Source organism: Paramormyrops kingsleyae, chromosome 19 (assembly GCF_048594095.1).
Source record: "Paramormyrops kingsleyae isolate MSU_618 chromosome 19, PKINGS_0.4, whole genome shotgun sequence".
In the NCBI taxonomy this organism is placed as follows: Eukaryota; Metazoa; Chordata; class Actinopteri; order Osteoglossiformes; family Mormyridae; genus Paramormyrops; species Paramormyrops kingsleyae.
In genome coordinates, this window is record NC_132815.1 from 89,356 (window position 1) to 161,444 (window position 72,089).

The 72,089-nt window shown below is 41.8% G+C and overlaps 4 protein-coding genes across 5 annotated transcripts in view; 2 read left to right on the top strand and 2 right to left on the bottom strand.

Moving 5' to 3' along the window:
* Positions 1–33,634: 33,634 nt before the first annotated feature.
* LOC111844444 (transmembrane emp24 domain-containing protein 10-like) lies at positions 33,635–39,264 on the bottom strand. The gene is made up of 5 exons (XM_023812927.2): positions 39,031–39,264; positions 36,006–36,126; positions 35,774–35,847; positions 34,757–34,883; positions 33,635–34,309 (listed from the first exon to the last, which is right to left on the bottom strand). Exons 1-5 carry the CDS (start codon positions 39,205–39,207, stop codon positions 34,188–34,190), a joined length of 621 nt encoding a protein of 206 aa, XP_023668695.1. The 5' UTR covers positions 39,208–39,264; the 3' UTR covers positions 33,635–34,187.
* Positions 39,265–45,009: 5,745 nt separating this feature from the next.
* Positions 45,010–48,085, bottom strand: LOC111844443 (protein c-Fos-like). The gene is made up of 4 exons (XM_023812926.2): positions 47,784–48,085; positions 46,667–46,897; positions 46,283–46,390; positions 45,010–46,140 (listed from the first exon to the last, which is right to left on the bottom strand). Exons 1-4 carry the CDS (start codon positions 47,913–47,915, stop codon positions 45,502–45,504), a joined length of 1,110 nt encoding a protein of 369 aa, XP_023668694.2. The 5' UTR covers positions 47,916–48,085; the 3' UTR covers positions 45,010–45,501.
* A 2,310-nt stretch (positions 48,086–50,395) lies between these two features.
* On the top strand, positions 50,396–53,755 carry LOC111844398 (protein c-Fos-like). The gene is made up of 4 exons (XM_023812851.2): positions 50,396–50,832; positions 51,664–51,870; positions 52,207–52,311; positions 52,416–53,755. The coding sequence occupies exons 1-4, from the start codon at positions 50,689–50,691 to the stop codon at positions 53,076–53,078; spliced, it is 1,119 nt and encodes a 372-aa protein (XP_023668619.2). The 5' UTR covers positions 50,396–50,688; the 3' UTR covers positions 53,079–53,755.
* Positions 53,756–70,040: 16,285 nt separating this feature from the next.
* Positions 70,041–72,089, top strand: part of LOC111844475 (jun dimerization protein 2-like) — a 7,818-nt gene continuing 5,769 nt past the window's right edge. The window contains exon 1 of one of the 2 annotated variants that reach the window (XM_023812982.2): positions 70,041–70,241. The gene's annotated coding sequence lies outside the window, so the exon portion shown is untranslated. Of the gene's footprint in view, positions 70,242–71,287; positions 71,934–72,089 lie in introns of those variants that run through there. The other variant, XM_072702829.1, reaches the window with a different exon arrangement.

Consider the following 72,089-nt stretch of genomic DNA (forward strand, 5'->3'; position numbering starts at 1 on the left):
CAAAGGCAATGCACGGGCCGGCGCTTGTCACTCTGTTCCCAGGGTCCAGTAATCACGTTCATTGCTTACTTCATGAGTCACCATGGTGTCGCAATGATGTAAAAGTTTTTAGAGAATTAGGTTAAAGTTTGTTTTGGTTCCAATATACATTATGGTTAAATAGGTTTACATGATTTAATAAATGTTAAAGGCTTTGGTCCAAAAGTGTTAGGCCTGTTTTAAAGGTTAAGTTTAGGCATATATCCTGATTGGATAGGTTTAGAAAGAGACAAAGGTTAAGGCTAATTTAGTTAACTGTAATATTATGGTTAGGGTTATGGTTAGGGGAAAACGAAAGTCTGCAGGTAGGGGTTTGGATCAGGGTTAGGGAAAGGACTTGGGGGCTGGAATTGGATTTAGGGTTTTGGTTTGTGGGCAGGTTGTAGGGTTATTGGGGTCAGGAGTTGGGACTGGGGTAGGGGGCAGTGATTTAGGATTAGGGACTGGAGGTGGGTAGGGGGTTAAGTTAAGGTTAAGGCTGTGGTGTGGGTAAAGGGTTAAGTTTGCGGTTAGGGCTGTGGTTAAGGTTACGGCTATGGTATGGGTCAGGGGTTAAGTTTGCGGTTAGGACTTAGATTTATGGTTATGGCTGTGGTATGGGTTAGGACTTAGAGTTAAGGTTACGGCTGTGGTACTGGTCAGCGGTTAAGTTATGGGTTACGACTTAGATTTATGGTTAGGGCTGTGGTTATGGTTACGGCTATGGTATAGGTAAGTGGTTACGGCTATGGTTATGGTTACGGTTAGGGTTATGGGTTAGGTTTTTGAATGTGGTTAGGGAAAGGGATTTAGGATTAGGGAAGGGGACTTAGGGTTATGGTTATGGCAGGGGTAGTGGTTTATGGTTAGGGAATAACCACAGAAGGCACTGGCCTACTACATGCCATCTAGTGCCCACCCCTTTGCTTCCCAAACCTTGGCATCGCTGCTAAACATACATGGCTATGATTATGCCCACTGGGCCTTAAATAATCCATAATTTTTATCCCTTTTTCTACGGTTGTGACATGCGTCTCCAGGACTTTACAGGTAAGTATATAGGACATTAATAAGTTAGATAATGCCAACTAGGCCTTCAAATCCGCACTAAGGCTTAGTATGTCCACTGGACTTTGAAAAATAATTATTAAGAGCCATCTCTCCAGTATTTCATTTGAAAATGCCTGACTAGGCCTTCAATGTCCCCACTATGGTTTATATAGATCGCGACCCATATCAGGCTTCGACGCGTTTTGGGCTGCCTTGCCCTCATCAGGAAACCGGCGGAAATATCAAGGGGGCGCCCATTTGGCTTTCATCCCCTGCAAAATGCCATACTAGGCCTTGAAATCATAAAATTATAAAGGGGGTGCCGACTAGGCCTCAGCCCCCTACCAAATGCCCACTAGGCCTTAGATATACTGGTGCTTTAATTTCGCCCACTGGGCCTTAGATGTTGCACCAACGGCTCCGGCCGTTCAAATGAGACTCTGTGCTACAGCTCTATATATATAGTGGGGGAAGCCCCGCCCCCTAATTGGCACTGCCGTTTAATACAATTTTTAATAATTTTTACGGGTATAATCCATCGCAGAAAAGTGAATAATAATGGTCTCTGTTCCATCCCTCCACAGATGCTTCCGGATTCCACAGGTAAGTGTCCAGGTAAGTATAATTTATGGTTTTTGTGTGCGCAGCTTAATGATGTTTCCAAGGGGATGGGGGGAGGCGGGCGGGCACCGTATGATGGCATGGTGGCACGGGCAAGATTAGGTTTTTGAATCGGGTTAGGTAAAGGGACTTACGGTTAGGGAAGGGGACTTAAGGTTACGGTTAGGGCAGTGGTTTTACGGTTAGGGAAAGGGTTTGTGGTTAGGGATGGGGCCCCTAGGCTTCCTCCACGGAAGCTAGGTTAAGTTTATGGGTATGGTTGTGGTTTAGGGTTATGGAACTGACCCCGAGAATGCACTGGCCTACAACACGCCATCGGATGCCCACCCCTTTGCTTCCCAACTCCTGTCACCGCTGCTAAAAATTATGTCCACTGGACCTCTGACTAAACATGGCTATGTGCCCTAAAGGCTTTTGAATATGGCCACTGGCCTTTTAGCTAAGTTAGGCTTCTACGCGTTTCGGGCTGCCTTGCCCTCTTCAGGAAACCGGCGAAAAAATTAGAGGATGCCCACTAGGCTTTGTCCATGCGGGAGGAGGCACGGAGAGGCAACTACGCCAACAGGTAAGTATGCTTTCACTGTCTGGTAAGTACAATTCACTTTTTCTAAACATTTTTCCAAGAGGGGACTTCTGCCCGTAGATTCACTATATATTATATACTCCCAGGAGTGGTCACTGACCGTGTCATTGGAACAGGAGTCGTATGCTTCCACTGTCCGGTAAGTACAAGAAACATTTTTCCAAGAGGGGACTTCTGCCCGTAACTATATCTTATATATTATATGCCCAGGAGGGGTCACTGACCGTGTCATCGGAACAGGGGCGTTTACCGTGGCCATGAAGCACAAACCGGCTCTCCCGTGGATCAAGTCCGAGAGGTGTCTGCTATACATCTGCAACAAGCTGGAGCAACTGCTCTTTATATAGTGGGGTAGCTCCGCCCCTTTTGTCAGCTCTGCTGTTTCAACTGCCATTCTTTGGCCTATATCTGTTATACTAATATTTTTTCATTGTTGCAGGATTTTTTAATAAGTTTTTGTTCCTTTTTCCTTTCACAGGTTTTAAAGGAGGATCACAAACAGGTAAGTGTTGTTTGTTTTCAAATTTAACTAATTGTTTTTGATTTTGCAGCTTTATGATGCTTTCAGGGAGATGGGGGCATGGGTGGGCCCCTTGTGACAGCGTGGGTGGCACGGGCTGGTTAGGGTTAGAGGTGAGGTCAGTGGTTTTATGGTTAGGGAAAGGGTTTGGGGTTAGGGATGAGGTTAGGGTTAGGGTTACGGTTAGGGATATAGATGGGGTTAGAAACCCCGGGGCCTGTGACCCCAGCGTCCCAGGGCCACAGGCAATGCACTGGCCAATCCGGGTCCATCCATGGTTCCACCCGCTTACATGCACATCCCCGACTGGGGCTTAAATTAATTTAATATAAGTCTTTTTGTTTTGCAGGGGCGACGGAGCAGAAGATCCAGGAGAGCCGAAGACACCAGGTAAGTGATCCGGAGCAGAAGGAGGAGCGACGACAGACAGGCAAGTACTAATCCCTTTAGAAATCCTCACTGAGGTTTATTAACTAAACATTATATATTCCTCTCCTATACTATAGCTCGAACGTGGCTGACCAGACCTACGCCGGCTGAGGAGGTAAGTATCCTATTTACCTGTCTCAGGTTATGTCCTTACTAAGGTTTTCATGTGCCTCACTAGGCTTGTCGTCCCCACTAGGGTTATAGCGCCGCCCTGTGTCCGGTGCCGGCGCAGCTCCCGGTGTCCCCCGGAGACACATCCCAGTGCCGGTGACCCCCCAAGGTCAATCCACTGCCATCCTGTCCAATTGAGTGACAAATAATAAATATCTCACCAGCACTGTGTCCTGTGACCTTCCTCCACGGAAGCCAGATGGATATTAAGGAGCACAGTGTGGGATTTCCTTATATATAGAGGGGGCGGGGCCAAAGTAAAATAATGTTGGAGACCCGGCTAAATAGCCTTATGGTCCGGAGATTAGGGTTAGGGATCCGGCTAAATAGCCTTAGGAAGAGGGGATTTAGGGTTATGGACCCGGCCACTAGCCATAAGGTCCAAGGGTTAGGGTTAGGGGTTAGGGTTAGGGAACCGAAAGTGGGATAAGAAAAACTTTTGTGTATACTGTGGTGAAGGGCAAAGCAAATTGGCAAGACATCTTGAAAGAAAACATGCAAAGGAAACTGAAGTAGCACAAGCATTATCAAAACCTAAGGGGACAAAGGCACAGCGGATATTATTTGACCACCTACGAAATAAAGGAAATTATCACCACAATATCAAAATTATAAGTAAAGGTAGTGGGGAAATTGTGACTGTGAGGCAGCCAACAAAAAACACTAACTGGCAAGACTACTTGCCATGTCAACATTGCCATTGGTTTTTTAAAAGAAAGAAATTGTGTAAACACAACGTAGTCTGTTTCAAAAATGCTGAAAAGGACAGCAAATCAAGGAAAAGGAAGAGAGTCCAAGCTATAGCATCTCGAAGCATACCAGGTACACCTGCTGTGTCCAAAGGTTGCAAAAACATAATTCTGAACATACATCAAGATGACGTCTCTACTCAGGTGAGGTCAGACCACATCTGTAAATATGGTGAAGTGATGTTTGAGCTCCATGGACAGGACAAATCACAGCACAACTACATCAGTCAGAAAATGCGGGAGTTGGGGAGGTTTATGCTGGCAGTAAAACAGCTTAACCCTGCGGTACAACGTCTAATGGATGTTTGCGTACCAACAAAATTTCAGCTAGCAATATTGGCAGCAAAGAAAGGTTGCTGGGCTGGGACGATCTACCGTAACCCAGCGTGTGCGTACCTCAGAGGCTGAGCCGGACTTTGTGCCGTAACTCAGCTTGTGCGTGCCTCAGAGGCTGGGCCGGACCAGCCGTAACCCAGCTTGTGCGCGCCTCAGAGGCTGAGCCGGTCTTTTACTGTAACCCAGTGTGTGCGCACCTCAGAGGCTGAGCCGGCATACACCGTAACTCAACTTGGGCAGCCGCATCGGGTCTCGGAGAAACGGGGTCGATTCAGAGGCTGCAAGAGAGTGTTAACCCCAGTCTCTGAGGAACATGCAGAGGTTCAGCAAAGTCAGACAGCCAAGAAGTAATCAAAACAAAGGTTATTCACAATTAATATACATTACACCAATTTAACCAAATATAGCGTTGCAATAATTTTAACATGTGGCCACAATTCCTAAACTATATAATCCAATTAAAAGTATATAACAATTCCATATCTCAGCTGAGTGGACACATAGTAACTGCAGAAAATATCTGATTGCAGATGAAGATTCATACAGCACTATGTGGGAGCTCTGATTACAGAGTGACTCCCCGTGCTACTCTGGAGCTCTTCCTTAAGTATTTCAAACCAGGTGACAGGCTGTATCAAAGGTTGTGATTGATTATTTTAGGGCCTGCTCTGATCTTGTGTGTATGTCTTGGAGAACTGTTGATCTTATCAATTCTCAGACCCTCAGCCAATCAAATTGCTTTAGGAGGAATGTGACAACTCCTTTGTTCTACCAGGTGATAAGATCCTCCACTTTGGTGGGTTTAGTCTTACTTTCTATATTTCTCTTATGTGAAAACATGCCGCTTTAAGGTTGAGAGTATTGTGCCCGTCGTACTGTGACTATTCAAACGAGACCAAACATGGGTGTGTGTGTCCCTAATGTATACCTTCTGTGTAAGTGTGAGTTAGTGAATGTAGGATGCATCTGTGTCTTGACGCAGCCAGGCCTTGTCGCTGGAATTTGGCTGCAGGGTTCTGGCCGCCCAGTGGGGGTGAGGTGTCCCTTTTGATGTGGTGATCAGGTGATTTGGGTCCAGTCTTGTCGGAGCCGGTGGACCTTTGCTTCAGGACACTGGGTGGAGCATTACAGGCTTGCCAGAGCTCAGACCGACGGGGCCTGCAAGGCCTCCAGCCTTACACCCTCAAAAAAGTCTGCGAGATTGTGATAGGGGAGAGTCTAATGGATGAAGACCATGAAACCAAAGTTAAGAATTTCATTAGATTGCTTGACTCTGACTGGAACACATTTGTCTCAAAGTGTGCCAGAACTAACCTAGAACAAAACATGTTCTTCCACTGACTGAAGATGTTGTAAAATTGCACAAACACCTCAAAGCTTTGGAAGAGCAGTCAAAAGAACAGCTATCTAAGAGCTCAGATCCTGTGGCATGGAGAAATCTTTCAAGAAAGTGTTCTAGCACAAATAATACTGTTTAATAGGAGACGAGAGGGTGAAGCTGCAAAGTTGTTGGTAGAAACATACCAGAAACGAAATACAGCTCCACTGAATCCTGATGTCTTGCAGAGTTTATCCAAGCTAGAACAAAACCTAAGTTAACTCTTTCATTGTCGCCGCCTAGTGGTTCGGACGCATACGTCCGAATTTTCAATAACAGAAAAAAATGACGTTCAATAAAAGAAACAAATGTATCAAATCAACCAAAAGCGGCTTGTTACACTACAAAAAACCTTTCAGATAATATCTGTAGAAAGTTGCGCAATTTTTGTGCCATGGTTTTTTTGTAACAAGTAAAAATAAAATGACCATGGTAGCCATCTTTAAACGGGTCGAGTGTCAGGAAGTAAAATATAAGTGTTAATAAAATGAAAACTAAGCACTTCAAACTATTTCTTTCACGGCCAATAATTCATAAACCGTCACAGTATTAAGACAAAACACGCATTTTTCCATAAATATGACTGTAATGCTCTGAAATAGCTTGCTCACTCATCGCGGAAAAATGTCAGTCGGCATTCTGTACATTCGTGCAATGTTTATTATCTTCGGAGTTTTAGAAGAAAACCAATGAATAAAATGACAAAGTTACCCTCGTTTGAAAGCTTGATCTCTTATGTACATAAATCAATCACTGTAATCCTTCATTGTCAAGTATTTTTTCAGATATATGCTCTGCTTCCCTGCTAGCACATTATTTTTTACGCACTGAACCTTTGCCCATGGTTATGTTTCACCATAATAAACTTTTTACATGAACATCAAATTACAGTGTCATTTGCTTCATCCAATAGAGGTGTGTCTAAGGTTTGCCTAATGGTATGGGATGTGCTGATTGGGCATTGTTTTTCGCGCTGGGGACATGAATGCGCAACTTATTATCTGCAGGTGCAGTATTTGTGGGAGTGTCTCGAGTACGCATTACGCACGTAGTCTACGTGAGTTTACCCAGTTATTTTCGGACAACAACTTTTTTGACTGAAGAAAAATGGCTCGGATGACTTTCACTGTTGAGAAAGCACAGAAGATGATTTTGAAGAGTGGTTCGGGGGAAGAAAGTGTCGCTTTTATCCATTGATTCGATGGAGGAGGACGCTTTTTTGCGCGGAGAGGATGCAACGCTCGACATAAGTACATTTATTTACAGTTTACATTTTACTCTTTTATTCTATAGATTTTTATAATTCCGTGATTCAGCAAATTACAATTAACATTTGCTTTGGTAACATTGTATTGTGTTACATTGGGAAAAGTTCCGCATTGCCTTTGTCAAGCTTTGAAGTGTTCAAAGTAATGCAGCGCTTTTGGCTTTCACTTGGGCAAAGTTACGCGGGGCTCTGTTTGGGCAAAGTTATGCGGGGCACTTGTCGGCCTTGTTTGAGCAAAGTTATGTACAGTACTTGTCGGCTTTGTTTGGGCAACATTATGTACGGTACTTGTCGGCTTTGTTTGGGCAAAGTTATGCGGGGCACTTGTCGGCTTTGTTTGGGCAAAGTTATGCGGGGCACTTGTCGGGCTTTGTTTGGGCACAGTTATGTGGGGCACTTGTCGGGCTTTGTTTGGGCACAGTTATGCGGGGCACTTGTCGGGCTTCGTTTGGGCACAGTTATGCAGGGTTAGGGTTAGAAACAAAATGTTTCTTATGACCCATAAGTGGTAATGCATATTAGAAAGAAAGACGCTATCCCAAAACACTGCTAGTTACACTGCGGCCATTTTGGATAGGTTTTGGATAGGTTTGGCACAAGTCGTGTGAATAAAATATAGATTTTCCTACAAATGTGTGGTGACTTTGTGTGACAAAATGTTACTTATGACCCATAAGTGGTAATGCATTTAGAAAGAAAGACGCTACCCCAAAAAACACTGCTAGTTACACTGTGGCCAGTTTGGATAGGTTTTGGATAGGTTTTGGATAAGTTTGGCACAAGTCGTGTGAATAAAATATAGATTTTCCTACAAATGTGTGGTGATGATGTGTGACAAATTGTTACTTATGACCTATAAGTGGTAATGCATTTAGAAAGAAAGTTGCTACCCCAAAAAACACTGCTAGTTACACTATTGCCATTTTGGATAAGTTTCAGATTAGTTTAGGTTAGGTTTTGGATAGGAAAAGCTCCCAGTTGCACCATTTGCCCTTTCCTCTGTAAAACCTGTTGGGCTGCATCAAATGATATGAAATTGGGCACACATGTAGAAAACAAGTTTGGGAACCAGATTTTTAAAATTGGACCTATTCCATCATGTAGTTTCTGAAATATTTGCAAAAATCCAAGACACAAAGACAGATTTTGTATTTTTCCAGCTGTTTTTGTTATATTTGCATGTCCATAAATTATACACAGGTTATTCATTTCGTTATTGAACTTCCTACAATCAATTGTAAAGGGGTCAACTTTGATTTTAGGTATCAGGCATGTGTCTGTGACTTTTATATCTGAAGTTATAAGGTAATTATTCCAAAGAGGGAAGAAATGCCCCCCCATGCAAGGGGCCCCTGGTGCACTCCATAGAGTTAACAGTTCACCAGAGTTGAAATAAGAGGAAAGAGGGGCCGCAAAGTATCTGTCTTGCTCACCGACAGAATGTGTTCATCCCTTCACATGCTAATAAAACTCAGATCAAGAATTGGTGCACCAATAACAAACCATTACATGTTTGCCAGAATTGAGGCTGACACGCACATCAGAGGATCAGACTGTCTTAGGAAATTTGCAAATGCCTGTCAAGCAAAATTCCCTGAGCATCTCACATCAACAAAACTACGCAAACAAGTGGCAACTTTGTGCCAGATCATGAACTTAAAAAAAAATTAAATGGACCAGGTAGCAAAATTTCTGGGACATGATATCTGTATCCACAGGGAGTACTATAGACTTTCTGAAAATACACTGCAGCTGGCCAAAATGAGCAAATTGCTATTGGCTATTGAGCAAGGAGCTTCTACTTACAAGGGAAAGTCTCTTGATGAAATAGACTTGAATCTGGATGGTGAGTATAAGGACAATGACAGGTAGTAGATTGTTTAGGGGGAGTGTTTTCAACTACAATCATTGTTTTTTGTCTAAAAAGTGGTCTCTTATGCAATATGTTTCTTTACTGACATACAAACATTTTTTCAAATAGAGATTTTTTTGGAAAAGTGTGTTTGAAAATCTAAAATGTTTTTGTACTGACTCAGTGATGCATAATACATAAAATGAATGTCTATACCAAAATTTGTAGAAAAAATATGGTAGCTCAAGCTTTTGCACAGTACTATAATTAGAGTTTATAACTTGCAAATAAACATCTTCTTAAATTGTAAAATACTACAGCAGTTCAATTATACATATTAACCCTTTCATGTTTTACAGATACAGAGCATCTCTGCTTCAAGGATAGCAGATCTACACAAGAATCTTGGGAATGTAGTGCTGTTGAAGAGAATGGTATGTTTTAGGCATAATCATACATGATGATTTTGCATTGCTCCAAATCTTTTTATGTAAAACAATCAAATGTATGATAACTGAGATTAGTTCAGTTATTGTTTTTTATACTGTCTTCCAATATTTAGACTTCAGTTGTATGGCTAGGCCCAGTGATTCTGTACCTTCAGACAATATAAATGATGCTGATGTTGACAGTGGTATGTTGTGAACTAGTGTAGTGGCATACAGTTTTAGACATCTTATTTAACAGCTTCTTGTAAAATTATTGTACATTTGCAAATGATGAAATGTCTCTTTGTATTCCAGAGTCGCAGGTAGAGTCAAGTATGCCAAAAAAGCGAGGACGATATGACCAAAGAACTTTTCCTGTTCCAGATAATTAGTCAGAGGATGCTATGTTTTAAAATTATTTTGTCTGTTTATTATTCATTACAAGGACCTGGAATAATATCTTATACCCAAGCTCTTTACAATATATACTCACCGTCTACTTTAATAGGAATACCTGTACACCTGTGCTTTTATGCAGCTATACAATTAACCAATCATGTGGTAGCAGCACAGTGCATAAAATCATGCAGATACAGGTCAAGCGCTTCAGTTAATGTTCACATCAAACATCAAATATGGAAAAAAGTGATCTCTATGACTTTAACAGTGGCGTGGTTGTTGGTACCAGATGCACTGGTTTGAGTGTTTCAGAAAATGCTGAACGCCTAGGATTTTCACACACAACAGTCTCTAGAGTTTACACAGAATTGTGTGAAAAACAGAAAACATCCCATGAGCAGAGGGCCTGTAAGCTGAAACACCTTGTTGAGGAGAGATCAGAGGAAAATGATCAGACTGGTCTGAGCTGACAGGAAGTCTATAATAACTAATCATTGTATACAACTGTGATGAGAAGAAAAACATCTTGGTATGCACAGCACATCAAGCCTTGAGATGGATGGGCTACGACAGCAAAAGACCACATTAGGTTCCACTTTGGTCATTCAAGAACAGGTATCTGAGGCATTGGCACAAACTCACTCACACTTGGCAGCTGATGATTATTAAAAAAAAAATTCATCTGGTCTCTTTCCAGTCTTTTGGGTAAGCCTGTGCCCACGAGAGCCCATCCACCTCAAAGTTCAAGGTTTTGCGCTCACCACAGTTGTAAAGAGTGATTTTTTTAAGCTACTCTATCCTTCCTGGTATCTCGTACCAATCTGGCCATTTTCCCCTGATCTCTTTTTGAAAGAAGGTGTTTGCACCCACAGAACTGTCACTTGTTGTTTTTCTTTTTTTCCCCACACAATTCTGTGTAAACTCTACAGACTGATGTGTGTGAAAATCCCAGGACATCAGTGGTTTCTGAAATACTCAAACCAGCCCATCTGGCACCAACAATCATGTCACGGATAAGTAACAGAGATCACAGTTTTTCTTCATTCTGATGTATGATGTGAACATTAGCTGAAGCCCTTCACCTGTATCGGCATGATTCTCTGTTTTGTGCTGTTGCCATATAACTGGATAACTGTAAAAATGATCAGGTGTTACAGGTGTTCCTATTAAAGTGGACGGAGAGTGTATTTGCATATCAATAAATGACTTTCATTTTTAGTGATTCTTATTCAGCAAACTGCTAACCACTAGTTTTTATCTAATTCAATGTTTTATAGATGACACAGAAAAGGACACAGTCTCCCCAGAATCTACCTTTAAAGGTATGTTTAATGCTATGAAATGCTAATGTGCTCTAATGTGCTCTATTTCCCCCAGAAATTACATTTTGCTAAACGACAATTTTGATATTTTGATTTTGGATCCTATATTCCAAAATTTTTGGGTCCAAATTTTCACTATGGATATGCATGTGTATGTGCAGTGTATTCTATGCCTTGGTATAACATTAGCCAGGAGCGACCAGGGAAGGATACAAGTTATAGCTTGTGCATTGATCTTTTTTAAACCATCAAACTCCTTCCTTGACCCATTCTTTGTATGTACTTGAAAGTTTGTGAATCCTTTATATTCTTCTATATTTTGTTATAAATATGACCTAAAACACCATCATATTTTCACAGAAGTCCTAAAAGTAGATAAAATTAAACAAATAAGACTAAAACTTTGCACTTGGTCTTTTATTTATTTATTGAGGATGATCCAATATTGGAATGACCCAATGAATGATCCAATATTACATATCTGTGAGTTGCAAAAGTTTGTGAACCTTTGATTTCAGTATCTGGTGTAACCCCTTTGTGCAACAAGAACCGCAACTAAACGTGTGTGGTAACTGTTGATCAGTCCTTTTCAAATAGCCTTCTGGTTGTCCACGTAATCTTTGACAAACAGTAGATGAGCAGCAGTGTTCTTAACCTGGGTTCCATTGAGACCTCACAGACTATTACATGCCTTGCTCTTGGAGTGATCTTTGTTGGTCTCGACTCCTGGAGAAGGTAACAATGATCTTGAATTTCCTCTGTCTGACTCTGGATTGGTGGAGTCCATACTCTTTAGAGATGGTTTTGTAACCTTTTCCAGCCTGATGAGCATCAACACCACTTTTTTTCTGAGGTCCTCTGAAATTTGTGTTCGACACTTCCACATATATGTGCTTTGATCAGACTTTCATAGATCCTTGTTCTTTAAATAAAACAGGGGCCCACACAACACCTGATTGTCAACCCATTAAATGAAAACACCTGACACTAATTTCACCTTCAAATTGCTACTGCTAATTGATTGCAATTAAGATTGCAACTGCTAATCCTATAGGTTCATACTTTTGCCACCCATGGATATGTAATATTGGATCATTTTCCTTAAAAAATTAAATGACAAAGAATAATATTTTTGTCTCATATGTTTAATTGGGTTGTAGGACTTCTGAAAATCTGATGATGTTTTGGGTCATATTTATTCAGAACTATAGAAAAATTATAAAGGGTACATAAACTTTCAAGCACCATTGTATCTTAACAAATTCCAGGCAGATTTAGTATATCTGGATTGAATTATATTGCCTATATTGCCTATTATATTATATTGCCTATATTGCCTAGGAAGGATTAATGCACTGATCATCAACTGGCGGCCCGCGAGCCGTTCAATCCGGCCCGCGACTGGATTCCAAAATTGTGAGGATCAGAAAGAAAATAATGGTTCACACTATTAAAGCAACTAAAAATAGCAACAACTGAGTCTCTTCTCAGAATAACCACCATTTATGACTATATTTAGGCTACACTCCGAAATGAGGACAGACTCAGACAGACTATGCGGCGTTAAGCATTTATTGGTCCGGCCCCCAAGGAGACTGTCTGGTAAAACTCTGGCCCTCTGACAAATTAGTTGATGACCCCTGGATTAATGTATAATCACTTTAAGCCATGAACAACACATCAGTGATTTGTTGGTGACAATGCCACAGACTCTTGTCTCTATCTCTGTCTCAAACTGTCTTTATCTTAATCTCTATCTTTATTTCTCTCTGTCTATCTCTTGTCACAATCTCATTCTCTCTGTTTTTCTTTTTGTCTCTTTGTCATCCTCATTTAGGATCTCACATGTATTTATCATATCATATGATTATTTATTAAAACAGTGGTATGCATTATGTGTGCACAAACACACACAATGCCTAGTTACAGCGTGCACATACACAGACACACAGTGCCCAGTCACAGTGCACACACATATACTCACAGTGGCCAGTTTCAGCGCACACACATAGAGTGCCCAGTTACAGTGCACACACACACACACACACACATTGCCCTGTTACAGTGCACACACACTCACACACAGTGCCCTGTTACAGCACACACACACACAGTGCCCAGTCACAGTGCACACACATATACTCACAGTGGCCAGTTTCAGCGCACACACATAGAGTGCCCAGTTACAGTGCACACACACACACACACATTGCCCTGTTACAGTGCACACACACTCACACACAGTGCCCTGTTACAGCACACACACACACAGTGCCCAGTGACAGAGCACACACATACACACACATACACAGTGACCAGTTATAGCACACACACACACAGTGCCCAGTGACAGAGCACACACATACACACACATACACAGTGACCAGTTATAGCACACACACACACAGTGCCCAGTGACAGCGCACACACATACACTCACATACACAGTGACCAGTTACAGCACACACACAGTGCCCAGTGACAGCGCACACACATACACACACATACACAGTGTCCAGTTACAGCACACACACACAAAGTGCCCTGTTACAGTGCACGCACACTCACGCACAGTCCCCTGTTACAGCGCGCACACACACAATGCCCCGTTACAGAGCAAACACACACACAGTGTCCTATTACAGCGCACACACACACAGTGCCCTGTTACAGCACGCATAGTGCACTGTTACAGCGAACACACATTTTATGCTGCCATCTGGTGGCCAAAATTCAGTACTACCATTTAGAAACATTAAAATGATCTTTTCTGATAATTGCAATACTTATATTTGGCCAGGAGATGGCAGCAAGAAAATAGAAAAATAATTTCCCCACGCTTATAAGGATAATTTACAGGGTAAATTTATGTGCGTGTGTGTGTCTGTGTATGTTTGTGTTTGTTTTACTACACTTTGGGGACAATTTTATCAAATGTGATCTATGCAAACCCACACACACACAGTGCCCAGTCATAGCGCACACACATACACACAAAGTGCCCAGTTACAGTGCGCACACACACACAATGCTCTATGTGGGCACTGTATGTGTGTGTGTGTGCTGTAACAGGGCACTGTGTCTGTGTATCATTGTATCATGTTCTTCAACACTGATTGATGCATCTTCTGCTTCTTGCTGCTATTATACCCTGAAAAGATCAGCATGCATGATCAAGCAAGCATAATCAGCATTGCTCTGTCATCCCTTGTTCCATGACATGTTCATTCTTCAATCATCTCTTGCGAATTAGGCTAAAATGGCACTAGATGGTCTGCTCTTTAATCACATCAATACATGTCTGTTAAGATTATGCCTCGTTCATTTAAAACCAGTAGGTTAGTCCAGTACTAAGATGCAGGTCCAGTACTAAGATGCAGAAGCTGACCTTTTGTTGCTCTTTCCTTTTGCTCTACTTTTTCTTAAGTTGTTATGTATTATTTTTCTTTCCCTGTTTTTCTCTCTCTATCTGACCCAACCTTTTTTTCTTCTCTCTTTTCTTTCTCTCTTTTTCCCCTCTCTTCTTTCTCTCCCTCCTCTCTTCCTTTCTTTATCTCTCCTATTTCAGTTAACTTTCCCTGTCGGCTCCGGCTTAATAGCGCAATAATCCAAAACGGTGAATAAAGAGTATATCTCAAGTAACAAGAAGAGCTTAATCCTAAGCCCCACTTGGCAAAATAAAAGTGTTGGCACAATATAGCACCCAGACTAACATCCTGCTTGCTAAACTACCGGACACGACAGGGGTAAAAAAAAAATAAAACCAGCAGGTTTTATATTATGAGTGGCTGCAATGCAGTATGTAGGATGCGCCATTCCAAATAAAAAATATTACTCCCTAAACGATCCATTCAGATGCACTGGGAGGCATTCCAGAGAAAAAATATTATTCCCTAATTTAAGGGCAAGGTTACTTCAGGGGGTCTCACAGCTGAACCGTACCATCTAGGGGTCTGAAATTTGGCATGCATTAACTAAATATGTCTCTGAAGAAGTGTGCAAAGTCTCATGGAGGCATGCCTTTCACAACATCTTTGGCGTAATTTTACAGTTATAATTTCAGGAAAATTTACACCTCAGATGAAGCTGAGGGGGTGTCACAGCTGAACCGTACCAGCTAGGCGTCTGAAATTTGGCATGTTAGAACTAGTCACATATGGAAACAAGTGTGCCACAGCTCATGGGTGTACACCTCACAATATATGACTATTTAAAATAGTATAAGTCACCAATGCAAGTCAATGGAGAGCTGTTTAAGTCAGGGGTCTCAAACTCGCGGCCCGTGGGACGATAGTTTGTGGCCCCCGCCTTAATATGAAAGTTTAATGGTAGTGCGGCCCACGAGTTTGATATGTAAAGCACTTTACAGTGTTGTGTGACCTGTAAAGTGTATGACCCGCTCCCTGCCTTCTGGTTGCCTGGCGATTGGAGGGAGCGTTGGCACCAGCTTGTCATCTCCCCCCTGCTCCCCGTTTGTGTCTCAAATTCTACTGTATTTGACTCTCCCTGCCGGCCCCAGAAGGATGGGCTCCCCCTTTGAGTCTGGCCCCTCCCAAGGTTTCTTCCTTCTAGGGAAATTTTCCTTGCCACTGTCGCCTATGGCCTACTCGCTGGGGGCTTTGGGTGGGGATGCTGTAAAGCGCTTTGAGACAATGTAATGTTGTGATAATGCGCTATACAAAAATAAATTTGTTGTTGTTGTGTGCGGAGCTGAACGAACCTACCAATCACGGTGGGGTATATGGCTCTCGGGGGCAGGACATCGGCCGGGCTTGATGCAAGCAGAGAAACATTTCTCAGTGAATGAAAGTTACAGCAGTGTTGCCCAGGAATGTTTTCTTCCGTGTCTGGCTGGCTGCCTCGTTTCTATTGGGCACATTCGTCCCAGCACACTGCGTTCACAACACTTCAAAAAAAGTTTTTTTAAGTTGCTGCCCAGCGGGACATTATACATATATATATATGTATGTAAATGTATATACGTATATATTTATACACACACGTCAATGGCACTTTGAGAGTTAATATGAGGTCTCTCTCTGACAAAATAAATCAAAGTGATGTGTATGCGGCGGGATAAAAGAAAAGTAAGGAACTCAATGCAGCCTAATTTAGTCTGCAGTCACATAGCGACACCTGTTTACAGTGGTGGAATGTAACAAAGTATTTGTACTTCGTTACTGTACTTAAGTACATTTTTACGTATCTGTACTTTACTTAAGTAAAAATAATAATGCATACTTTTTATATTACTCCATTAAATTTTGCGGCAACTATCTGTATTTTCTACTCCACTACATTTCTACAATTTATGTCATTAGTCGTTACATTTTATGAACACAATTTTCTCAAAATCTTGCATGAAAGAATAGTTAGCCTATTGCGTTCTGGCGTTGTTTGCCATTTCCCACCAATCAGGTGGCTTTATTAGCTCCAATGATGGCAGAGCGTGCGTCAATTAGCAGCAGGACCTGGTAGACTGGCTTGATTTCAAGAAGACAAGACCTTCAACATGGACCCAGAGCCAACATCGGCTCTTAACAGATGTGTTGAATAGTTTTGCAAGTACATAAATGATTTAAAGATATATCATGTCCTGATTGGTTTATCTTAATGGTATATTAGTGGGTAACTTCTCATCCACATAAACCTAAGTTAGGGTACACACAGTATTGCAGAGTGCACGCACAAAAAGCACACCAAACTTTCCAATACACATATACTGTATAGTTGCTTGTAATTATTACAAGCAATGACATCGGCATAAGTCAGTATATCTACAGGCGTAAGTCAGTATATCTACTATTCTTTTACAAAATGGCACCCCAGACGTTGAGACAAACCATTGTGTGAGTACATTTACTTAAAAAGAATACTTTAAAGTAAATTTTAAAGTAAGTACTTAGTACTTTCACTTAAGTAAGATTGTTGATGTAGCACTTCTACTTTTACTTGAGTACATATTTTGCAGGATATTTGTACTTTTACTTAAGTACTAAGCTTCAGTACTTTCTCCACCACTGCCTGTTTATCGGCAATAACAGTCCCCGGTAACCCGGACCAATTATAGGGTCGCACAGTAATTTGTGGGTCAATGTTTTTTATTTGCATCACTCTATTTGCATTGCCTCACACAATGAACATTACATATATTTCTATATGATGTAAAAGTAGTCAAAACAAATCACATCAACAACAGCACAGTGTCATTTCCGCTTCTTTTTCCTGTAACAACAGGACGGCGGATAACAGTCCGTGAGCAGTCGCCTTTTTTTGCGCTCGCTATCCCGGTACTTTCTACCATCTACAAATGCCATGGTGTTCATGTCATCATGAAAGACATGAACATCGAGCGTAAAAACAAAGGAGACTGCTACCAGGCTTTTATCCGCTGACCGCTGTGCTGCGGTTACAAGAAAAAGAAATGGAAATGACGTTCTCTATGCGTTGCGACATTCCCCGTACGTCGGCTAAACGCTTGAGTGACACCAAGTGGAATTATATATACAGTAAAACCGGTCTAAGTCGACACTCGCGGGACCAGCTTAAAAGTGACGACTTAGAGAATTGATGAGACACACCTAAGTTGACACTTTGGCGACTTATAAAGTCGACACTTCGGCGACTTATGTCTATCTCGCCATTTTGCCGACTAGTAAATATAACACCATACCTCTACTCATCACGGCCTCGGCATCCTTCCTTGACCAGTCAGTACATGCAGTATGGGTTCCTATAAAGCCATCCAAGTCTTTTACAGACTGCCATGATGTTATTGTCCCCCGGTCTGTCCAATTTCAGCTGAATGTTGAACCCTCAAAACAATCTATTGTGCTCTCTCATGGATTGCTAACGGAAGAACTGACAGGTCTACTGTAATAATACACCGCACTATACACGCGAGACTTAAGCCCAGGGAGCGACTAGTGCGATAGGTGGGGATTCCCCGTTTCTACGTTGCCGTGGTGACAAGCAGGCGGCGTGAAGCAGGCGGCGGGAATGCAGCGATTGGGGTGTCGACTTACAGGTAGGAAAATCCATTCATTTGTGTTCTTCGGGATTTAGGTGACGACTAAGGGAATTTGACAACTTACAAGCGGCGAGTTACACAAGGGATTTTAAAGGAAACATCATTAGGAAAAATCGGGACTTTTGCACATTGACGAGTTACAAGCCGGCGACTTAGACCAGTTTTACTGTATTACACAGCCCCAAACATGTATTTTTCAAAGCCTGCAGTGAAGAGAAAGGTTGGTGATGAGCACAGACAATTTCAGGAAAAGTGGGAAATGCAATATTTCTTTGTTGAGCACAGGGGCACCCTGACGTGTCTTATTTGCACAGAGAAAGTTGTGGTGCACAAGGAATACAATTTGAGATGTCATTATACAACTAGACATGCTCAGGAGTATGCAAAATACCAGGTTGCCAATCTTAAAACATGTCTACTGAGGCAACAAGATTTCTTCAAGAAAGCAACCATTCAAAAGGAGCTAGGGGAGAGAAGGTGGGGAAAGTGGTCCATTTACATGCTGAACAGAGAGATATTACTTGATTAAATAGTATATGTTAATTTGTGACTGTTTAATGATCTTTTTATATATATATATATATATATACACATTGTGTATCTCATGACCTCAGACTGATTCCTTTATTTTCCTCTCTTCTCTTTTGTATTGTGTTGACACTTCATAAATAAAAAGTTGAAAGAAAGCAACCAAAGAGAATAATGCAGCAGTCGAAGCTAGCTACGTGGTTAGTGAGATGATTGCTAAAGCAGGAAAGCCAATAACAGAAGGTGAATTTGTCAAAAAGTGCATATTACAGACTGCAAATATAGTCTGTCCGGAAAAGAAAGGTCAGTTTAGCAATATCAGCCTTTCTGGCAACACCGTGGCAGATTGCATTTCTGACCTGTCAGGTGACATTTATGACCAACTGTGTGAAAAAGCTAAACGTTTCAGTGTATTCTCAGTCGCTCTTGATGAGACCACAGACATCACCGACACTGTCCAGCTCGCAATGTATGTCCGTGTGGAAGTAAAATTGGACATTAGTAGGCCCGGGAGGGGAGGCACATTGGGTCTGTTATGTCTTAGGCCTTAGGCCAGAAGAGATTGTTTTGAATACTGTGTGACCTCGCTTGGTGGTAGCTGCCTGCAGTTGGCTCCGCAGAAGCTCGGACCTTGGAGGGGCAGACAGTGGAGCAAAGGGGGGGAGAAACCACTTGCAGGAAGAGACTCGAAGCCACCCCAACTGGTGCACAAAGAGTTATAGCTTAATAGAATAGTAGTAGTAGTCAAAATATAATATGTTATATGCAATTGATCGCATCATGTTAATCATACTTATGTTAATCATACTAATCATATGTTAACCATGTATTTTCAGTGATTCAGGGACAATATGTCAATGTGTTAATCATTAATCAATGGAACACCCAAACATTAACAGTGATTCAATGTCATATAATTAATATCTATATACATATCTCATGTAGAGTCTAGAAGCCGAGGCTGTCTCCAGTAAGTTGCGTACAATGGATGGACTTTACTTTGCTATCAAGGTGAACCAATGGAGCGGGAGACTTGTGTTTGTTATACGTTTCAGCTTAGTTTGTTGATGTTTCATAACCAATCAGGATTTAGTAGTCCTGGAAGCTATGGTTTATCTACTGGTTGCTTTGTGTGCCAGGGGTGACTTGGTACCAAGTGCCAGAGTGTGATGGGAGCGCTTTGCTGAACTTGCTGGAATAAAAGAGATTTTCTTTACTCACCAAACTAAGAGGTCCAGACTTTTATTCTAAGTGCTTGATTTATAATTTTTCTACCACATCCGTGGTGTTGATGACAATTTTGAAGTGATGGAGGAGTTGCTCACAGTAATTCCAATGCATGGCCAGACCACCGCTCAGGAGATATTTCACCAGCTGTGTGATGCAATTGAGAATGTCGGTTTGCCATGGAAGAGGTTTGTTGGAATAACAACCGATGGAGCGCCATTAATGACAGGGAGTAAAAATGGACTGGTGGCACTTGTTCAAAAAAAAACTGGAAGAGGAGGGTGTGGAGGAGACCATTGCTCTGCACTGCATTATCCATCAGCAGGTCCTTTGCAGCAAATGCCTGAATTTTGACAATGTGATGTCTATCGTTGTGAAATGCATCAACCAAATCAGATCCAGGGGCTTAAAGCACCGAAGGTTCTGTGCTTTTTTAGAGGAAATGGAGTAAGAATATGGGGATGTGCTCTACTTCACCGAGGTACGTTGGCTCAGCAAGGGAAACGTATTGAAGAGATTTTTTTAGTTGAGAGCAGAAGTGAAAGCCTTCATGGAGAAGGATGGAGTGGCTGTTCCTGTGCTAAGTGATCCCAAATGGCACAGGGACTTAGCTTTTCTTGTTGATATCACACATGAGCTTAATGTACTGAACAAGAAGTTACAAGGCCAGGGGCAACTGCCTATGACAATGTGAGAGCATTCTCCACAAAACTTGTGTTATGGAAAGCCCAGCTTTCACAGACAAACCTTTGCCATTTCCCAGCATGCAAGGCACTCGTGGATGCAGGCACACCATTCAGTGGTGAGAAGTATGTTGATGTCATTTTGAAGCTACATGAGGAATTTGATCACAGATTTGCAGACTTCAAGACGCACAGAGCCACATTTCAAATTTTTGTGTACCCCTTCTTTGATGTGCAAGATGCCCCTTCTGTGCTTCAAATGGAGCTCACTGACCTGCAGTGCAACTCTGAACTCAAAGCAAAATTCAGGGAGGTGAGTGGAAAAGCAGAGAAGATTGGGCAATTTTTGAGAGAATTGACCCCTAGCTTTCCCGAATGTTCAAGCGGATCATGTGCCTTTTTGGGAGCACATACTTGTGCGAAAAGCTCTTCTCCACCTTGAACTTCAATAAGTCCAAGCACAGGTCCAGACTTACTGATGATCATCTTCAAGCCATACTGAGGGTCTCAACTGCTTCCTCCCTCAGGCCAAATGTGGCTCGGCTATGCAAGAGTAAGCGCTGCCAGGTCTCTAGCAGCAAGGAGTAGGCAAGAGAAGCCATGTTCAGAAGAACAGTTCATGATCTTCAATGTTCCATTCATGTTCAGAAGAAGGCTAAAGGTTAAAGAAGTGTTAATATAGACATTTAAATCTGAATACAGCAGATATAGAAGAATGAAGAAACCACATATAGTCGCTGACTAGACAAATCTAATTATTATTTTATTTATTTATTACTGATTGATTAATTTGTTTTCTTATTAATTCTTAATTTGTTTATTTTTTATTATTGCTTATTTTGTGTTAAAAAATAAAAATAAAGACATTTGAGAAGATTGGAATTTTTTAACGATGCTTTTCTTGTAGAAAACCTGATGCGGCCCAGCCTCACCCAGACTCACCCAGACTCTACCGCGGCCCCCAGGTAAATTGAGTTTGAGACCCCTGGTTTAAGAGCAGTGCTGAAATTAACCTGAGGGGGCGTCACGGCTGAACCGTATAAGCTAGGAGTCTGAAATTTGGCAAAGCCAGACTAGATGCGTACCTGAATGAGTGTGCCACATTTTATGGCTACAGCCTGCAGTGACCTTTTTAATTTCCCAAGGTCGCCAATGTAAGTGAATGGAATGATACATGTCTTTAATGGTCAGGTTCACCTTAAGGCATAAATCATTTCACTTGCTTGATAGAAAACTCAAATCGTCTAGATAAGAACATGAATGCTCAGGGTGCAGTTTACATTTTAAAACTTATTGTAGTATTAGTTTTGCAGACACATTTAACACACTGACCACAGACTGAAGGACAACATTACAATATAAAACACCACACAAATTTTAAACATCAGTGTTCGGTCGTTAACCCCACCACACACACTGCAACTTTAGAAGGTGTGGCTCTCTTCTGTTGTAAAGGTGCTCTCTACAAAAAAATCACCAAATTAATTTAAGAACTTAAATACTAAGAAGACAGCTTTGCTAAATTTTGAAATTTTAACCAAATCGCTTACATAGACTGTTACAACTCACTTTCCCTTACGTTTTTCTCTTTTCTTTTTCAGCATCTTTAATGCCTCATGTCTTTTTAAAACAACCTTGGGGGAAACACAAAATCTATTAACTCTTTTTCTAAAATCTTTGGGACTAAAAAGCCTTCTGGCAGCCATTGATTTCCTGCCTGCTACTCGATGATGGCGGTTTAATGGGTTGCAATATGCAGTTCCAGTCACTTGGTCTCCTTCGGTTGCGTCTTCTGTTTTTGGGTCCCTGTCTTTGTCCACAGTCCCGTCAGTCTGCGTCGTGTGGTCTCCTTCGGTCGCGTCTTCTGTCTTCACGTACCCTTCTTTGTCCATAGTCCCGTCAGTCTGTGTTGTGTGGTCGACCTTCGGTCAGGTGAGGTCTAATTTTAGTGAAGGCCTCAAACCAGGAGTACTCCCTATTACTGAGGGCAATTTTTGCCTGCCCGAATGACCCGGAAGTCTTGTGGCTGGAGACCTTTGAGAATGGGACAATGTGTTACTCAGCATGGTGGAAAACAGCAGGTGAATGTAGTCAAAACAAACATGACTTCCATGAACATGTTACACAATTTAAAAATTCAATTCCATTCAGTTTCTACTTATATAGCGCCTTTCACAACATTGCTGTCCCAAGGCACTTTACATTGGTATGGCATCCAAAAAATGAGCACAATATCAATGAATCCTTGAGTACTCATGTTGATGACATATTGTTCATCCATCACCTGGCACTGCTGTAACTCAATCATTGTGAGGTTCAGAAGAACACTCACACGGTGCTTGGTGCATACAAATACTTAAGTGGTCAACGCGCCTATGGCCTTGTTCCTAATGGTGATATTAAAGGGGTTTTAATACTTGTTTGGTTTCCAGAAAGTTCATCTGTGAGCAAAATAGAGCAAGATATTTGCAAGACATTCACAATCATCATATTATATTAAATAAACCATTAAGACACCACTGCCCACAAATTAGGGGAGAGCACGAACACAGCCCCCCGCTACCAGAAATTATGCAGCCGAAAATTGCCGCATTTGGGGAATTCGCAGGGGTCACAGGCTGCCCACTTACCAAAACTTTCCGGAATCTGGCCCCACAGCTCTATGATGAGCTCCGCTAGCTGCTCCCGGGTCGGCAGCCACTTCGATTTACGGTCTTTGACATCCTGCCGGTGCCCTACTGTTTTCTTTGACAGGGTGTATGCCTGGCATTTCAAATTCCATTGTAGGCCTTGGATTGCTTTCTGTCAAATTCAAATTCAAATTTTTATTTGTCACATACACAGTCATACACAGTACGATATGCAGTGAAATGCTTAGACGACTGCCCGTGACCTTAAAATAAAAGACTATTAATAGGAAATAAATATGAAAAGAAAATAGAAAGTAAATTTAACTAAGAGAGAATAAAATATCTGTACAATACAAAATATACAATATAAGAAAAATATAAGATAAAGGCGGACAGAGGATGGCCAGTTGTGCATACTGCGAGAACATAATTCTTGCAAGTGGTGACTTGGAATTTGTCAGCCAATGACTTCACCCAGTTGTTAATGTTTGTTGGGTCATTTAGAAATTTGAGATGGGCAGGTGCTGACTGCCGAAGAACCCCACATGAATGCAATAAACCCTTTGACATACATTAATTCTTGCTTGCTGTTTTGGCTCATTTTCTTTGTTGCACCAACCCGATAATGGCTTGCCTCGTAATCAGAGAGGACTTTATCTAGAAGAGAGGAACACAATTAAAATGAGTGCAAGATATCATAATGTAATAATCATTATTATACTAACTTGCAAAGAAGAGCTTGTGAGCTCCTTCACTCTGGCCTGATGACGTGGCCTCCTTCGCCTGCTCACGTTCTTCTAGGCGGGCCTCCAACTCTTCAATGCGCCATTTCATTCTCGCAAGCTTGTTGTCCTGCTCCTTCAAATTATGCCTGTGCTGTTCGACGGCCTTCCTGGTGGTGCCACGCTTTACTAGTTGCACTAGGGTCTTCAGTTCAGGGCCACTGATGTTGTGGTGCACGTTCAGGTGCCTGTCTACCCAGGTCACTGGACTGGAAATCCAGCTCGTCTTGGAGGAGATGAGCAGCTTTCTCTCCTTGTTGCTCTTCACCTGGTGGACATCCCTCAAATGCACTGTCACGTTGACAAAATTGACATAGCAGATTGGGCAGGCCTGCTTTTTTCGGGCCATGATTTTTCAAATCCCTCCAAAAAAACCCCACTGCAATTAGATATATAGATAGACAGATTGACAGATAGATAGATATTTAACTTATATTGAAGGAAATTCAAGTTGCACCAGTAGCAGAAGACAACCATACATGACACACAATTCAATTTATATTTGGTTACGCTTTACATTGACTGCACCCTCATAATGCCTTTATAATGCATTTGTGGAACATTCAGTGTACCTTCATAATGCATTCATAGAATACTTATATGCGGCATGTACATATACCACAACATCCTAACATATCTTAACAGTTTTAATACACATTAATAACAAACATATGACACATTACATCAAGTATATTTGACTGTATTTGATTTTTTCTAAATAATGAAACATTATATTTATATTTCTCAAAATGAATCATTATATCCACACACAGCCATATGCTACATAGTAAACTGAATAACTACCTACCAGAAGTACTGCCAAAACTAGTTCAGTAAAGAACTTTTTTGTTCGGTTCTGTGCTACTCTTTTCAACTTCTGAGACTGCAGTTCTGCACAGTTATGAGCGGCCTGAGAGGAGCAAAACCTTTTATACAGTACAGCCCCACCCACTCTGCTGATTGACACAGACTCACCCCAATGAATGATCTCAATTTATGAGTTATAACTGTTTAAAGACATTAAAAAATTTCTTTTGTGGAGCCTGAACTGAGAGACTTTAGCTGCACAACTTGGGTGTTGCCTCGCAAAGTTGAAACATTGTTGTGAGTGCTGAGCCTGATATATGACGTGACCTGTTGCTAGGCAAACTTACTGTACTAGACAAGGACTCTGCCCTGCCATATGTTACCAGAAACTCAAACTCAAAAGCCCACTGCACCAGTTTCATAAGTGCTGCACTCATGAAACTTGGTAGCCTAATTTATACATGTATCTCGTTTGTGCATGCCAAATTTCAGACCCCTAGCCCGTACAGCTCGGCCGTGATGCCCCCTCATGTTCGTTTCAGCACTACACTTAAACAGCTTCCCATTAACTTGCATTGGCAACTTTAGCAAACTCAAAAGCCCACTTCTATTAAGACAAACTCATAGGTGGTCCTGCAACTGGCCACATCGCCCTGTAGCATAGAATTAAAGAAATATGTTGAATGTCCCCCTGTCACTGTGATGATTTGGGAGTGTGGAAGTAAAATTGGACATTGGTAGGCCCGGGAGGGGAGGCATATTAGTGGGACTGAATCTGTTTAGCCTTGAGCAAAGGAGACTAAGGGGGGATATGATTCAGGTGTATAAGATTCTAACGGGTCTGGATGCTGTTCAACCAATTTACTATTTCAATATTAGTCTAAATAATAGAACTCGTGGCCATAAGTGGAAATTAGCGGGAGAACATTTTAAAACAAATTTGAGGAAGCACTTCTTTACACAGCGTGTAGTTAGAGTATGGAATAGTCTTCCTGCTAGTGAAGTGGAAGCTAAAACTATGGGTTCCTTTAAATCAGAGCTAGATAAGATTTTAACAACTCTGAGCTATTAGTTAAGTTCTCCCCAAACGAGCTTGATGGGCCGAATGGCCTCCTCTCGTTTGTAAATTTCTTATGTTCTTATGTTCTTATATTGGGTCTGTTATGTCTTAGGCCTTAGGCCAGAAGAGATTGTTTTAAATACTGTGTGACCTCGCTTTGTGATAGTGCAGGTGGCTCCGCAGAAGCTCGGACCTTGGAGGGGCAGACAGTGGAGCAAAGGGGGGGAGAAACCACTTGCAGGAAGAGACTCGAAGTCACCCCAACTGGTGCACAAAGAGTTATAGCTTAATAGAATAGTAGTAGTAGTCAAAATATAATATGTTATATGCAATTGATCACATCATGTTAATCATACTTATGTTAATCATACTAATCATATGTTAACCATGTATTTTCAGTGATTCAGGGACAATATGTCAATGTGTTAATCATTAATCAATGGAACACCCAAACATTAACAGTGATTCAATGTCATATAATTAATATCTATATACATATCTCATGTAGAGTCTAGAAGCCGAGGCTGTCTCCAGTAAGTTCCGTACAATGGGTGGATTTTACCTTGCTACCAAAGTGAACCAATGGAGCGGGAGACTTGTGTTTGTTATACGTTTCAGCTTAGTTTGTTGATGTTTCATGACCAATCAGGACTTAGAAGTCCTGGGAGTTATGGTTTATCTACTGGTTGCTCTGTGTGCCGGGTGTGACTTGGTACCAAGTGCCAGAGTGTGATGGGAGCGCTTTGCTGAACTTGCTGGAATAAAAGAGATTTTCTTTACTCACCAAACTAAGAGGTCCAGACTTTTATTCTACGTCCTTGATTTATAATTTTTCTACCACAGGAGGTTATAATTGTACCATTGATATCTTCCTTGCGTGAGCACAGTCTTACACCCAGCCAATATGTGCGCCATTGTTCCTCTTTCTCCACATAACCTGCAGAGGGTCCTCCCTCAGTCCCCACCTGTGCAGGTTTGTTGGTGTTGGGAGGGTGTCATACACTGATCGGAGCGGGAATGAGATACGGAAGGGCTCCAGTTTCCAAAGTTCAGGCCAGGTGATCTTGTGTTTTGGCAAGTCTCACTTCATCCAGGCCCCCTGTGATCCAAGCTCAACGGCTTGAGACATTCTTCCCTCCTCTTCTACCTGTTGAATCTCAGCTTGGACCATGCCTTTCCTCTCTCTTTTGTCTGCCTTCCCTCACTGCTGGAAATGGATTGTTCCAAGTCCCTGGCGCCTGATGCATGGGCTCCCGATGATGTCTTTCAACTTCAGAGTCTTTTCTGCCTGAGCCACCGCTGTGTCTGCTGCCCATTTGCATCTAGATCGTGTTGTGTATAAGGATACAGCAATGGGAAAGAACTTTGCCCCAGCCTATGCCAATATATTCATGGCAGAGTGGGAGGCCTGTGCCCTGTCTCATTGCCACAAATGGCCTTTACACTATTTCCGCTATTTGGATGACATCTGGGGTGTGTGGACCCATTCTTATGATGACTTTAAAGACTTTGTCAATATATTAAATAACCACAACCAATCCATCAAAATAAAGTTTACTACCAGCCTGCAGTCCATTAACTTCCTGGATACCACCACCTATAAAGGCCCAACTTTCACTTTGTCCTGTAAACTGGACATAAAGGTCTTCATTAAGGACATGGATACGCATGTCCTCCTACACAAAAGCAGTTTTCGCCCCAGACCTAGGGGGTATATCAGGTCATTCTTAAGGAGAATCTTTAAAACATATCAGGTTGCCAAACCTCAATCAGATGGACTCAGGATCCCCTTCATCGCTCTATTCTGTCTGGCTTACCCCTCACTCTCACACGTCCACAACCCTGAACGGCTTGAAGTACTTCTTCAATTTGCCGACCGGTAACTTCCTCATCTACTCCAACCACTAAAAAGGCATGGTTGGCCTCAAAACCCTCCCCCTGGCACCAACGAATAAGCTCGCTCTGAAACTTGGAATATAACTGGGGCTCCACTCCTGGTATTTTGTTTTCTAAAACAGAAGACAAGACCGCACCTAACTAATCGTTTAATTTAAATAATTGCAACATGATCCCAGCGGTGCCTCCAATTTTTGTAGCGCCCCCTTCGGCCCTCTATGGGGTCTGCACTGTATTAACTCTAAATGCGGGGGCCCTGGATTCGTTTGTCCTCTACATTTGAGCTGTGCTCCCGTCAAAGCCTTTGCAGAGCTAGCATACCTATACCCAGTTCGGTCTTCTTCCTAGCAATACACAATGACACAGTTAACTTTAAAACATTTGCTACGCAACGCTAATCAACACAAGGCATAATATATTCAAACATATTCAGAATCATCAATATATATACAATAACCCTCAGTCTGTTAGTCCACCAAACACTTAAATATGTAGAAAGTTAAAGTAAAGAATCGTGGCAGGCCTGGTCGATGCTTGCATCCGTAGTGACCACAAATGGACGGCCGCTTCACTCCGAAGAGCAAAAACAAAGAAAATAAGAGAGCCTACCAGTCCACCTCTTTCCAGACATGTTCCGAATCCTGGAGTCAGAAGTTCTTTTGCCCCACGGCCCTTCCCCTCCAGAAGGCGAATCTGTTCTTCCTCTCTGGCCGGGCTATGCCGGCGTTTCTCCCCGCTCCACAGCTCGCGGGTTTCTCACAAAATGGGCAGTCTTGTGTCCTCAGCTCCAGCAGGCCTCTCTCTCTTTTGGCGTGGTGCGCCGGAAATTCTCTCAACTCCACAGCTTGCAGTGAGTCTCTCAAAAGACTGGCAGTCTTGTCGCCTCTAGTTCAGCGAGCTTCTCCCTCTCTCTCGAGCCCCCGCCAGAGTTCCCGCACTCCCCCCTCCCCTTTCCTCGATTGGTGGATATAAAAACAGTACCCAATTAAATCAAAGTAACCTACACCACGCCCTATACACACTCCGCGAAATAAAAGAATCCAACACTGGATTACACATACAGTGGTACCTCAGAACTATAAAATAAATCCGTTCAGAACTACGGACCGAATCCTAAAAAGTTCTGATCGAATTTTCCCCATAAGACATAATGGAAAACCAATTAATTGGTTCCCGGCCCCAAAAAATTACACCAAAATATGTTTTGTTTTTTTACACCAAAATATGTTTTGTTTTAGCATTTAAACACAAAATGAACTGGACAAAACAAGAAAAGCATATACTGTACTAAAGACATCTAAGCACATTTATCAAAACAGTATTTTTTAAAGTAAGAAAATAAATGTATCCAAACAATGTGTAAAGTTAAAAAAAAAACAAAACAATGTGTCATGCCCCGATCGTCCGCTCCTTCCGTGTGCCACGCCCCCTCGTTAACCCAGCTTGGAATCCCAGTGTGATCAGCTGTTTCTGGTTGTTGTCATTAATCCTCTGTATTTAGTCCGCGTTTCAGTTTGTTTCTCCAGTCCAGTCATTGTATTGTCCGTCTGCGTTTTGCCTGCCTTGATACCTTGATGTCTGCGCCTTTGTCTCTGTTCCGTCCCTGCTGGGCAGGACAATATTATTATAATTAAATGTATTAATGGTGTATTATTCATATTAAAATAATTAATAAGAAATCTTTATTTTTAAATGTATTTTATTATATAATAATAATTACTGTTACTGTCTATCATTGTCTAAATGTATTTTTACTGTCTAAATATACACTCACCTAAAGGATTATTAGGAACACCATACTAATACGGTGTTTGACCCCCTTTCGCCTTCAGAACTGCCTTAATTCTACGTGGCATTGATTCAACAAGGTGCTGAAAGCATTCTTTAGAAATGTTGGCCCATATTGATAGGATAGCATCTTACAGTTGATGGAGATTTGTGGGATGCACATCCAGGGCACGAAGCTCACGTTCCACCACATCCCAAAGATGCTCTATTGGGTTGAGATCTGGTGACTGTGGGGGCCATTTTAGTACAGTGAACTCATTGTCATGTTCAAGAAACCAATTTGAAATGATTCGAGCTTTGTGACATGGTGCATTATCCTGCTGGAAGTAGCCATCAGAGGATGGGTACATGGTGGTCATAAAGGGATGGACATGGTCAGAAACAATGCTCTGTAGGCCGTGGCATTTAAACGATGCCCAATTGGCACTAAGGGGCCTAAACATCCCCCACATCATTACACCACCACCACCAGCCTGCACAGTGGTAACAAGGCATGATGTATCCATGTTCTCATTCTGTTCATGCCAAATTCTGACTCTACCATTTGAATGTCTCAAGAGAAATCGAGACTCATCAGACCAGGCAACATTTTTCCAGTCTTCAACTGTCCAATTTTGGTGAGCTTGTGCAAATTGTAGCCTCTTTTTCCTATTTGTAGTGGAGATGAGTGATACCCGGTGGGGTCTTCTGCTGTTGTAGCCCATCCGCCTCAAGGTTGTGCGTGTTGTGGCTTCACAAATGCTTTGCTGCACTCCTCGGTTGTAACGAGTGGTTATTTCAGTCAAAGTTGCTCTTCTATCAGCTTGAATCAGTCGGCCCATTCTCCGCTGACCTCTAGCATCAACAAGGCATTTTCGCCCACAGGACTGCCGCATACTGGATGTTTTTCCCTTTGCACACCATTCTTTGTAAACCCTAGAAATGGTTGTGCGTGAAAATCCCAGTAACTGAGCAGATTGCGAAATACTCAGACCGGCCCGTCTGGCACCAACAACCATGCCACGCTCAAAATTGCTTAAATCACCTTTCTTTCCCATTCTGACATTCAGTTTGGAGTTCAGGAGATTGTCTTGACCAGGACCACACCCCTAAATGCATTGAAGCAACTGCCATGTGATTGGTTGATTCGATAATTGCATTAATGAGAAATTGAACAGGTGTTCCTAATAATCCTTTAGGTGAGTGTATGTATTCAGTTAGTGTAAACATGCATGATGCTATCACAGCGAATGCGAGGCTGAGACTGAAGCATTACCCTTTGTTTCCGATGAGAGACTAATTTCCCCGCGCATACAAGTTATCTTAGGTTGGCATTCACGGTTTGACTTCTGAGATTCAGATCAAGTTCTAGGTAATTTTTTTTCGAAATGGTTGGTTCGACTTTTAAGAAATTCAATAATACAATACAATAATATAATGCAAATTGAGGCAATAGTTATTGCCCAATAGACTGTTACACTCTTTTGCTCATAATATACAACCATCAAACCCTAACCCTAATCATGTAGTTCAACATGATCAAGTAAATAAGCGAGTTGAGCAGACAAGCTTAGCAGACAAGCAACTGGTCATGAGTCAAATACTGGTGATGTCATTTATGCATTTCAAACTTGATTTATACATTTATACATTTTAAATGCCCATCTCCCTATCCTACCAGTTGCGTCTCCAGTTTCTTGATATTTAGCTGAGTGTTCTTTTATTTTATTGTCGCAGACAACTTACTCTACGAAACAGAGAAAAGTTGAGGGAGGTGTAAAGACAATTTCCCCATGGGGATCAATAAAGTATCAGTTATTATTATTATTATTATTATTATTTGGTTGCCGAGAAATCCCAGTGAAGCCTATCTTTCAAAACTTTTCTCTCAGCAGGTGCACAAGTATATGGGTCCCCCCAGAAACACTGGCTGGTCTTTAAGGGTCCTAACAAACAAAGGTTGTTCTTTCTGCCCTCTACAGGTTAGGAGGTCCAGAGCAGTTCCCATGAGAGCTCATGTTTGTGTGATGTTTCTAGATGCACTGAGTTTGACGCAACAATCATCAAAATACATTTTGATGCTGGAAAATGCCATACTTTTTCTAACCCTAGCCTGAGTTTGCTCACCCTAACCCTAATTTGTGGCCTTAGGGTGAAACAACAGGCTGTTACAAAGTAGGAAATATGCTACTAAAGCATGCTAAACTGTGGTTTCCCATCCTACGGGGACCACAGAACTATCATAAAAACACATTTTGATGCCTGAAAATGCCATTCTTTTTCTAACTCTAACCTTAGCCTCAGCATGCAACCCCTGGTTTGGGGCTGTAGGATTACACAAGAAACTTTTGCAAAGTAGGAAATATGCTACTAAAGTGAGCTAAACTGTGGATTCCTATCCTTCGTGGGCCCAAAACTATCATAAAAACACATTTTGATACTTGAAAATGTGACACTTTTTCTAACCCTAACCCTAACCTCAGCTTACTAACTCTAATTTTGGGCCTTCCAGTGATAAAATAGACTGTTGCAAAGTAGGAAATATGTTACTAATACAAGCTAGACTGTGGTTTCCCATCCTACGCGGGCCGAGAAATATCATAAAAACACATTTTGATGCCTGAAAACGCCATACCTTTTCTAACCCTAACCTTAGCCTCTACCAATTGATTGTTCCACCGTTTCTCAGTCTGCTCAGGTTGAGTTTGGGTGTCATCCTTAACAGCACTTTGTCTTTCAAACAGCAAATTCATATTATCTAATCTGCATATTTTCACCTCCGCAATATTAACCATCTTCGTCCTGTTCACATCACATATTGATTACTGCAATTCCATTCTATCTGGTTTACCTCTCAAGCTCCTTCATAAGCTCCAGTTAGTACAGAATGCAGCCGCTCATATTATTACCAGGCCTCCTATCACGGCTCATATCAGTCCTGTTCTTCAGCAACTTCATTGCGCTGCCCGTTAAATATCGTATTGATTACAAAATTCTACTGTTCGCTTTCAAAGCCCTTCACAATCTTGCTCCTTCATATCTTATTGATCTCTTACATATTACACTACTTCCTGCACTCTCAGATCTTCCCACTCTGTCTCTCTGGTTGTGCCCCGTGCTCGCCTGACCACTATGGGATTTAGAGCTTTTAGGCAAGTCTATGGAATTCTCTACCTCCTGATATCCGTAATATCGATAGGATCTCTTTATTTAAATCTCATCTTAAAACACATCTTTTTAAACCTGTACACTCATCATGATTCTGCTGCTGTGACAGCTTTTAAATTATTTTATTTTTATTCATTTTTTGTTTTGTTTTATTAGATGCTATTTTTTTGTATGGCAACAATGTATATTGTGTTTGCTAAGGTGTCCTTGTGTGCCTTAAAAGGCGCCTTTAAATAAAATGTATTATTATTATTATTATTAATGCACTCCAGCAATGTCCAAATACTGTACTCCAACTCTACAATAACTAAACACTTCTGGCACAATATCACACTATTGGGAGTATCGAAAGGACAGTCTATGCTGTACATGCCACAGGAGCTACAGAATACAGGCGTAGGTGTACGAATGCAGATTATAGTATTGCATCATTTTAACTTGTACTATAAAACAACTGCGTGCACCAATGTTTGTGTATACTCACACGAGCTTATTTCATAGTGCTACTTTTCATAATGAAAGCATGCTTGGCCAATTACTATGAGGGGGTGGGACTGACTGACACTGTAAATAGTAAAACGCCTGGACAGAGCAGACAGTCATTGTAGCCTTCACTCTTGTCTGCAGCTGTACCAGGAGTGCACTGAACTGTGAGCAGAATCGATGGATCTGGCTACTTGTTGGTTGTTTAAAAAAAAAAGTTTGCTTCATTGGAACTTGCAATTTCTGCTTAATTTCTTGCAATTATTTCTCAAGTTGATTTCTTTTGTAAGTAGCAGAAATGGGCTTCCACAGATTACCACTATGCATTAATATGTTCTTTCACAGCCCTAGTTATAATTTAATGTTGAAAATTCAGAATGGTCTGAAATTTTCTCACAAGGTAAAATGTAAAAGACTATCAGAAAAAAACTTGATAAAAGATACAAGGAATACAAATGTAATAGTTTGTATATTTTTAAAGATACCACCCAAATTAAAACTTGCTCACATAACTGCTGGTAGCTTTAAAAAAGAAAAACACCATCTAGTCTTAAATTTATACTTCCGTTACTTCTTAAATAAAAGTTCACTTAGAAGACATGAAAAAGTCTATTTCTGAGAGCTTTCAGAAGGATTTTCATTGGCAGAAAATTATGTTTGTGCAGAAAGTCATTGTACAATTAAGGAAGGGAATTCAACAAATATCTTCACAAGGCTTACAGTATATTGCAAGATAGGCACTTTGATTAGGGTTTTTAAAGTAGGGCAAAGTTAAAAACACATTTGCCTAACTTTCAAAACGCCCTCTCACAAACTTCCACTTATGTTCAAAACAAAGTTGAGCAACAAAGTTGCACAGTGTAGGATCCTCTTTTAGCTGATCACATGACATTTGCAGTCCCAGAATGTACCCACTCCACTCTTCCCAAGATGGAAGGCACCCTTCGCTCCCTTCACAATGCTGGGCAAGCAGGCTAGCTGAGTGGCAGACGCATGAGGCTCCCTACTCGATGAGCTTCTTTGCCTTGAAGAAACGGCGGAGGTAGAACACCTGCCAGGTGGCCAAGCCGATCAGGCAGCACATGGAGAAGATGCTGAAGTACAGGACTCTTGTGTTTGTGGATTCTGGAAAGCAACACATATCCGGAAGCCGGATGAGACACTGACTAAAATCATGACTATTACATGACTGTTTGTGCTGTCATCTGTAAAGAAGAGTGGTTTATATTATTACCATCCCTTGGTGAAAGGATGGAAATTACTGTGACAATCACCACAATTATATAGCACGACACTTGAACCATGGCAGGACAAGTCAGTGGAGCCTGGATTTGTTTCGATATATTCCCAGTTCTTCACATCTCACTTTTAAAGCAAACTGCATTGCATCACCAAAGGACAGATTATATTTCTTCACCTTGGTATAGCAAGTAATCAATTCAGTAACTCAGCTTCTCCAATAATTCATTACAGCACAAGGCTTTTCCCGTTTAAAAAGGTTAAGTTACTTATAAAGCTGGGCTTGCAGAGATGCAACTATGCACTGTTACTTCACTTCAGCTGCATTCATACCATTAGTGTCCCTCATTTCCTCCTCCCGTTTCTTCATATATGCAAAGTCATTGACAATGGACTCGGACAGGTCCTCCAATCGCCGGAGCTCCACCTCCAAGGGCTTCAGCTTCTCCACCTTGGCGATCTGGCAGTGAGTACAAAGCCATCATTTGGGGGGGGGGGGGGGTCCTGCAGTGGTCTAACCCAAAATTTGAAGTTAAGACACTCACTCTGTTGACTCAATGTTAACTGTACTTGCTATTCAGTTAAAATGAAAATTTTATAAATAACAGCAAGTCACATTCACCAACATAACATTTTCATCCAGCAGATGTCACTGTTGCTCAAGAATCTCAAAGCAGATGTTCAACACTAAATCCACTTTCCCCAAATACATACACAGACTCAACTTTAATGTATCACAGTTAGCAGTGGTCCATTACCCATGCATAACTCAGCGCCAACATACTTAGAGGAAAAAATTAGGACAAAATTAAAAGGAAGTACACCACTACTGAGAGCACCACTGAGTCTACACAGTTTACAGCTATGGGGGGTGACCTACAGTCACACAGAGCAGCCTGACTGGAGACACATGGAAAGACAGGAAAAGAGATGATGCCTGAGCACTGCTCATGATCCAGGAAAAAGTTGCATCAGGTGAAATGCAACCAAAATGTAAAATGAAAACTAGCAAGTTTCACCAACAAACATAAAAATTTGTCATAAAACATATTGTTCACACCACAGTAAAACATTATCTTCCTGGGATGTACAATCGCATAACAGGCAGCACATAGGAGAACCAATGTCAGGCGACAGTGCCACAAGACAAATACAAGTGCCAAATACCACAATCTACTTCAATGAACCTGCATCGATACTATAGGATGTAATCATGCAGGAAACTGCAATTTAGTCCAGAGTTTTTACAAGGGAGGTCAAGGAGGACAAACAGAAAGAAGCACTCTGGTATGATACTGACAAAGGGGAGGTGAGAGTTCATATCTTGTGTTGTGCTCACTTAACACTCACCTCTTCATAGTTCTTAGCCTCTACTCCATGTTTCATGTCCAGGTTGACCAGCTGATCAGGTACCCGTCCAGTTCCTGAAATCAGCATTAAAAAAATCATCAGGAAACACTCAACTGTTAATGGGACCTCAGTAAATTAATGCAACCCTCACTGCAGGAGATAAAGATACATCTAAAAATCAGCTGTTCCATACATCACAAAAACAGCGAGGTAGCAGAAGCTAAATACATACCCATAGGAAACTTGCTCTCAAAGCAAACTTCAAACATGTCATAGTCCTCTGTTGTGAAAGCAAACTTCCCCTTCAATGCATCTTCTTTTGAGTACAGGATATGTCCAGAGGAGTCTGTGATCTGCAAAGAATATAGACAGGCGTGAATGATACCCAGGGAGCCAGAAAGTCACAGTATAAAACGGACCTTCCCCCTAAATCACCATGTGTATTATGAAGCCCCAGTTATTTAGCACAAGCTTAGTCTATGTTACAGGCCATTGTAAGTTTTGAAAGGATGGTTTCAAATAGTGGTGGGTGATGATGCAGTAATTTATCGTGATCGGTTGCAACTGTATCCACAATAAGCATTTCAGAGTTTTCGTGATACAACTAGGGCTGCCCCCTGAAAGTCAAAGACTCATGAATCGACAGGTTCTTAAAGTCAGTCATCTTTTTTTTAGTCAGAGTGCATTACAATAACTGAACAGAACACATAGAAGTTTACAAAAGGGATGACTTTGCAATGAAAAACTGTAAATAAGGGGAACCAAAAATATATTTTTATTTTCTAGCAGGGTGCTTGCTAAAAAAATCCACAACAGCAGTTAACTGGGCACTCAACTTCAATTTAGTTTGATCTTTGGATGCAAGTTTAAAGACTTAAATAATAACGTAGAAAAAACACACACTCTCAAGAATATACTCTCAATGATTTATTGAAAGCATAACAAATGATGGATGCATTTTGGAATTAAGCCATCCTCAGCATCTTACAACCAAAATACGTCCGTAAAAACCAAATAGCCTAAAGAATTAATCCTTACTATAAGACAATGTTCAAGCATTAGAGGAGAGAACAGGTCATGGTGAGCAGAAATCTATTTAATCTATATCATCTACCTCTTATTCACCTTGCAGGATACTCACAGCTATAGAATCAGGTAGGATATCAGATATGGTAGGATATGCGGTTTTATTTAAATCTGAGGATACACTGAATGGATACAGATTACTTTCTTTTAGGCGTCACAATATGCCTCATTAATATTTTAGCCATACTAATAACCTGCTTACCAAATCGTGGGTGTTACTAAATATCTGTATAGCACCAAAAAGATGGCTTCCAGACTACAGCTTACACCCATCATATACAGCCTGGGTGATTATTGTGCAAGCACTGTATGACCGTGACTATATTGTGACAGCCCTACTTAGGACCTTGCCTTTCAGATGGTATAAGACTTGTATACACCGTACTTTATGGGAATATTCTGAGATGTGTCCTGTCAAACTTGGCTCATATAAGCAAATGCGCATAAAACCATGCATTTCCTGGGGTGTGCTGCCTAGAGGCACAGAACCCAGCCTGAGATATTCTGCCATTGCTGCTGCCTGCGACGCCTCCGCTACCTGTCACGTCCTTCCAGCCTGCCTGTCCCTCTGCCTGTGACGTCTCTCCTGCATGCCTGCTGTACCACTGTTCATCCTGCCGTCGGGTATGGTATTTTGATTTGCTTTTTACATTATGGGAAAATAAGAATTTAATTTTATTTTAGTACATCCTGTACGTAATACATATGTCAATAAGTGTTGAACCATTTTCTATGCGCGATCGCTTAGTGTTATTTTCCTAAACGCGTAATGTTACGTCAATGCGTGCACCACTCATTTTAAGCGCGGACGATTTGACCAAGTTTCGGCAAAGCGTGGATAGCTTGACCGCTGTAGCTTGCTGCAGAAGTACAGTCTAATCGCAGACATACAAACGTGCATCCTGGCTAGTAACACGACAGCCAGGAACTAAAAGGCACGTCAAAAGCTCCGCTCATTTCTACCTCAGTGTTAAGAAATATAAAAACCATGTGTGATGGGATGGGAGCTTGCTGCAAGGTTCTTGCAGGTTTCAGTAAGTTAAATTTAAGACCTTTTTAAGACATTTTAAGAACATTGAGTAAAATTTAAGACCAACACGATGCATTACTAGAAACATTCGAATGATACCAGAAATTCTCATATTTTATGTCACTCATATCCTTAGCCCAACATCCACATATCATATGTGTTTACAAAGTGCGTTTTAATAAGTTCACATGTGTTTAAAGCATGTGGGAGTAGTATTTTAAGGCTTAAACTATAAAAACGTTTATGTATATGGTCTTTCTATATCGCGGATTTTCACCTATCGCTGATTGGTCTTTAACGTAACTTCCGCGATAGGCGGGGGATCCAGACCCATCAGCCATAGGTGAAAATCCGCGATATAGAAAGACCATATACATAAACTTTTTTTTATAGTTTAAGCCTTAAAATACATAGTGATCCCCCGCCTATCGCGGAAGTTATGTTCCAGACCCATCAACGATAATGAAAACAACTGGAAACAGCTGATAAACACGGAGAATCCACACGGGGTTAACGAGGGGGCGTGGCACACGGGAGGAGCGGACGAGCGGGGCAGGACGTCAGTGGCTGAAAGTGCACGTTCTGCAGCCAGACCCTTCTCAAACTGTTGTTTGTTTGCCTAGCTGCAGTGATCACGCAATGGGATTTGTAGTTTTATTACCACGCAGACACCGGCGCAGACCAGAAAACACAACCCATCGATTAGTTTTACAGCGTTTTACTATTTTATTTTCTGCGGTCAACGCTTTTTGAGAATAAACGTAGGTTTATTCTTTTATGACTTGGGTGAATAAAATTTAAGACCTAGGATGAAAATCTGGGCATTTTTAAGACATTTTAAGCCCTTAAATTTAACTTTCTGATTTTTAGACTTAAGAACCCGCGGGAACCCTGTTGCTGGGTCCGGGCAGCACCCTCTCGACCTACTTAGTACTTTGTAAAAGATTACCGGTAGGCTAGGTGTGCAGATCAGCTAACTGGCACAACAAACGTCCGTGCCAAAATTAGGCCTACTTGTCGGGAAGCGACTAACGACTGTAAGCGCGAATCAGACAGCATTTATATACTTACAAGAGCAATACCAAATATTTTCCTTTATTTATTTAGTCCTGCAATGTCCCACGGCCCCATCCGGACTCACCTTCAGGTTGGTTTTAGTGTTCGGCTGCTCGCCAAGTTCATAATCCCCCGTTACAAGCACGTCTTTATGTATTTCCTCCCGCAGGCACTTTCGAGAATTTACAGGTAAAAAGAATGAGATAGACGATACCAACTGGAATATAACTGGCATAATAAGAAACACGTAAAGCCGCGACATGGTCAGCCCCCAGGATGCAACAGAAGCGTCAGCCTATTCTGCTGCGTAATAACACCGAGCAGCCGCACAAAGGGAGCTTGCAGTATTAACAGCGCCACCACTGTTGTGGAGGATTATAAGCATTTATTCAAGAGCAACTGAAAATGTGTATTTTATAACTGATGTATCAAACGGAAATGAAGACTATATGCTAGACAATAACTTTTTTAATATTTAGTTTTATGATGTTATGAACTAACTTACTAACTAACCAGCATAAAATAAATTTATAAACTATTACGGCACATTATGGTATCTTCGCAACATCTCTCCTGGTGAGGGTTGGGGTTAAAAATATAATTTATGTTTTAAATAACTGTATACAATTAACAATAGTCAAAGAGAGGTCATGAGACAGACACAAGTGATGATGAGAGATTACAACTAATTGTCAGATTCAAATATTTTACAAGAACAGAAATTTGCCCCTTTTACATTAGTGATCTTAGTGGAGTTAATAGTGGCTCTGATCAGGGATCTTGAGAGACAGCGAGGAGTCTGAGTGTCTGGGATTATGGGTGTCCTGGATAAAGACCAAGACTTCTTGGACAAAGCCATCAGTAGTGTGTCTGTCTGCGGGGAGAATGTTGACCTTGTTGAGAGATTTACCTACCTCGGCTGTGACATGTCTCTGGTGAATCTTCCTATGAAGTCAGCAGATGGATTTGAAGAGCATGGGGCATTGGGGGGTCATGATTTTGCTGGAATGGGGTGTGTGGTGCTCCTAATATCTTTGCAAGAGGACAAAGGTCCAAGTCTTTAGAGTCCTGGTGCTTCCTGTCTTGCTGTATGTATCCAGTGATCTGAGATGAAGACTGGACTCGAATTATGTCTCTTCGGAGAATCCTTGGGTACCACTGGTTTGACTTTGTGTTGAATGTGCGGTTGCTAGAGGAGTCACAAATGAGGCACATTACCTGCATTGTGAGGGAATGTCAGTTACGGCACTATGGCCATGTGGCGCGTTTCCCTGAGGGTGATCCGACTCGCAGGATCCTCATTGCTGGGGACACAAGTGGCTGGACCAGGCCGAGGGGACGCCCACATAACACCTGGCTGTGGCTGATGGATGGCCATTTCCAGAAGGTGGGGCTGGACTGGGTGTCTGCCTGGGGGGTTGCCGGCTGGGATCCCAAGGAGTTTTGGTGGATGCGGCAACACACTGCATCAGCGCATGCTCCCAAACCTGACCTGACCTAACATTTGTGCATTTGACATTCGTAGTTAAGTGTCATTTTTGAGTTGGCTGGGACAATTAAACGGGAATATTTTTGGAGCTTGCTGAAAGGTCACAGAAACTCAGATGACACGTAAGCAAAAAAATACTGAAAATGATTTGGGTCACATAAATCATGCAATGTATAAATATATGTGATACATAATTTGTTTGTGTAAGTGCATACTGAAATTCTTTGCTTAGGTTCACCATGCATCTTTGTCTTAACCTGCCTCACTCATGTAGCTGTCTGAATGGCTGTGGAATCTTGTATTTCCCTCAGTAACTTTGAAACTTTTCGTTGCCTTTAATTTTACATTTTTAATAATGAATCCAAAACATGCTCCCAGTGCAGTCAGTAGTATCTTTGTACATACTGTACAGGGGCATAATTTAGATGGCTTGTATATTATATTAAAATGTCTTGACAGAAAATGACTTGACATGCAAATAAAGTAATTTGACATGCAAAGTGCACAGTCCTGTTTGTTTAGAATCTGGTAAGAAATAGACTATTATGTTCTCATTCAGGCAAGCAGACTGTTATGGGCAGCGGTGAGGGATTCCTTTGTTTATAATAAAAGTTCACATTCACATGGATCTAATGCCCCTAACCCCCAGGAACGTGAAGGGGTTACTGTATCAAGTCTTGAGTCACTCAATTTTTCATCAATACAAAAACAAGGGTGTGCAAATTAAGACAATCACCATATTAGGTCATTGATTAACACCTTACTGCACCAAAAAGAAGGGTGGAACCAAATTATGTGCTGGTACAACCAAGTAACAGCAGTCTTACCACTGGAAAAGATAGTCTGGGGCACTGCTACAGCAAAGAATCGTAGATGATCTCCACCATCTTACAGCACACATTGAAGGATCTGCGTTTCCTCAGAAAATAGAAACAAGGGGAAAATATGCAAACCACTCACAGCTTGGGACAGGAATCAAACTCAGACCTTGGAGGTGTAAGACTGATCCTCTGTGTGGCTTCATCCTCTGTCAGCCCCCCTTCATCAGCCATAGTACTAACATAGGTTGTTGTTAGTGTTGTGTCCCGGAATCAGGTAGGCAAAAGCACATGTTGGGGAAAAACAAAGGAGCTTTTATTTGCACTTAAGGAGGGGCTGAGAAACAAAACAGATCAGTAAACAGAGAACCAAGAGTGGGTAGGGAGGCATATACACACACTAGACTTCAATGACAGAACTGGGGAGCACTGGACTGGGAGGCACTCATACAGGACTAACGAGGGAGCAGACGAGGGGCAGCTGGAGTGATCAATACGAGGGCTGAAACAAGAGGTAAGAAAACAAGCAACAGGTGTGGCTCATTAGAGCCACACTAGAGAGAGAACAAGGGGGCAGGAATGCAAGGTATGAGTCAGAGCATTCTAATTTTTCTGTTCTAGATGGTAATGTTAAAAGAAACTACCAGCCCCTGCTGGTAGCCCCAGTCCCAAAAGTGAGCAGAAGGTGACACAAGGATATATATATAGCCATGTTCAAATTTTAATTTTGTAAATTGTTTTTGAAGAGTAGTCAGCTTAAATAGCTATACTCCGTATACATATGACAAATAAAATTCCTGACTCTTAAATGAAGGAGATATACATTCGATAATTTTCTGCTATATGCGAAGTCTAAGTGTTTCGCTCCAAGAGCTGGAAATACACACAAGTCATCAGTTACAACAAGGGGCTGTCACTTTACATGGGTTTTGCTACACTTCTGCCGTGGCAGATCTACAAATGCATATGGAGGTTTGTCTGTGTGGATAAGGTTCTGCTAACCCTGAGCTGAGGTTTGACAAAAAGAAGCAGACATTTTTTGTCACTTTTCTCAGGAGTTTTGTTTAAAAACATTATGCCACATAATGGTAAAACCACCTGTGCCTCAGTAGCCTACACACCTTGAGGGAGGCAAGAAAGTTTACCATTTTCCCAAAAACTAAAACCTGAGCGATTAACTGCAGGTGAAGTTGAATAATTAACATTTTCTGCTTAAGGGTAACGATACCCCTGATTTGGCATTTATGTCTAAAAATAAGGAATTTGATATAAAGCTTAACCTGTACTTTTTCCTGGGTATGATGGCTGCTGTCAATGAGACAGCTCTTCGAACAGCCCATGAGTAAATAACATTTGCATTTTAAACAAATGCTAGGGAACAAATTGATAAGGGCAAAAAAAATTCACGTTAACATATACTATCATTACTCAAGAGACCAAAGCAATGCGATATTGCAGTCGTGACTGTACCATATGCTGTAATGTGATAGTTTGTCAACTTAGCCTAAGAGGTTTAAGCGATATATCAAATAACATCCAAAAAGAAAGACATCTGGAAAAAGGAAACAATCTGGTAGAAATATAGAATGAAGGAAACATTAACAGGCTTCTGTACCAGTGACAGCATATGTAAATGAGTGATAACTAATGTTATGTCAGTTAAAAATGACACCAGACGGACAAATTCTGTCACGTTACAGCTTATGGCCATGACTGGAACAGCACGCATTTAAAAGGTCGAGGGAAGGAGGGAAACAACCTAACAGCTTGTAGCAAACAGCCATGCACACTGACCTGAATTAATGGTATTTGAATAGTAGAATTTTTTGGAGCCTCCTTTAGTTGCTTCAGTCACTTCAGAAATGATAATATTATGTATGTCAAATTGACATTTCTATATCATTACCATTTGGTTCCCTAGCACTTGTTCAGAGACATTTAGAGATTCTTTTGCAGATTTACAAATCTGATTACGCACACACAGATTTAGTTATACAAGTCTCCACACACATTTACAAATAATTTTGCTACAATAACACCCCCATAAAACTACTGCCTCCTTATTATACAACAAACACACTCAGCATGTCCACCTTCCATAATTGCTTCTCCAATCAGTTTCACAGAGATTAAAATACCACTGCAATAAACTTACAGGATAAGGCAGGGCAGCAGTACACCATATAAACCAGGATGAAAATGAAAACTGTCACAGTGATATCTGTTCCAGATGGGTAATGCTGAGTAACATTCCATAACTAGATATATAAATCTGCAATCATGAGTCAGGCAAGTGGGCATTCTTTATATCCATCACAGCTTCACTGTTTTTCCACAGGTTCAGACCAGATAGCCCTTGACTGAACATGGTAAAAGTAGCAATATATATCGATAATGCAAAAAATGTCTTTTTTGTCAAATGCTCTCAAGACTAAACGTTACCATCAAAGATTATCACGTCTTTTGAACCTATAGTAAATGCCTTTATACCCAATACAACTGCTTTACTCAGAAAAAAATATGAAGAGATTAAACTCTAGAGTGAAAATAAGCATTAAACATATTTAACGATAACTGAAAAACATTATGAATTTCTGAAAACGTGTATATATACACAAGTTGTTTAAACCGCATTCCTAAGTTTCCAAGGCTTTTGTAATGAACATATTTACCGTATTCTACACTGCTTTACATCCTTCAATTCGTCTAAATATTATACCAACATTGTATCCAGATCTATGTGATTATATAGTACAATTCATTATATATGGTTGCTTGATAAGAACTTACTGTGCATTTTACTGAAAACCTTGTAAATAGCCCCCGTGTTTGTTAATATCAATAGTTGTGCTGTGTCCCCGGCTTATGTTAGTGTGTTGACCCATGTGTGCCCCGATCCGTGATAGTTACTCGCGTGTTTCCGTGCCCTCTATAAATAATCCACCCTGTATGTGTCGTACTGTTCGGCGTCAGACCTCCCTGCGTTTCCCCGTTATGTACCTTGGTGTGGTAGTTAGTACATGTGTTTTGTTATGAATAAAGAGCACATCCTCTTGAGTCTTTAAGACCGTCTCATCTCTCTAGTTTTTGCCTCCGTTATGCCTGGGTCTGCCGAGCGCTACGTTATTTTCCTCAAAGAAAATACATGCATTACTATTTAGGCTTATTACTTTCAGGGTTCAGCACTGTAGACTGTAAGCGCATAATTTACAAAAACATAGTAAATACGCTAACGACTGTAACTTATGAGGTCAGATCATTAATATTATTCGACATTAACGCAGACATTTAGTCAACTCACAAAAATATTAGCCCTCAATTTGACTATTTTTAAAAACATTCTTATCCTATTTTCCAGTGGACAGTCAGCGGTAAGTACAACACCCTACCGCTCGGTGAAGCAGTTTCCGGAACTTTCCACTGAGGAGAGCACACCTTTAATTGGGCACGGAAACAGCATCACGCCTGCGATACAAGGTAACGTGACACAAATGGGGAGGTGGTATACTGACGTCTGCAGGATGACGTGTGACGTTAACCGAAGTGCAGGAATTCTGGTGCCATTGTAGCGAGTAATCGGAATCCCCGCTTTCGAGACAGAAACGGAACAGTAAGCGCAACCAAGGAAGTGCTGTGTTGGCAATTTGTGTAAAAGGGGTTTTGGAATTCAGTCTATGTTAGGTAGCAAAAATTTGGTGTTTGGAGAAATATGTCTACACACCATTGATGAGACTGTTAAGTGTCACTCAAAACAGCATTTTTGACACATTTTCAGATATTTATTGAATGAACAAGGATTTTAGTTATTGCTTAAGACCAATTTTAAATACAAAAATAAAATTTGTAAATACCTAAAACAATGTTTTCATGGAACTACTCCATTCTTTAATGTTATGTTTAACACGGTTAGGCATTATTACTTTATATTATAATATAAAACACAATTATATCCTACATCTACTTAAAGGCCAAACCACAGGCAAGAATTCTGCACCAACAGCCTAAACCTTCTTTGATGGAATTTGTATGTATGACTTTAACATACTTTGTTCCATTTCTCAAACATTACTCCCTCCTCCCTCCAAAACAAAGAAATAAATAAATAGATAGATTTAAATAAATAGGTGCTTGACAAGATATTTGATTTAGAGTGGAAGACAGACTCTGAAATTTCCCCACAGTTTTGCATCATCCACAGATGGAAGAGACCTGTCGTACGCACATGTTCATGATGCACCTTATAGTGTCCTTACAGGGCAAGCAGCGTGGGTGAGCCCAGTGGGTCTGAGGATGGCTCATTGCTGCTGCTTTCTTTCCTGTGGGCCACACGGCAGCTGTCAAGAAGGTCTGCCTCAGGGTAGGCAAATGAAAAAGATGACGTGTAAGTAGCACATGTTGGTGTGCAGGTCACAACTGGAGTACAAAGAGGTCCAGAGTCACCAGTGGCAGGGGTATACAGAGGCTCCCAGTCCTGCGTGTATAAGGAGGTGGACAAGTCAATATCAGGAACGGACTGTGAGGTCTCCACTGATGTCGCCCTCAATGATTCCAGCAGATCTAGAGATTCCTCCAGAGATGCATCAAGGTCTGACATCTGTACTGTAGAAGCGGTTTCATTACCCAAAGCATGACTGGTGCCAAAGACAGAGGTTTTACGGGAAAATGTGGCTGGGACTTCCAATTTGGAACCACTTGGGTGGGCTGTGGGATGCTGGATACTCAGATGACTGGAGACACTCTCCATGGGAGATTCACTGTCCTTTTCTGATGGGATTTTGCAGATTGGTTTGTGGACCAGTAAAATGAGCTCCAGCCTCTCCTTTTGCTTCAGGAGACTAGCAATCTCATTCTGCAAAGCTGATTTCTCATCCTCCAAAGAATCAGTCTCCTGTAATGGGAGGAAGGGGAAAGGAAACAACACACAAAAAATTACTATAAATATATATTACTATATTATGTGTAATATACAAACATTACATTAAAATAATATTAAGTTTAAAATTTATAGCAATGGATAAAAAGAAGCGTACAGCTTGAAGCGTGTCTGTAATTTCTCGCCGTCTATTTCGGCATTTTGCTGCTGCCAGCTTGTTTCTCTCCCTGCGCACTCTCCTCTTCTGTTCTTCTTCAGAGGAAAGCTATAATGCAAAAACAAATTAAGCCATCAGATAGTATTCAGCAGTCATTCCAACAGCACTGAATAAGACATTAATCTCTTTGCTCTCACACTTTTGTTGTGACTTTAATTTTGAACATCAGTAAAGCTACATATTGAATTTAACCTCAGCAATTAAAAAAACAAATTAGAGAAAAGTATGTAAATTGTATTGACATTTTTACCATGTATATAATATTTATGTATATCATGTGTGCATGTGTGTGTGCTGAATCTGAAGACTTTTAAGCTTAATTACCTGCTCATTTCTTCCCCTTCTGCCAGTATTATAATTTTTAGAGTCTGTTCTCTTGATCGTCCCTGTTCTGGACTGGGGAATATTTGATCCCCTGACATTGTATGGACTGCCTCTGCTGTTGCACGGGCTCATGGTTGAAATCAGAGTAGTGGGCTGAAGCATCCACTTCATGTCGGAGCTTGCGGAAATGTCTGTGATTGTTGGAGTGAAGGAGATCTTTGAATTTATGCCCTAAATGGAAGAGGAAAACCACATACAGATTATGAGTCAAAAATAAAAGCTCAAAAGACAACATATTAAAAGACATAGATAATTTGCATGCACTGTGCTTGTAAACTGGAGGAAAAAATATATATAGGGTGAGTATTGTGAAAATGGGACACCCAGCAAAATGGGACAGTTAGACTCTGCAGTTGAAATATGTGTTTAAATTAATAACACATTATTTTCTCTTCTATATAGTGTTCTATGGGCATTAAAGTATTTAGAATGGCATCAAGTTTGGATTCAAGACACAGATGATTTTTCCAGAAAGCGAATTTTCAGAAAGTATCCCATTTTAACAACACTCATCCTGATCCAAGCAATCAGCACAGCTTTCTAATCAATTAATTTCTAGTAATTGTGACTTCCGCAGTAGTATATTTTACGATTATTTCTAGTCGAATTAATCAATAATGAATATCTGAGAGCAATTTCACAATATAGCCACTACGTTTGAGGATATGTTTCTAGTAAACACAACGAAGGAATTTACTTATACCAATTACTAATATAATTGCACACCAGCTAGATGGATACTATACGTAAAATGGCATTACTTTGATAATCTACAAAATAAATTAATTCCTAGCGAAAATCTACTTATTCGTATAATTAGGGTGACCATATTTTGCTTTGCAAATAAGAGAACACCGGAGGCAGGACGCAAAGCGACGCATCAAAGAAACGCAAATATGCACATAGAAAGTATTTTGATTGTAGAAAGCAAATGTCAGCATGGCACAAATCGAAATCCTAGACATTTCAGGCATCTTTAGGTCCCGAAAAAGAAGATAAGATCGGAAAAAATAGATGTATTGTAACCGTAATGTAATTTAATATCCATTTTTCTTACCTGAGACTGGCAAGGTGAGCCCACGTTAGAATAGGAAACAGCGGAAGACGAGTACTGAAAAAGATTATCCCCAGATGGAGAGGCTGTGCTAGAGCGAGAAGAATCATACTCTAAGCCAGAACTTAGGTACATTTTCGATGCCTAAGTCCAAAATAAACGCTCTTCTCCAACGATGATCGAAAGTTGAATGTAGCTTCAGCTGTCAAAATAGCCCTCTGATGGGTCTTCAATAGTAAAATTCACGATTTAGCTGATCACCGCGCCCTCGCGAAGCGATCTGAAGTTATGACAGCGAAAGTCCTCAGCGAAGCTTATATACTACTCGAATGAATAAATATCCTAATATTATGACTACTAATCTCGCATTTTCAAACAACTACAGGGGAGTCATTTTAAAGAAACATAAATAAAAAGTGTATGCTGCTTGTAAATTTGATAGCTAACTTTCTCTACATACTAAATCAATTAAGAAATTTAAATTTATATACATGTATGTATATAACTCAGTATAAATACTAATTCATTGTGCATTAAAAAAAGTTTTCCAAAACAAAAACTACCCCACATTCACAATTTGAACTGCTCCAACCAGGGAATCCCATACGTAATTATCCTTATATGGTTGCATCCTGTAAATGGGGCGGGTCGCTACTTGTAATCGCAACTAGCCCTAGAGACTGGGCATAATGCTTTTTCAATTGGATAACATCGAAAGACGTCAGAACTCAGCGAAGAAAGGGGTGTGGAGGCAGACTGGTAAGCTCTTGCGTTGACATTTTAACAAGCCAGACGACAAACACGGAATCACGCAACTGCATAAACATGACGAAACACATAAAGCTTATGAAACAGCTGCGGTGTTACCGTCATTCATTCACCTGGCTGTCATATTTATTAATTTTGTTAATGTAAGGTGCAACCTGTAGTATGTCGGGAAGAGTCTATATAATCACAGTTTATAAAATGCTATAATCATCAATCTTGCAGTTTTGATCCCTCAAAAACACTCACATATACTCACATAAAAGTTATATATAACAACATTTCATTTCAACACACGTTATCCGCAGTGTATAATTTGGTCGGTATTGTACTAATAAGGTATTTGTATTTTTGTTTTCATTGTAAACATATTGCATCTGTTTTTAACTTTCTTAGTTCATGTTTTGTTACTTCTTGAATTTATACACATTTTATTCATATGTGACGTGTAATCATGCATAGTTCAGGTATCAGTTCAGGAGGTTGCCAGTGTAAATTCTGAATAGGTGCCAACATTTATACTATTGAGAATGTTACCCTAATACTATCAAGATATTTAACGAATTAAAATGTAAACTCAATAATATTAAGAAAAAAAGGTAAGAAAGTAAGTTTTTAAATAGTTCTGCAACGGAGTAATAGGGAAATAATTAGTTACGTCATGTAAATAAATTGCCCTATTTCCAAAAGTGAATGGGAGAATAATTTATAAACATAAAGAGGGTATATTTGTTATTGTATTTTCATATCATTTTATATTGCAGCAAGGGAAGACTTAATGATCATGTTTCTGTTTGTCTAGTATAGGCTACTTCCACTAAGTGCTGTCTTAACATTGAGTTATTCCATGTTTGTCCCGTGAGTATTTCACGTCGCCATGGTAAACATATTTAACACTTACGTGAATCTTCGCAGCATATCGTCCATATATCACTAATTTACTAATTCTTTGAAGAGAAAATAAATTTGAGAAATCTTGAAATTTCACCGTGTTTTCAAGCAATGTCATGTTGTAACATAGTGTGTTTAAGTTCCAAGCTAATATTTGAGACTAGGACGTACCAAATTTGGCAGGGGTGTCAAACTCCAGTTCTGGAGGGTCGGAGCCCAGCACATTTTTGGGTTTCCCCTTATTTAACACACCTGATCCATGCATGGCTCCTTTTGCTAATAATCACACAGCTCTTGAGTTGAATCATTTGTGGTAGAGCAGGGATAGAATAAAGCTACACAGGGCTCCGGCCCTCCAAGACTCAAGCTTGATACCCCTGATAAATGATATGAAGGCCTCTCATGTGATTGATTGGTACACCAAGGTAACGTAAATAATTGTGGCTGTTCTTTTTGCCCAGAAAGGCTTGTTTAATACCTGTGAAATAAATGCGATACAGTTGAAAATAAGACAATTATTTTGTATCTCCGAGGTAATCACACAGTATAATGATTTATTGTTGGTTTTGAATTATATGTTCAACAATATCGGTGCTTTTTGGTATACTCAATGTAAATATCGCATACTTATTACAATAAGTACTGAATTGAACAATATAATAATATGAGTTTCATTTAATCGAAAATCATTCTAAAGAAAGAAATACTGATGGAAAATGGAGGAGGATAGATCATTTTCCCAAGGTCACAGCAATAGCTTAATTAGAAACTCACTGCAGATCACATCTTCCAATGACAATTGGAAGATATGATCTGCAGTTTATCCAATCGATTCCTGTCCAATACAAAATATTGTTTAACGTCTGTCGTCTCTTATATATCTTATAGTAGATTGATATATATATATGCATGCATTTTTGTTAAAAGGCAAAATCTCATTCGAACACCTCCAACTAAAACCAACGTTACGTTGTCTGATCTTATTCTTGCAAAACCGGTAATATGTGGTTCCTCTCACTTGCTTTGGATTCTCCCCTTCAGAGAAATGGTACAGCCCTGGTCCACAGTTTCATTCATAAAATTTTCGCTCAGTATAATAGGGTGAGCTAGAAAACATACAGCACTTACTTGGTTTGTAATCCAGCGGAGGAGAAGATCACCTCGCCAGTTAAAATAACATTTTTTATGGGAATTCTATCATTCTTCGGGCTGTTTATTGTCTGAATGCTGTTTTTTGCGGCTTTATAGAGATATGTTTCCAAACTTTAGCTCCGATTTGGAATCCTCATCATGTTGCAGTACCGCCTTCTCTGTCGGGGACACCTTATCGTACAACCAACAGTCTCCAGCTGATTCGTCCTCCAGCCATTCAGTTTCTCTTGAAGAAAACACGCAGGTATGATTTGATAATAATCATAAGTCGGTTATAAGCAGTGACGTTTATGCGTTTTGGATGTCCAGTGAAACATAATTTAGATTATTTAAATACCATTCTGATAAAATACAGTTTTGACAGATACGTGTATATATACGTGTGTACTTGCATGTATGTATGTATACGTAACCCGTTCCTGTGTGTATCTTTCATCGTGTGTATGCATATGTATGTATGTGTATTTGTATATAAACACACGTAATTTACAGCTACATACAGTATACACACTCATAGTGGATAAAATAAATGATTTTGTGTTAATATTAATTTTAGAGACAATGTTTTATAATATTTTTTGGCAATATGTTTTCAAAGAAAAAAAAAATTTATTTGAAGTTAATATAACAAAATATGATTTAATTGATTACTCTTATAAAGACTTTAAACAGCTATAAAGAAAAACATAAAGCTGCCAAGGGACATGAAGAATGAGACTCGTGCATGTAATGTCATCTGTAAATATGGCTGTTTGATTATTTCAGAAAAATCGACTCCAACATTTTACGTCATGGTGCACGTCAGCAACAATTATATTGATGAGTGTATTGGAAAAATTGCATATGAATAAAATATATATTTCTGTCACAGAAATTACAACTATATAGTCAGTTGTTTACACACATTTCAGTTGCCATATTTTTCAGTTATTTCAATTGTTTCAGACATTATAAGCTATTACCAGGAAGTGCTATATCATATGGGGTCTATTTTTTCAGTAATTGTATTTCTGCCCATTCTAATTTATAATTGCCAATCTGTGTGTTTTAAAGTACTCATATACCCATTTTGCAGGACCTCTGCACAGAAATAGATGTTACTGCTTTGGTTCCGACTGTGACTGCAATCTCAGTCACCCCACAGTTGCAGTGGTTGGTCCAGCCCACCACCCTCTCGCCTTCCCCTAGTTCCCCTGTTAGAGCTCAGAATTCCATCCAGGCGATTCCTGAAACAGGCAGGAGCAAGGGACAAACCACTAGAAAATGGGGGGAAACCCAGCAGGTAATGTTGTCTACTGTATATGACATAATGCAAATTAAATACACATCAGTCCTGGAAAAGACAGAATAAACAGTGACAATAAAAACTATATGCTTCAAAATGCATGAGGTGTTGCCAGTAGTGCAGTATTTTTGCAGTTCATTGGCTGTGTGCCCTGCTCTATCACATTTGTATTCAACTCATGAAGAGGGCAACAACAGTCTATATTTAGATGCACTGCAGCCAAGGATACCTTCACTAGTCTTCCTGAAGTATGAACTAACTGCAGAGCACTTCAAGACGGAATGGTGGGATTAATCTGCGTAATCATTTAGATAATTTTCCTGCATGAAATAGCTTTCTCCAGAAGAGGAGAAAAGGAGGATCAGGAGGGAAAGGAATAAAGTGGCTGCAGCAAAGTGCCGCAACAGGAGAAGGGAGCTCACCAACAGCCTTCAAGCTGTAAGTAGCTTGTTTTATGACTCTGAAAGCTAAGAAATACACCAGTTATGCTTACCTGCCTGTTGTCAAGATTAATCTGTATTCCTCTGGGATCATATCTGCAGGAAACTGAAAAGCTGGAGGATGAAAAGGCAGCTCTGCAGGATGAAATAGTCAGTCTTCTGAGTGAGAAGGAACAGCTGGAACTCATTCTAGCTGCCCATAAGCCAGCATGTAAAATTGTAGAAAACCTGGAGGTCATGCTCCAAGACTCCATCGGATCCCCCCACTCTTCTCCAGAGATGCCAAGGACACCCGATTGCATTGCTTCTGAGGCTCACTGTCTCCACGACATGGACAGCCCCAGCTTCCCAACCAGTGCTATCTCTGGAAACTCAAACATCTTACTATGCTCCAGTGCTAGGGGCAATATCAATGAGCTGGAAAACACATTGGGACTGAAGGAGGAACCCTTTGATGATGTGATCAGTGAGATGGACAAGGTCTCTCTGGATACAACTCGCTCAGTGCCAGATATTGACCTGAGTTCTTCTCTTGGGGTAACGGACTGGGAAACTCTCTATAAATCTGTGTCCAGTGACAATGATCCATTGAGTACCCCAGTTGTGACAGTCACCCCAGGCTGTACTAGTTTCCTGTCCACATTTACATTCACCCATCCAGAGTTTGATTCCTTAGTTGACGGGGATGAAAATCATAAAGTTGGATTGGCCAAGGCAGATTTAGCCATAGATGTTCTGAATTCCCCCACTCTACTTGCCTTGTAACTGATTGAAACAGTTACAACCTACTGGGCCATGAGCTTAGAGTTCAGGGTCTGGTCTCATGTCATGTGTTATGCTGAGAAACATGGATGTGCTTATTAGCATGGGTATTCATTTTCCAAAGATAGATGTTGCCTATGATATAGTAATAAAGCATGCAGAAAGGTTCCATAATATTTTAACAAACAGTATATTTTTTCAGTTCATTATATAGTGCTAGATATTTTAATATACAGTGAAAGCAGACAAAGTGCTATTTGTTTGTAAATAGCAATTATGTTATATTAAATGGAATATAGTATGTGAGAGGATATTGTTATTATCTGTACTTGCATGCATCGGTTTTGTTTGCGATATGATATTCTGTTGAATAGGTTGGAGTTTTCCATGAAAATAAATTATTGTGCAACATAATTTACCAACAGGTATTTTGTTATTTTATAATGAAGGATTTGACTTGTCAGATGCAAAAAAGAAAAAAAAAACTGAGAAGCATTGAATGCTTAATTCTACCACTAAACAAATTTCATGTGATTGAAATATTTAAAATTTTTATAAAAATATTCTTGAGTGTCTAGAGTAAAATTTTATATATGTATCACAAGAAATTGATTTATAAACAGTTTATCCAATCGTATTTACTTATGATCTCTAAATAAAAACATATTTACAAATATTAATTGAATCTGTTATACATTTTGTATTGAAATGAAGCTTTATTGTGGCAACAAGAACATTTTCAACGATTTAGTCTTATATGTGTACTGAGACCAATAATTAACAAGCCAATAATTAGACGCCAGACCATTCATTGTAGACTGTCTGCTTGGGGGAAGCTTATTGTGTACACATAATTGCAAAATCCAGATACATTATAGATTTATTGACAGTTAAATCATGTGCAAATAGTGTCGTATTGTTTTGTGTTTGGGGTGTTTCGATGGGGTGTACGCAAATATTAGGAATGGGAAAATAATAAATAATATGAATTTCACAAAGGGTTCCAAATGGTGTGCACATCTTTGTTTTGAACAATGACGAACACCATATTTACAGTATTTGCATACCTCAAAGATGAATATATTTCATTTTCATTTTAACCACTTGATTATAAATTTATTATAGAATCATTGTGATATGCATAATATGTATTAACATTAGTTGTAGCACATAATGCATCCATCAAGATCAAAATATATGTTACACGTAATAGGTACAAATGCAATGCAGTTTAATATGAACCAATACCAGGGTTGCCAACTGTCATGCATCTGGAATAACACTCGCTCACGCAAGAACTCGTACGGCAAATCTATATTATTCCATTATAAACCTAAAATTAGCTACATCAAAAGCGTTGAGGTAGTTTGCAAATCCTACCATTTACAAGGTAATAAAACTGTTACATGTGCATGCGTGTGCAAACTTGCCTCGAATTGAAAATCCCATGCCAGCCAGCTGAACAGAATATGTAACCCCGCAATACTTCGTTCATATATTTTACTAGTAACGGGCTAAAGGATTTCTTCTGAAAAGAATGCAGACTCTTGGTGTTATGTGCCTTTCCATCGAGTTTTATCCTTCATGCTTTTGACACTATTAGACATTATCAGGAAACGTTTCAATCACACTTAGTAAACAATTACATGGGCCACAGACAAGCTCCGGTTAGAGCCGGGTCATTTGAATGCCAAGCGCAGGGCACGAACACAATGTCGTCACGGCTCTTTAGCATTCCATGTGTGGAGCGAGCTTGCGTGCGCGTTCGTTTCACTTCCGTGACCATATTTGGCGGCTCGAAACCTGACGCTCTGATGTCACAAGCGGGTTCGCGAAGGCTCGATCCAACAGAAAGCGGAGGAGATCGTGTGTTATGTTTTGTATCCTTGGAGATCCGCCGCATCGCGTTTCTCGCGGCATCTTAGGTTTCCCGGAAGAGTTCAGTAATGGACGTATTTTTTTTTTTTTTACGGGAATCGAGCTATTAGGGAATCTTTGTATGTACTGGAATCTGTAAATATGCCATTTCGTGAAAAAAACAAGTCTGTTTTTCCTGAAACCACCAAAACTTATTTGTTGCCATATTTAGATATAGCTATGAAACGAAACTAGACTGTTTCATAACAAGGGCACGCTGAGTGTCCACCGCATTATACCTGCACATTAACGTAAACGCCCGCATCCTGAAACAACAAACTGCATGATTGAAATTCAATAAATAAACTTAAAAGATAATGTTAGGAAGTTGTTACCGTTTGACTCCAGAATGAGCATGGGTAAGACACATATAAGTGATTTTGAATGTGGTGTGTGCTTTTCAGAGAAAGACGCCCTCTTGAGGTTTTACACACTACAGTGTGTAGAGTTTACAGAGAAATGTCTGGTATCACCTTGTGAATGAGAGAGGTAAGAGAATAATGACCAAAACTTCTAAACTAGCATCTCAGTACAACAGTGATGTGCAGAAAGATATCTCACATTATTAAGTGAGGAAGTACATGAGCTACAGCAGCAGATGTCCATGCTGTTTCTCTCCTATCTGCTAAGAACATGAATGTGAGGCTACGGCAGGCACATGATCAACATGACTGGATGGGAAAACATTGGTCTGACAGATGATCAGAAATTTTCATAAATTTCATGAATGGGTTCATTCTGCCTAGTGTCAAAGGTACAGGCTGCTGATGGTAGTGTGATGGTGTGGGATGTTTTCTTGGATACATTAGGCACCTTATTACCAAATCAGCATCATTTGAATGTTGCAGCATACAGGGGTTGGCCAATGAAATTGCAACACTGGCCAAAATAGTGTTTGAGGTTTCATACCTATACTGTATATGCACAGCCAAGTGGCCAATCTTCACTGATTGTACAGTACATCAGTAACAGCAGATTGTGAAGGTTACATTAGCAGAGCAGTAGCACAGCTGTTCATAAAATACAGACACTCCTCACTTAACATGCTGTCAAAGAGTCAACTAGCCATAAGTGCAGCTAGGCTGAGCTTCCGATGGAAGCTCAAGTGTACGTACAAGCAAAGCAGGAGGACCAGAAGTGCAACATAAGAACATTCAGGGAATGTAAAGAGGCATCACGCTAATAAAGAAATTAATGTAACAGATGGGTCTTGAGGTATTTTTTGAATTTAGAAAGGGAGTCTGATGACCAGATGTGATTCGGCAGCTCATAACACCATCAGGTAGAGTAGGGAGAGACAAGGTGAACTTAACAGGTCAGAATCATGTAAAGGGGTAACAAGCAGGGATTGTCAGGGATACAGTCCCATTTAAGCATGAGGTCCAGTTAGTATCTAGCCTTAAAAGTAGGAAGAGTGCCGAACCAGGTCAAGCTAAATGAGGTCAAGAATGTGAGGAAGCTGGGGGTTTATCAAGGTGGATGTTCAAATTCCCCAGGATGACAAGTGGCCAGTTGTCATCAGGGACGGCTAACAAAAGCATACTGTATGTAAATGTTCAGTGAAGTTACCTAATAGGCCTGGTGGGAGATAATTAACAACAATATGCTGTTTGGTATAGTTTATGTTGGTAAGAGCATGGTATTTAAATGTTGAGTTATAAGGAGGAGAGAGGGAGGTAAATTTCCAAGTATTGGAAATGAACAAATCTTGCCCACACTCCTCGCCCAGTGAGACAAGGAATGCGGGAGAAAGAGGAGTTGGCAGATAGTACACTATTGCTGGCAAAGGGCCTCTGTTCATGGCCACAATCTATCCTTTTATACTTCCCATGGGATTAAAAGGATGTGCCTCAGTGGGTGAAGTCTGTGTGATTAGAAGGTTGTTAGTTCAAGCCCTGGCCTCGGCAGAATAGTCGCATAATTGAGGGGCCTTTAAGCAAGGCCCTAATGCTCCAAGGGTGCTGAATAATAGCCCGACCCTGGGCTTAGATCCCAAGCTTCCCTCTTATCTGTTTATATACAGTAGTCCCCTATATCTGTGGTTTACCACAGTCTGAAAAAAACATTTGAAAATGTGTAACTGTTTTCATTGTTTCTTCGTCCTTTGAGGGGTATAAAAAGCATGGTTTTCATTGCTTAGTCATCCCTTGATATATTTTTTCATTGCTCTATTATCTCTTAAAAAAATTACAATTATAATAAAATTATACATACAAATTGTCACACCCTGCTCCGTACGATCCCGATGTGTGCCACGCCCCCCTCATTACCTCGTGTTCTTCCCTGATGGACCTCACCTGTTGCTCGTTTCCCTCAGCTTGTCTAGTGTATTTAGTCCTTGTCAGAGTCAGTCATCCCCAGATCAGTCATTGTTGTAGTGTCGTGTTGATGTCCGTGCCCGTCCGTCCCTGAATAAATCCTGTTTACCTGACGTCCTGGCTTGCGCTCCTGCTTCCCTGCTTGCCTCCGTCTCCGAGCGTGACAGAATGACTGATCTCCGCGAAAGCACGAAGCAGCAGTCCGAGCACCACCGGCTCGGACTGCTGCAAACCTTCGTGTACTGGCAATCCCAGCCTGAGGTCCAGGAGGACCCAGTAGCCCTGGAGCTGGCTAACCGGGGCCGGGACCTGCTCCAGAAGGAGCGCCCGCCGGAGCAGGACTACCCGCTGACCAAAGCCCGGAAATGCCTCCGTCGGCTACAGCGCCGGCTCACCGAGCGAGGGGAGGAAAAGCAGGAAGAAACCGCCCCGACGCTCTTCCTAGGCGCCTGCTCTCTTCTCCCTGCCTGGGACGACACCACCGCTGCCCGCCTGGTGAGCCTCCGCCCGGAGAAGCCGCCTCCTTTGGAGGCTTATTTCTATCGGCCGGAGCGCCTGGGTCTCGGTGGGATACGCGCCGTGAGAGACTCTATTCCACGGGTCTCTAAAGCCCAGAAAGGGACAGCGCCAACGCGCTCGGCTCCCCTCCTGCCTGCTCCGGACCTGCATGTTCCGGATCTGCCCGCGGCGGCGCTGCCTGCTGCCGCCGCCGATCTGCCCGCGGCTGCGCTGCCTGCTGCCGCCGCCGATCTGCCCGCGGCTGCGCTGCCTGCTGCTGTCGCCGCTCTGCCCGCGGCACCGCCTGCTGCAGCTGCTGCTGTCGCCGCTCTGCCCGCGGCACCGCCTGCTCCTGCTGCCGCCGATCTGCCCGCAGCACCGCCTGCTGCAGCTGCCGCGATGCCAGCAGCACCGCCCGACCTGCCCGTCCTGCCTGTCCTCCCTGCTGCAGCTGCCGCCGCTCTGCCCGCGGCATCGCCTGCTGCAGCTTCCGCCGCTTTGCTAGCGGCACCGCCGGTCCAGCCTGACCCGCCTGTCCAGCCTGACCCGCCTGTCCAGCCTGACCCGCCTGTCCAGCCTGACCCGCCTGTCCAGCCTGACCCGCCTGTCCTGCCTGACCCGCCTGTCCTGCCTGACTTGCCTGCAGTCCCTGTGGCTGGCCCCGTTCGGCCTGCTGCACTAGCTGCGGCGGCGCCCCCTGCTAGCCGCGTGATGGCGGCTCCCCCTGCTGGCCGCGTGATGGCGGCGCCCGCTGCGGCTCCCCCTGCTGGCCGCGTGATGGCGGCGCCCGCTGCGGCGCCCCCTGCTGGCCGCGTGGAGGCTGCGCCCGCTGCGGCGCCCCCTGCTGGCCGCGTGGTGGCTGCGCCCGTCCTGCCGGCACTGGAACTGCCTGTCTTGCCTGTCCTGCCGGCACCTGAACTGCCTGTCTTGCCTGTCCTGCCGGCACCTGAACTGCCTGAGGTGGCTGCGGTTGCGCCCCCTGCTGGCCGTGTGATGGCGGCGCCCGCTGTGGCGCTCCCTGCTGGTCGCGTGCTGGCGGCGCCCGCCGAGGCGCCCCCTGCTGACCGGACGCCCGAGGTGCCTGCCCAGGCGGCCTCTGCTGGTCGCACGCCTGCAGCAGCCTCTGCTCTTCCTGTGGTGCCCGCCGAGGCGCCTCCTGCTGGCCACACGCCCGCGGCCCCGTCCGAGGCCGCCTCTCCCGTCCTGCCCGCGGCCCTGCCTGAGGCCGCCTCTCCCGTCCTGCCCGCGGCCCTGCCTGAGGCCGCCTCTCCAGTCCTGCCCACGGCTCTGGCTGCCCCGCCTGCGGCCACGCCCGCGGCTCTGGCTGCCCCGCCTGCGGCCACGCCCGCGGCTCTGGCTGCCCCGCCTGCGGCCACGCCCGCGGCTCCGGCTGCCCCACCTATTGCCTCCCTCCTGACTCCCTCGCCCTTACCCCGGCAAGGCCAACACCCCCCAGGACCCCGCCTTTCGGTGTCCCGTAAGGGACGGGGACATAGGCGTCGGGCCCGGGTCCCGCCCGCCCTGCCCCCTGGCTCGCCCGTTCGGCCCCTGGCTGTGGCTCGGTGGCTGCCTGCGGGTCCTCCGGCTCGGGGTCGGCGGTCGCCGCCGGGTCCCCCCCTGGATCCTCGGTGCCGGTCCTCGGTCCCGCCTCCGGCTCCATGTCGGTCGCCTCCGGGCCCCCCTGCTCCGGCTTGGCGTCGGACGGCGCCTTCGCCGGCTTCGGCTGCGCCTCCGCCTGCCGCGGCTTCCCCCTCCTGCCTGCCTTCACTGGTGTTCCCTCCTGCTCCCTCCGTGTCCCCTTCGTCACTCCCTCGTCCCATTCCCTTGGCCCCTGGGTGGTCCCCTTCTGTTCCCTTCTCCCTCTCGCCTGCGGCCCCTCCGGCCGCTGCCCGTCGCCCGCCTGGGCTCCCTCGGGCTCCCCTTTGTCCTCCTTCCGTTCCGGTCTGGTCTCCTCTGTCTGTTCCTCCTCCCTTCGTCCCGCCTGTCTTTGTTCTTGGTCCCTCTGTTCCTCCTCTGTGCACTCCTGGCCCCTTCGTGTCGCCTGTGGGTGTCCCCTTTGTGTCTCCTTTTTCTCTCTGCCTGTCTGCCTTCCCTATTCTGTGTCGTGTCTTCTCCTTCTTCTCGTCCCTGTTCTTGTTCTGCGTCTCCGTTCTGTTCCCTGTTTTTGGTTGACGTTCTGTTTTGGTTTTCCAGGTCCTGTCTTCCCGGTTCGTCTCGTCCGTCGCCTCTCCTCTGGCGCGCCCGGTGTGCGCGCCTTTGGGGGGGGGTTCTGTCACACCCTGCTCCGTACGATCCCGATGTGTGCCACGCCCCCCTCATTACCTCGTGTTCTTCCCTGATGGACCTCACCTGTTGCTCGTTTCCCTCAGCTTGTCTAGTGTATTTAGTCCTTGTCAGAGTCAGTCATCCCCAGATCAGTCATTGTTGTAGTGTCGCGTTGATGTCCGTGCCCGTCCGTCCCTGAATAAATCCTGTTTACCTGACGTCCTGGCTTGCGCTCCTGCTTCCCTGCTTGCCTCCGTCTCCGAGCGTGACACAAATATGCTAAAATATCAAAATCCCTTTCATTTGGTTGAGAGAGTACAGTACTGTGTAATAGTTCTGTCATGATATCAAAATTTCATACCATTTTCGATACTCAAGACAGTAGACCAATATAATGTAAATCAATAGAATTATCTCAACGCACAAACGTGTAAACGTGTAACAACAGCAAAAAAGTTTGTATCCAAATGATCAGCAATAACAAACACGACCTCACGAAATCTTATGGAGGCAATCATGACCTACAGGTTAAAATAATTGCAAAATGTGGCAGTGTTTAACCAATTTCAACCAATGGAAAAAATGCATGTCACGTCTCAACCGTAACAGGCTCATACATATTTAATATTTAATTAATTAAGAAATAAGATACGTATCCCTCAAATCACACCATGTGTCGGGCATTTGAACGTTTAATGTAGTGTTTGCCCCCTTTGTATTTCTAACATCTGCGGTCTGATCTTCATCAGGCGCCAATCCAAAGTATTTACAGATGCCATTCTAGTTACATTCTTTATCGATTAAGCGCGGTGGTGAAACCTCTCCTGCATCTTCAGTAACACCCCGTGTAAAACTGCACTGAGACGCACTGGTAGCCTACGACCCTCAGTGGCCAGAGCAAACTGGAAGTGCAGGCTATAGAATCCATATCATGAAAAATGAGTACAGACGCTCCTCTATTTACGAACTTTCAACTTACGAACTCTCAGACATATGAACGAAGAGTACTGTAAGTCCAAATTGTGTTCGTTGGCCTCCCGTTTCCTGTCCGCAACATCATTTTTTTTCCTGCGTGCCAATTTTATTTATTAATTTATTTATTTACCTTTATTTTACCAGGAAGTCCCATTGAGATATAAAATCTCTTTTACAAGAGAGACCTGGCCAAGGTAGCAGCCATACAAAACATAAACATATACATGACAATAAAACATTAAACAGTAAAACAGAAGAACAATTATTTTTGCACAGTGGCTTCTCAAGCAACACATTGACATTCCTCAGTCACTGTACTATTTATGATGATCTTAAAATCCTTTAAAGATATTAGTGTTTGCAATTTAAGAACGTTTTGAAGGTTGTTCCATGACCATGGTGCGTAATAAGAAAATGCTGTTTTGCCAAGGTCTGTCAGGACCTGGGGGACATACAAAGGCAACCACTTGGAGGCATGCAAGTGGTAGCTATTGGAGCTGATGCAGAGTAGGGTACTGAGATATTCTGGGAGTTTACCCAGCAAAGCTTTGTAAACAAACATGTACCAATGCTGTTTTCTACGGATGGTTAATGACGTCTAGCCAACTAAATCGTATAAAATGCAATGATAAGTGAGGGATTTTGCATTTAAAATAAAACGTAGAGAGGCATGATACATTGAATCTAGGCTCCTTAAAGTGGAGGAGGCCGCATGCATGTACAGCATATCACCATAGTCTATCACAGGTAAAAAGGTAGCTTCCACTAGTTTTTTCTTTGAGGCAAATGTAAAACACGATTTATTTCTAAAATAAAAACCAATCTTCATTTTGAGTTTCTTAACTAAATTAGAAATATGCATATTGAATGAAAGCTTTAACTGTGTATGTGAGAAATAAAGAATCCTGAATCTTGAATGTCATTATTTCCTCTCCCGGTCCCAAAGCGTGCGGCATAGGTTGATCGGTGAGTCTAAATTGGCCCTGTGTGTTTGTGTGCCCTGTGGTGTGTTGGTGACTGTCCAAGGTTGGTTCCCACTTGTGCCCATTGTTCCCAAGATGGGCTCCAGTCCCCCTGCAACCCCAGTTGGGATTCAGTGGTTTCAGAAAATGGATGGATACTTCTTGATGTATTTGTGCCCATCTCTGCTGAGGGCTGCCATTCGCCATTCCTCCCAGTGTGCTTTCTTACTGGTAATAAGGCCCTAGCATATATGGTATGTCACTGAAGAACCCGGCAGATGGGAACTGCTGCCACAAGACTTCTGTGTTTATGAGAGACTGTAGGTAACATTTTAAACTTACATACTAATGTATGTATGTGAATCAGTCATCAACACAATTTGTGCTTACAATTTGGGTTGTAAATGACTTAAAAGGTGCTTTAGGAGTTTCCACACAATGGCTTCTCATTTACATTGAATGGCATGTATCTCACTCCTGGAGTCTTCATTTTTTATTATTGCACATCATCAGTCCTGAAAATATTCTTGTTTTCTGTGTATTTATAATTGGGTTTCTATTCATTTTTTTGTTGTTAATAATTCCTTCTATGATTCAGTTTCCCCCTGATGTTTCAAAACCAAGTATTTGATTTTTATGTTTAAGTACATAAATATATCATATTGAGCAAAAATGTTACTTTCTGTTTAAACATAACTGTATAATTTTATCTGATATTGGATTTATCTAACTAAAATGCTTAAATAACCCTGTAGAGTGTAGCCTAGGAAGATGTTATCATTTAACTGAAATCCATAGTGCTGCGTGACAGAGTGACTCTGCCTGAATAATAGAATTATTCTTGTAGCAATGAGGCTGTAAAGATCCACCTTGTGCTGTTTTGGGAGTTTCTGTCTGTTTTTCACACATTCTCTGATGCATCAGTATACAGCTCTGAAAAAAATAAGAGACCACTCCATACTTTTTAAAAATTGGCATTTTTAAATCCTGGTTCTGCTGGCAGAAGGCTACACTGAGCAGCAAGTTGTTACTAGGCTCAAAATATCTGACAGCAGTGAAGTCCTCTAAGGCAAGATAGAGGCCCTTCATTAATGAGAAACATAGAGGAGCCAGACTGGAATTTGCAAAACTAAAAAAAAAAAATGTATATTTTACAGAGACGCATACCCATAAATTGAGAAATGAGTGAAACTGAAATTTTTGCTGTGATCTCTTAATTTTTTTCCAGAGCTCTATGTGCTCACCGTCATTTTAACTGCTGGTGTGTGTCTATGAAGGATGGCATGAGGATTGCAGAACTCCCAAATGTATGGAAAGGGCAGAGACAAAACTATTCATGATACTGAGATTTTGGAAATCACCTAGAGGTACTTTTGTAATATAGTTCTATGTATAGAGCAAAGCAGAAGTTCCAATAATACCAGCGATGTAGAGAGAGGTGTAGTGGAGGTAGTCAGCTCTTATAAAGAGACACTGACGCAGTTCAAGGAAGCGTATTTTTGACCAGGAAGTGGGAAGTGGTGGCTAGAACTGGGGACACAAAGAGATCATGAAGCAGCAGTCAGGAGTGAGTAGTAGATGTGATGTGAATCAGGGAAGCACAAGATAAAACATAATGTGTGGACCCTTTCACAAGTGGTCTGCTGGAGGGGGAGGTCACAGACAAAATGAATTACCTGTACACTAATACTGAAATGGCCATTCTGTAAATACACTCTACAATTATTCAAATATGTTTTTAGTTATCCAGGGGAGGGTCGATGCAAGTCTGGTGCTGATCCCAGAGAGCACACGCACATAGAGATAGAGCAGGGGCAAGAGTCAAACACCTCCTCTCCGCAGTGTCTGCTGCAGTGGTGCCTGCTGAGCCAATGCACTCCGACATTTATACAAACACCTCTTCTCCGCAGTGTCTGCTGCAGTGGTGCCTGCTGAGCCACTGCACTCCCACATTCACACAAACACCTCCCCTCAGCAGTGTCTGCTGCAGTGGTGCCTGCTGAGCCAATGCACTTCCACATTTATACAAACACCTCCCCTCAGCAGTGACTGTTGCAGTGGTGCCTGCTGAGCCAATGCACTCCCACATTTATACAAACACTTCCCCTCAGCAGTGACTGCTGCAGTGGTGCCTGCTGAGCCAGTGATTATCTTGTTACATAGCGAGTTATCAAGGGTTCAATTTTATATTAGGCATGTGAAAAGTCAGTTTTTGTAGTTGGTATGTTGGAAGTAGGAAAAATGGCAAGTGTAAGGATCAAAGTAACTTTGACGAGGGCCAGATTGTGATGGCTAGACTAGATCAGAGCTTCTCCAAAATGGCCAGTCATATGGGTTGTTCCCAGTATGCAGTGGTCAGTTCCTACCAAAAGTTGTCCAAGGAAGGCAAACTGGTGAACCAACAACTGGGTCATGGGCATCCAAGGCTCACTGATGTGCGTGGGGAGTGAATACTTGCCTGTCTGGTCCAACCCCACAGGAGAGCTACTGTAGGGCCCCATGATTTCCATGATGTGGTAAACTAGCACAGAATCACCTAATTTACCTTGTCAGCCTTTTGTGTGTCCATTTTAGTGTACCATGATGCGCGGATCCATTCACGAGCTACCCAAACTCACTCAATGCTTTATTCAACCCGATCATGACTGGGACCACTAATTGAGACAAAATGCTACACAACCCTTTATATGCTTAAATTTTAACGGGCGCTGTGGGGTGGTTGGGGGGGGGGGTTGTGGGGGGAGCCTCTGCCTCGCTTTGGGGGGGCCTGTGGTGGCCGGGGGGCGGGGGTCACCCCACCTGGCCGGACCGGCTCCTTGTTTGGTGGGGGGCCTGGGGTTGTCCCGTCCTTGGTGGGGCGGGACTCTCCCGGTCTGCGCCTGGGGGGGTGGGGGGGGTCCCTGCTGCCGGGCACCCTGTGTGCCTGTGGCACCCCTGAACACCCCAGTTGGCCTGAACTGAAAAAAACTGAAACATGCCTAAAAGTTGCTGTGTGATGGGATGTACTGCCAACAAAGTAAAGAACTGAGAACTTGGTTTTTATAAGCTGCTGAACTGCAAAGAATGGAGACAAAACTGCATCTTTGAGAGCTTGTAAAAGCAACATATAAAGAAAATGTAATATTGTTATTAACTGGATACAGGCAATAGAGACAGAATGCGACTCTGAAGAGTATGACACTTTTGTATACTTTAAAGGCTATTTTTTTTCGGTTTGGCAGCTTATAAAAACTTAAAATTCATAACAGATCAAAATAAATCCAAATTTTGAAAAAAATAAAATGGAATTTGATAAGAAATTGTAAAAACCCATAGGGCCCTACTACTGTAGCACAAATTACTGGTTACAGTGCTGTGCAGGGTTTCACTAATTTGCTAACTGCTAATTAGCTAAGCAATTTTTTCTCATTAGCGGTGTAGCGTTTGCAAACTGTTAGCACACTAATTAGCTTTCACTAAATTTAGTTCAGTTCATTTTACATCCGCTAACATTTCTTTCCAGGTAAATTAAGTTTAATGGTCACAAACGTTTGTAAATCTGCGTTGCCCCTAAAGTCCCTTAATGTGATTTTTTAATCTTGTGCGCACAAGATAGTTTACTATAAGTTCGTATGTGTCTCTAATGACTTCAAATGCACACAGAGAGCATGTACTGGACAGAATTCAGCTAATCAAGTTTTATTTTCACATAAGAATGCCATACAATGAAGTTCTTGCTGCTATTGTATGGAACGGTAAGTGTCAAACGCTCATTTTCGTGCACAAAACACATTCTATGCCACAAGAAGCATTTAATAAGGAAATGAATTAATGCCTTGCTGTATTTTGTCCTCAGAGAGACACTTAATTATGTAACTCCAGTTACAGTACAAAATCATACAACAGCAGCAAGAATTTAATTGTGTGACATTCTAATATGAAAATGATACTTGTTTAGCTTAATTCTGTCCATTATATGGTCTCTGTTTGCGTCTGAGGTCCAATGAAATGCATACGAATTTATAGTAAATTATCTTGTCAAAAAATTTTTTTTTACTTTTTGTTTTTATAAAACACACTTTGATATGTTGATGAAAATAAAAAGTTTGTTCTGTTTTCCTTATTACAGAAAGTTTGAAAATGGCTATATACGTATAACATGAAGTTATGCAACACATCAAAGGAACAGTGGCGTGATGTTACCTCCACAGGATGATGTGAGCAGCGTGGCTTTAATCTTCCTGATGTAACACAGCCATGTTGAGCGTTGAGCACGTCTACATTGGCCCTGATAATGCACAGCCAAGAGCTGCAGATTCTTATCTTCAAAAGACTGCTGTGAGGTGATACCCTCACTAGACTGTACCGTGTCGCCTAAAAATGACGGCACTACTCAACATTTGTAATAGCTGTTTGTATTATGCGTGAATTGAAAGTTTAATGATCTTTTTTGGACAATGAGGAATCGTCTCAGTTATTAAGTCCTTATACCTGTATACAAGTTCTGCAAATTCTCATAAAGATGCTGCTTTCTTCATGGAAGTATTGCCTTCACGCTACAGGAAGATTGACATTAACTGACAGTTTTCATGAGTGTCTGATTGTTTTTAATGGTTTGATGTGAAACTTCAATCAGCCGTTTTTAAGATTTTAACTGGAGAAAAACAACCTAAGTTATGGTTGTGTTATATACTGAATATTGCCACAATCTTCCAGATAACGATGAACTCACTGAGCTCAGCATAAGGCAAAAAAAGATTCAGACATATGTCCCCTTTTTGCTGTACTTCTGCTTTTTGTGTGCCAGGACATGCTACCCTGAACCTCGTGTCTATGTTTAGGGTCAGAAGGATGACGTGGCGGTCCCCACAGGAAACTGGACATAAATCAGAGCAGGGCTAATTTCAACTCTCTAAAACTGGATTCAGTCTGTGTTCAGATCAGGGTCCGGTTCCACAACTACTCCCAAGTTCCCCTTCGAGGATGAAAAGTGACGACAGCACAGGATTTACCCTGGTTAACACTAGGTGGCTCGTAACCATTGGTAACACCCAACACTGGACAGCACTGAGGTCTTTTTTTGTTATTTCTATCTTCAGCAGTAGTAAATGAATCTGCTTATTGAGAAGCTTTCTGTGAGCCATATAGAATAAACTACAAAATAAGAGCTTCACAAATTCCAGAGGGTCTGTTATGGTGTATATTATATATTAATCCAATTAATTTTGTTTTTCTTTCTTGAGTGCTGAAGGTAGCACGTATTCCGGTGGAAAAAGGAAAAAAAACGTTCACGTTTTCTCCCACAGTCCAACAGCATGCAATTTTAGTGGCTTGGCATCTCTAAATGCTCTAAATGCTGGTGCATGTTCCCTGCAATGCATCCTGTATATGTTCCGCTCTGCCTCATGCCCTGTGCATTCCAGGATAGGCCTCAGGCACTCTGTGACCCTACTTAAAATGCTAAGGGAAATGAAGAAATGAAATGTAAAAAAGGTTAGTACAGCATTCTGTAATGTAAATGAACAGCTGGGGGGAGACAAACATAGTCTTCAGCTTCTGGAAGGAGGAGAGGGACTGACATTACCTTGAACCCCGGTCCTTGGTTCTCCTGTTCATGACCCAAGCTCCCCGTAATTAACATTTGACTGACAGTTGAGCTCTGACCCTAAATGGACTTTCTGAATTCTGTTCTTGTTTTATTCTCTTTTTTCTTCTAGCTTGGTTTTGCCAGCTACCCAATTTGCTGAAACCCTTGATAGAAGATGCCGGTCTTGATGCCGGTCCATTACACCATAACAGCCACTCTGGAATTTGTTAATTTTGGAATTTGTCCCCAAGACATCTTGGGAGGGACAAAGGATAGAACATTTGCTTGTATTTGTTCTGCATGGCTAATGAAATGGTCACTCAGACACACCCAGAAGTCAGAAAAGCTTCAAGATTAGTGGGAACAAATCCAGCAATTATAATACAGTGGGGGATTCTGGGTAAAGTGTGAATGTCACCTGCCCATAAGTCCCATGTTCCCAGATATGATTCGGTTTAACTACTGATTTGGTTTATGTTTCATATGTTCTTGGTTCACTATGTTACAGTATCAGTCACAACTTGATGAGGAGCACAATGCAAAACATGTCAAGATTTTCAAAAGCTGACATCTACGACAGCACAGGGACACTTAGAGCCACCCCACTGTCAATATTTGATAGATCACTTGGATAAATATTTAAACTATAGCAAAAAGAACATTTATCAAAGGTGTTCTTTTGACAAAAAGGCTTCTTTCCCTCTCTCTCTCTCTCTCCATTTTCCTTTTTAGTTCAGGATACACCAGCAGAGTCACGCCTCTTACCTACATTCTTACTTTCTGACTTTGCTACCTCCTGACCCATTCAAATTCCTATTGCTGAGCAGCTGAAAGTCTCCCATGTGCCAGCAAACTGAGGTTTATTTCAAGCCTAACACCAGGAACATACATTATTAAATAAGATGAGCACAGGTGACTCTGTGTAGTTGCACTGCTGTGTTTGGGAGGGGGAGGAGAACTGATTATACAAATGCATATAAGAATTCTTTTTCTATACCCTGTATAAATGATGTTGGAGAATATAAAACACACTGAAATAAAATGCCTTGGGGCGACTCTGTTGTGAAAGGTGCTATATAAAAATAATTTGCAATTCAATTGAATTTTTTTCTCAGTGAGACAAGCACTGACCCACGACGATTATATACCACATTATACTGGGTCTTGTTACCTATAATATCATTTGCAGCTACAGCTGGATACACGACTGATTCTTTGTCTTGTCATGGTGATAAAAAAGTCAGGACTGACACTAGTCTTGGCCTCACACTTATAAAACGTGTTTTCAGTTCCTTGACCTGACATTGACATTATTACTATTTTGCTTTCTTCATGAATACATTACCATTAACAGTGCATGAATGCCCATAATATCTTAACCAAACACAAAGAATCCTGAAACTTGATAGATTATCCTGTGTGGATTTCAGACTACATACATACATACATTATACAGTTCAAATCAAACAAAGATACAGACACCTGACAAAAATCTATCTAAATATGGCTATTAACAATTCACACCCCTTACAAAAAATAGATCATTACATTTAAGTTATTACGTCGTGTCCCTCCCAATATCAATCTTTCTCCTACATTCCGGATAATAATAATAATAATAATAATAATTATTATTATTATGTTATTGTTGTTGTTATTCTCAAATTTCTAACTAAGCACCTGAGTCATAGTTCACTATACAAAACAATAAATTATATACCATATATGGTTCCAAAAAACAGACATGCATGTTAAGTAGGAAACAGATCCCTAAAGGCCTCTCCAATAAACAAACAAAAACAAAATAAATAAAACAGCAGACGGGACACAAGCAGCGGTCACTAGGAAACAACAGAAATATGCCTAGCTGGAGTTATTGCTGTTTTGTTATTTACAGACCGGCTGCAGTATCATGTTATATCCTCAGATAACTTTTCACATGCTATATATAGGGCACCGTTTGAATGGAAGCTAGATCCAACCAGATGTGGCATCTCTGTTTAGACACCCAGGACTAGGTTTCCTTGGTGGGGCTAAAACTACCGCACAGCCACGTCTTTCTGTATACGCCGCGGAACACGTGCAAACACCTTTTGGGTAATAAAATACGAGAATGTCCCGCAACCCCGGCACAGGTGAAGTACGACTTATACACCATTCATACGGTAACCTTGCAACGTGGACCTATAAACATTAAAGGAGTTAGACGTCTTTGGATTATGTGACTTATTTTCTTGGGTTGTTTATGTTTTTATTCGTGGTTAATCACTGTAAATCGATTGCCTTTGCTATCTGTCAGATACATTAAAATGCGCCCGGTGCGCGTTTACTGAAGCCGGCCGGCTTCACACGCGTGGCCAGGCTGCCAGCGAGCTTTCCGCAGGCGGGACTCCGCGGCTTGTGTTGTGTTTTCTTGTTGCTATGGGGTGGAGCGAAACAGACCTTTTTTTCGCCCTTCGTTTCTGTACAGACGCTCGGCCGTATTTTTACATCCCTGCTTACGTCTGTCTAGCGAAAAAAAAGTTCCGCATTCCCAAACCCTCCCAGTTAGAAATCTGTATATAAAAACGGGCTGATGCAACGGCGGTTTAGTCTCAAAATCTACAGGCGACCTTCAGCTGACCTGAAAAGAGGAATTATACGTCTGATTTACAGCCATAATCAGGTAAATGCAAGGCAAAATAAAACTTTTTACGGTTTGTTTAGCTAGTTCGCTGGGTCGCGCGTGTGGAGTTTAGCAACTTTTAAGACATTTTTACTCTTTGCGGGAGCTATGCGATGAATCGATAAAGCTGTGGGGGTCCTAAAGGAGACTGAGTGCAAGTGTTGCATGTATAGTCTCTCGGTTATATCTGTGCATTGGTTTTAAGGGGTCTGCATGATTTTATTATTCCTTGTCTGTGTGATATATTGCATTTTCTATTAGCCTTCGCGTTGTCCGTCACCTGTGCGCTGGCTGACCGCTAATCACACGGGCAGGCTGCCGTATGCTGTCAGTTTCCAAACTCCAACAGTGTGTATACAACCGAGACACGAAGCCGATGCAACGCAGGCAAATGGCCGTGACGGATTTCGGATGAAAGGGGGAAGGCTGGACGTTTCGGGGATCAGTGTTTCAGTGATTTCTCGGAGGGGGTGGTGGGCTTTGCGATTTCTGTGCTGTTAACCGGGACATGAACCTTCAAGCTCTGTGCCGATCTCTTAATGAACTTCCGCGATTAGGTCAGATCGTCCGGTTTGTACTTTTGATGAAGGCGATCCTGACTGAATGCACGCTGTGGTAGTGCTCGGTTCTCGGGTGCCGTGTTCCGGCACCGGTGACGTGCGGCACCGCGGCAGCCCCGGCGCAGCGCCTTCCCTGGTCATGGCGTACAGAGGAGCCGCAGCTTTCCTTTGGCTTTCCAGCGGCCCCCTGGCTCCTTCACTACCCAGGAGGGAATAACCAGTACTGTGAAATGAATGCGGTGGTGACCTTAATGTGGAAGGACAAATGAAGGCGATACTATGGAAGGAATAATAGAAACGCCGGCTGCAATGATATTCTGTGAAACACATTTTAGATTTTCAATGTATGTATGTGTATATAATGTGTGTGTGTGTGTGTGTGTGTGTGTGTGTGTGTGTGTGTGTGTGTATATGTATATATATGTGTATGTATGTATGTATATGTATGTGTATATATATATATATATATATATATATATAAAAATTACACACACACAATACACACAAGCGTTGTGCTTCCTCGGATATTTACTGATTTACTAATTACGTTTCCCTGCAGTTTTTGTGTGGTAGGGAAGCGCATACGGGAAAGAAATTTAGACCCAGTCCAGTTAGCCTTCTGCAACGTAGCTGCATTTTTGTTTAGTTTTTAACTGTACTATTAACCCTGGTTTTGGTTTTAGTTCATGAATTGGGAGATTAAAAAATACGTTTTATTTATTCCACATACACACACGCATGCACACATATTGGCTGTAACAAGTTATTAGTATTTTAAAGTATTATCACTGTATCAGCAAAATCTGTCTCGAGCTCAATTTTAGTTAGATTCAGTTAGTATAATAACTATGAAGCCCCATGCTTTTTTTCTATGATTAGGTACGTAGACTAATTGCTGCCCTTTATACCACTGTGGGGATCCGGAATTAGTTTGTATTGTTAATTTAAATATGTTGTCATTTTTGATTCTCAGTCACCATACCTAGGCATTAACTAAATAACATCTATGAGATCACAATCAAGTTGTGAACAGCAGAGTGAATGGATGTTGGTGTATTTAAGGAAAGAGCCTTTACTCTGCATTACAGGTGCAGTGGGAGTGACTCCCCATTGCTAATGGCTAATGCTAAACGTGAGTGTCCACGACGCATGCTCATCTCCTCACACAACACGTATCATTGTATCATATCGGGTGCCGTTGCTGGTGACTTGCTCTCTTTGTGGTCCTCTTCTTGTTGATGGCCTGTGATTATTTGCCACGTCTGCACTAATGCCCCTCGAATACCCG

Coding starts and splice junctions, on each gene's coding strand:
- LOC111844444 (XM_023812927.2), bottom strand. CDS start 39,207: ATGTCGCGGCTTTACGTGTTTCTTATTATGCCAGTTATATTCCAGTTG. Junction 35,848..36,005: donor TGAGAGCAAGTTTCCTATGG/GTATGTATTTAG, acceptor TGCTGATTTCAG/GAACTGGACGGGTACCTGAT. Junction 34,310..34,756: donor GGAAATGAGGGACACTAATG/GTATGAATGCAG, acceptor GTTGCTTTCCAG/AATCCACAAACACAAGAGTC.
- LOC111844443 (XM_023812926.2), bottom strand. CDS start 47,915: ATGTACCTAAGTTCTGGCTTAGAGTATGATTCTTCTCGCTCTAGCACA. Junction 46,898..47,783: donor GCTCACCTTGCCAGTCTCAG/GTAAGAAAAATG, acceptor TCTTCCATTTAG/GGCATAAATTCAAAGATCTC. Junction 46,391..46,666: donor GAAGGGGAAGAAATGAGCAG/GTAATTAAGCTT, acceptor TTTGCATTATAG/CTTTCCTCTGAAGAAGAACA.
- LOC111844398 (XM_023812851.2), top strand. CDS start 50,689: ATGTTTCCAAACTTTAGCTCCGATTTGGAATCCTCATCATGTTGCAGT. Junction 50,833..51,663: donor CTCTTGAAGAAAACACGCAG/GTATGATTTGAT, acceptor CCCATTTTGCAG/GACCTCTGCACAGAAATAGA. Junction 52,312..52,415: donor TCACCAACAGCCTTCAAGCT/GTAAGTAGCTTG, acceptor TCATATCTGCAG/GAAACTGAAAAGCTGGAGGA.